Genomic DNA, 72,089 nt, shown 5'->3' with positions numbered 1-72,089 from the left:
ACTGTTCCTAAGTCTCCTAAAGCAGTCTTCATAGTTGATGTGGGCTTAAGGTTTCTGCTGGACGTTTGAGATAAAATTTAAGATAGAGTACTGGACATAACATTAATGCTTTCAAGCTAAATGTATTCATCTAAGTTTTCATTTAAGAAAGAGTCCTGGACATACAATTAGCAAAAAATATAGCAGTTGCCAACAGTGTCTTTGGGTTTTGAAAGAAGCAAACAAATCTTTAGATCTGATAGTTTTCATGTATTTGTGGGATTGACTCTGACTGTACCAGCCAGCCAACAGTCTGAGCATAGGCATCAATACACAGGACCAGGTTTTGCTGGCCCAGCTTCAACTCATCCTTGTAGTCTAGTGGTTAGAGCACTGATTCTCCCATATGGGAGACCCAGGTTCAAATCCCACAAGGTTTAAGTGGAAATCTCCGTTGACCAGTAGTCACTTCTTTAGCTCTGATAGAGTTTGTGGGCATCTTATATCCTGCAAATTCTATTTTCCCTTCCCAAAGCCAATAGGCTGTTCATTTTATTACTGTTCCTAAGTCTCCTAAAGCAGTCTTCATAGTTGATGTGGGCTTAAGGTTTCTGCTGGACATTTGAGATCAAATTAAAGATAGAGTACTGGACATAACATTTAGTGCTTTCAAGCTAAATGTATTCATTTAAGTTTCCATTTAAGAAAGAGTCCTGGACATAAAAATAGCAAAAAATACAGCAGTTGCCAACAGTGTCTTTGGGTTTTGAAAGAAGCAAACAAATCTTTAGATCTGATAGTTTTCATGTATTTGTGGGATTGACTCTGACTGTACCAGCCAGCCAACAGTCTGAGCATAGGCAGCAATACACAGGACCAGGTTTTGCTGGCCCAGCTTCAACTCATCCTTGTAGTCTAGTGGTTAGAGCACTGATTCTCCCATATGGGAGACCCAGGTTCAAATCCCACAAGGTTTAAGTGGAAATCTCCATTGACCAGTAGTCACTTCTTTAGCTCTGATAGAGATTTTGGGCATCTTATAGCCTGCAAATTCTATTTTCCCTTCCCAAAGCCAATAGGCTGTTCATTTTATTACTGTTCCTAAGTCTCCTAAAGCAGCCAGCCAACAGTCTGAGCATAGGCAGCAATACACAGGACCAGGTTTTGCTGGCCCAGCTTAAACTCATCCTTGTAGTCTAGTGGTTAGAGCACTGATTCTCCCATATGGGAGACCCAGGTTCAAATCCCACAAGGTTTAAGTGGAAATCTCCACTGACCAGTAGTCACTTCTTTAGCTCTGATAGAGTTTGTGGGCATCTTATAGCCTGCAAATTCTATTTTCGCTTCCCAAAGCCAGTAGGTTGTTCATTTTACTACTGTTCCTAAGTCTCCTAAAGCAGTCTTCATAGTTGATGTGGGCTTAAGGTTTCTGCTGGACGTTTGAGATAAAATTTAACATAGAGTACTGGACATAACATTTAGTGCTTTCAAGTTAAATGTTCATGTACGTTTCAATTGAAGAAAATGTCCTGGACATACAATTAACAAAAAATACATCAGATGCCAACAGTGTTTTTGGGTTTTGAAAGAAACAAACAAATCTTCTTTAGATCTGATAGTTTCATGTATTTGTGGGATTGACTCTGACTGTACCAGCCAGCCAACAGTCTGAGCATAGGCAGCAATACACAGGACCAGGTTTTGCTGGCCCAGATTCAACTCATCCTTGTAGTCTAGTGGTAAGAGCACTGAATCTCCCATATGGGAGACCCAGGTTCAAATCCCACAAGGTTTAAGTGGAAATCTCCATTGACAAGCAGTCTCTTCTTTAGCTCTGATAGACTTTGTGGGCATCTTAGAGCCTGCAAATTCTATTTTCCCTTCCCAAAGCCAGTAGGTTGTTCATTTTACTACTGTTCCTAAGTCTCCTAAAGCAGTCTTCATAGTTGATGTGGGCTTAAGGTTTCTGCTGGACGTTTGAGATAAAATTTAAGATAGAGTACTGGACATAACATTTAGTGTTTTCAAGCAAAATGTATTCATGTAAGTTTCAATTTAAGAAAGAGTCCAGGACATACAATTAGCAAAAAATACAGCAGATGCCAACAGTGTCTTTGGGTTTTGAAAGAAGCAAACAAGTCTTCTTTAGATCTGATAGTTTTCATGTATTTGTGGGATTGACTCTGACTGTACCAGCCAGCCAACAGTCTGAGCATAGGCAGCAATACACAGGACCAGGTTTTGCTGGCCCAGCTTCAACTCATCCTTGTAGTCTAGTGGTTAGAGCACTGATGCTCCCATATGGGAGACCCAGGTTCAAATCCCACAAGGTTTAAGTGGAAATCTCCATTGACCAGTAGTCACTTCTTTAGCTCTGATAGACTTTGTGGGCATCTTAGAGCCTGCAAATTCTATTTTCCCTTCCCAAAGCCAGTAGGTTGTTCATTTTACTACTGTTCCTAAGTCTCCTAAAGCAGTCTTCATAGTTGATGTGGGCTTAAGGTTTCTGCTGGACATTTGAGATCAAATTTAAGATAGAGTACTGGACATAACATTAATGCTTTCAAGCTAAATGTATTCATGTAAGTTTCCATTTAAGAAAGAGTCCTGGACATACAATTAGCAAAAAATATAGCAGTTGCCAACAGTGTCTTTGGGTTTTGAAAGAAGCAAACAAATCTTTAGATCTGATAGTTTTCATGTATTTGTGGGATTGACTCTTACTGTACCAGCCAGCCAACAGTCTGAGCATAGGCATCAATACACAGGACCAGGTTTTGCTTGCCCAGCTTCAACTCATCCTTGTAGTCTAGTGGTTAGAGCACTGATTCTCCCATATGGGAGACCCAGGTTCAAATCCCACAAGGTTTAAGTGGAAATCTCCGTTGACCAGTAGTCACTTCTTTAGCTCTGATAGAGTTTGTGGGCATCTTATAGCCTGCAAATTCTATTTTCCCTTCCCAAAGCCAAATAGGCTGTTCATTTTATTACTGTTCCTAAGTATCCTAAAGCAGTCTTCATAGTTGATGTGGGCTTAAGGTTTCTGCTGGACATTTGAGATCAAATTAAAGATAGAGTACTGGACATAACATTAATGCTTTCAAGCTAAATGTATTCATGTAAGTTTCCATTTAAGAAAGAGTCCTGGACATAAATCTAGCAAAAAATACAGCAGATGCCAACAGTGTCTTTGGGATTTGAAAGAAGCAAACAAATCTTTAGATCTGATAGTTTTCATGTATTTGTGGGATTGACTCTGACTGTACCAGCCAGCCAACAGTCTGAGCATAGGCAGCAATACACAGGACCAGGTTTTGCTGGCCCAGCTTCAACTCATCCTTGTAGTCTAGTGGTTAGAGCACTGATGCTCCCATATGGGAGACCCAGGTTCAAATCCCACAAGGTTTAAGTGGAAATCTCCATTGACCAGTAGTCACTTCTTTAGCTCTGATAGAGTTTGTGGGCATCTTATAGCCTGCAAATTCAGTTTTCCCTTCCCAAATCCAATAGGCTGTTCATTTTATTACTGTTCCTAAGTCTCCTAAAGCAGTCTTCATAGTTGATTTGGGCTTAAGGTTTCTGCTGGACATTTGAGATCAAATTTAAGATAGAGTACTGGACATAACATTTAGTGTTTTCAAGCAAAATGTATTCATGTAAGTTTCAATTTAAGAAAGAGTCCAGGACATACAATTAGCAAAAAATACAGCAGATGCCAACAGTGTCTTTGGGTTTTGAAAGAAGCAAACAAGTCTTCTTTAGATCTGATAGTTTTCATGTATTTGTGGGATTGACTCTGACTGTACCAGCCAGCCAACAGTTCAACTCATCCTTGTAGTCTAGTGGTTAGAGCACTGATTCTCCCATATGGGAGACCCAGGTTCAAATCCCACAAGGTTTAAGTGGAAATCTCCATTGACCAGTAGTCACTTCTTTAGCTCTGATAGACTTTGTGGGCATCTTAGAGCCTGCAAATTCTATTTTCCCTTCCCAAAGCCAGTAGGTTGTTCATTTTACTACTGGTCCTAAGTCTCCTAAAGCAGTCTTCATAGTTGATGTGGGCTTAAGGTTTCTGCTGGACATTTGAGATCAAATTTAAGAAAGAGTACTGGACATAACATTAATGCTTTCAAGCTAAATGTATTCATGTAAGTTTCCATTTAAGAAAGAGTCCTGAACATAAAATTAGCAAAAAATACAGCAGATGCCAACAGTGTCTTTGGGTTTTGAAAGAAGCAAACAAGTCTTCTTTAGATCTGATAGTTTTCATGTATTTGTGGGATTGACTCTGACTGTACCAGCCAGCCAACAGTCTGAGCATAGGCATCAATACACAGGACCAGGTTTTGCTGGCCCAGCTTCAACTCATCCTTGTAGTCTAGTGGTTAGAGCACTGATTCTCCCATATGGGAGACCCAGGTTCAAATCCCACAAGGTTTAAGTGGAAATCTCCGTTGACCAGTAGTCACTTCTTTAGCTCTGATAGAGTTTGTGGGCATCTTATAGCCTGCAAATTCTATTTTCCCTTCCCAAAGCCAAATAGGCTGTTCATTTTATTACTGTTCCTAAGTATCCTAAAGCAGTCTTCATAGTTGATGTGGGCTTAAGGTTTCTGCTGGACATTTGAGATCAAATTAAAGATAGAGTACTGGACATAACATTAATGCTTTCAAGCTAAATGTATTCATGTAAGTTTCCATTTAAGAAAGAGTCCTGGACATAAAATTAGCAAAAAATACAGCAGATGCCAACAGTGTCTTTGGGATTTGAAAGAAGCAAACAAATCTTTAGATCTGATAGTTTTCATGTATTTGTGGGATTGACTCTGACTGTACCAGCCAGCCAACAGTCTGAGCATAGGCAGCAATACACAGGACCAGGTTTTGCTGGCCCAGCTTCAACTGATCCTTGTAGTCTAGTGGTTAGAGCACTGATTCTCCCATATGGGAGACCCAGGTTCAAATCCCACAAGGTTTAAGTGGAAATCTCCATTGACCAGTAGTCACTTCTTTAGCTCTGATAGAGTTTGTGGGCATCTTATAGCCTGCAAATTCAGTTTTCCCTTCCCAAAGCCAATAGGCTGTTCATTTTATTACTGTTCCTAAGTCTCCTAAAGCAGTCTACATAGTTGATGTGGGCTTAAGGTTTCTGCTGGACATTTGAGATCAAATTTAAGATAGAGTACTGGACATAACATTTAGTGCTTTCAAGCTAAATGTATTCATTTAAGTTTCCATTTAAGAAAGAGTCCTGGACATACAATTAGCAAAAAATACAGCAGTTGCCAACAGTGTCTTTGGGTTTTGAAAGAAGCAAACAAATCTTTAGATCTGATAGTTTTCATGTATTTGTGGGATTGACTCTGACTGTAACAGCCAGCCAACAGTCTGAGCATAGGCAGCAATACACAGGACCAGGTTTTGCTGGCCCAGCTTCATCTCATCCTTGTAGTCTAGTGGTTAGAGCACTGATTCTCCCATATGGGAGACCCAGGTTCAAATCCCACAAGGTTAAAGTGGAAATCTCCATTGACCAGTAGTCACTTCTTTAGCTCTGATAGAGTTTGTGTAAGTTTCCATTTAAGAAAGAGTCCTGGACATAAAATTAGCAAAAAATACAGCAGATGCCAACAGTGTCTTTGGGATTTGAAAGAAGCAAACAAATCTTTAGATCTGATAGTTTTCATGTATTTGTGGGATTGACTCTGACTGTACCAGCCAGCCAACAGTCTGAGCATAGGCAGCAATACACAGGACCAGGTTTTGCTGGCCCAGCTTCAACTCATCCTTGTAGTCTAGTGGTTAGAGCACTGAATCTCCCATATGGGAGACCCAGGTTCAAATCCCACAAGGTTTAAGTGGAAATCTCCACTGACCAGTAGTCACTTCTTTAGCTCTGATAGAGTTTGTGGGCATCTTATAGCCTGCAAATTCTATTTTCGCTTCCCAAAGCCAGTAGGTTGTTCATTTTACTACTGTTCCTAAGTCTCCTAAAGCAGTCTTCATAGTTGATGTGGGCTTAAGGTTTCTGCTGGACGTTTGAGATAAAATTTAAGATAGAGTACTGGACATAACATTTAGTGCTTTCAAGTTAAATGTTCATGTACGTTTCAATTGAAGAAAATGTCCTGGACATACAATTAACAAAAAATACATCAGATGCCAACAGTGTTTTTGGGTTTTGAAAGAAACAAACAAATCTTCTTTAGATCTGATAGTTTCATGTATTTGTGGGATTGACTCTGACTGTACCAGCCAGCCAACAGTCTGAGCATAGGCAGCAATACACAGGACCAGGTTTTGCTGGCCCAGATTCAACTCATCCTTGTAGTCTAGTGGTTAGAGCACTGATTCTCCCATATGGGAGACCCAGGTTCAAATCCCACAAGGTTTAAGTGGAAATCTCCATTGACAAGTAGTCTCTTCTTTAGCTCTGATAGACTTTGTGGGCATCTTAGAGCCTGCAAATTCTATTTTCCCTTCCCAAAGCCAGTAGGTTGTTCATTTTACTACTGTTCCTAAGTCTCCTAAAGCAGTCTTCATAGTTGATGTGGGCTTAAGGTTTCTGCTGGACGTTTGAGATAAAATTTAAGATAGAGTACTGGACATAACATTAATGCTTTCAAGCTAAATGTATTCATCTAAGTTTTCATTTAAGAAAGAGTCCTGGACATACAATTAGCAAAAAATATAGCAGTTGCCAACAGTGTCTTTGGGTTTTGAAAGAAGCAAACAAATCTTTAGATCTGATAGTTTTCATGTATTTGTGGGATTGACTCTGACTGTACCAGCCAGCCAACAGTCTGAGCATAGGCATCAATACACAGGACCAGGTTTTGCTGGCCCAGCTTCAACTCATCCTTGTAGTCTAGTGGTTAGAGCACTGATTCTCCCATATGGGAGACCCAGGTTCAAATCCCACAATGTTTAAGTGGAAATCTCCGTTGACCAGTAGTCACTTCTTTAGCTCTGATAGAGTTTGTGGGCATCTTATATCCTGCAAATTCTATTTTCCCTTCCCAAAGCCAATAGGCTGTTCATTTTATTACTGTTCCTAAGTCTCCTAAAGCAGTCTTCATAGTTGATGTGGGCTTAAGGTTTCTGCTGGACATTTGAGATCAAATTAAAGATAGAGTACTGGACATAACATTTAGTGCTTTCAAGCTAAATGTATTCATTTAAGTTTCCATTTAAGAAAGAGTCCTGGACATAAAATTAGCAAAAAATACAGCAGTTGCCAACAGTGTCTTTGGGTTTTGAAAGAAGCAAACAAATCTTTAGATCTGATAGTTTTCATGTATTTGTGGGATTGACTCTGACTGTACCAGCCAGCCAACAGTCTGAGCATAGGCAGCAATACACAGGACCAGGTTTTGCTGGCCCAGCTTCAACTCATCCTTGTAGTCTAGTGGTTAGAGCACTGATTCTCCCATATGGGAGACCCAGGTTCAAATCCCACAAGGTTTAAGTGGAAATCTCCATTGACCAGTAGTCACTTCTTTAGCTCTGATAGAGATTTTGGGCATCTTATAGCCTGCAAATTCTATTTTCCCTTCCCAAAGCCAATAGGCTGTTCATTTTATTACTGTTCCTAAGTCTCCTAAAGCAGCCAGCCAACAGTCTGAGCATAGGCAGCAATACACAGGACCAGGTTTTGCTGGCCCAGCTTAAACTCATCCTTGTAGTCTAGTGGTTAGAGCACTGATTCTCCCATATGGGAGACCCAGGTTCAAATCCCACAAGGTTTAAGTGGAAATCTCCATTGACCAGTAGTCACTTCTTTAGCTCTGATAGAGTTTGTGGGCATCTTATAGCCTGCAAATTCTATTTTCGCTTCCCAAAGCCAGTAGGTTGTTCATTTTACTACTGTTCCTAAGTCTCCTAAAGCAGTCTTCATAGTTGATGTGGGCTTAAGGTTTCTGCTGGACGTTTGAGATAAAATTTAACATAGAGTACTGGACATAACATTTAGTGCTTTCAAGTTAAATGTTCATGTACGTTTCAATTGAAGAAAATGTCCTGGACATACAATTAACAAAAAATACATCAGATGCCAACAGTGTTTTTGGGTTTTGAAAGAAACAAACAAATCTTCTTTAGATCTGATAGTTTCATGTATTTGTGGGATTGACTCTGACTGTACCAGCCAGCCAACAGTCTGAGCATAGGCAGCAATACACAGGACCAGGTTTTGCTGGCCCAGATTCAACTCATCCTTGTAGTCTAGTGGTAAGAGCACTGAATCTCCCATATGGGAGACCCAGGTTCAAATCCCACAAGGTTTAAGTGGAAATCTCCATTGACAAGCAGTCTCTTCTTTAGCTCTGATAGACTTTGTGGGCATCTTAGAGCCTGCAAATTCTATTTTCCCTTCCCAAAGCCAGTAGGTTGTTCATTTTACTACTGTTCCTAAGTCTCCTAAAGCAGTCTTCATAGTTGATGTGGGCTTAAGGTTTCTGCTGGACGTTTGAGATAAAATTTAAGATAGAGTACTGGACATAACATTTAGTGTTTTCAAGCAAAATGTATTCATGTAAGTTTCAATTTAAGAAAGAGTCCAGGACATACAATTAGCAAAAAATACAGCAGATGCCAACAGTGTCTTTGGGTTTTGAAAGAAGCAAACAAGTCTTCTTTAGATCTGATAGTTTTCATGTATTTGTGGGATTGACTCTGACTGTACCAGCCAGCCAACAGTCTGAGCATAGGCAGCAATACACAGGACCAGGTTTTGCTGGCCCAGCTTCAACTCATCCTTGTAGTCTAGTGGTTAGAGCACTGATGCTCCCATATGGGAGACCCAGGTTCAAATCCCACAAGGTTTAAGTGGAAATCTCCATTGACCAGTAGTCACTTCTTTAGCTCTGATAGACTTTGTGGGCATCTTAGAGCCTGCAAATTCTATTTTCCCTTCCCAAAGCCAGTAGGTTGTTCATTTTACTACTGTTCCTAAGTCTCCTAAAGCAGTCTTCATAGTTGATGTGGGCTTAAGGTTTCTGCTGGACATTTGAGATCAAATTTAAGATAGAGTACTGGACATAACATTAATGCTTTCAAGCTAAATGTATTCATGTAAGTTTCCATTTAAGAAAGAGTCCTGGACATACAATTAGCAAAAAATATAGCAGTTGCCAACAGTGTCTTTGGGTTTTGAAAGAAGCAAACAAATCTTTAGATCTGATAGTTTTCATGTATTTGTGGGATTGACTCTGACTGTACCAGCCAGCCAACAGTCTGAGCATAGGCATCAATACACAGGACCAGGTTTTGCTTGCCCAGCTTCAACTCATCCTTGTAGTCTAGTGGTTAGAGCACTGATTCTCCCATATGGGAGACCCAGGTTCAAATCCCACAAGGTTTAAGTGGAAATCTCCGTTGACCAGTAGTCACTTCTTTAGCTCTGATAGAGTTTGTGGGCATCTTATAGCCTGCAAATTCTATTTTCCCTTCCCAAAGCCAAATAGGCTGTTCATTTTATTACTGTTCCTAAGTATCCTAAAGCAGTCTTCATAGTTGATGTGGGCTTAAGGTTTCTGCTGGACATTTGAGATCAAATTAAAGATAGAGTACTGGACATAACATTAATGCTTTCAAGCTAAATGTATTCATGTAAGTTTCCATTTAAGAAAGAGTCCTGGACATAAATCTAGCAAAAAATACAGCAGATGCCAACAGTGTCTTTGGGATTTGAAAGAAGCAAACAAATCTTTAGATCTGATAGTTTTCATGTATTTGTGGGATTAACTCTGACTGTACCAGCCAGCCAACAGTCTGAGCATAGGCAGCAATACACAGGACCAGGTTTTGCTGGCCCAGCTTCAACTCATCCTTGTAGTCTAGTGGTTAGAGCACTGATTCTCCCATATGGGAGACCCAGGTTCAAATCCCACAAGGTTTAAGTGGAAATCTCCATTGACCAGTAGTCACTTCTTTAGCTCTGATAGAGTTTGTGGGCATCTTATAGCCTGCAAATTCAGTTTTCCCTTCCCAAATCCAATAGGCTGTTCATTTTATTACTGTTCCTAAGTCTCCTAAAGCAGTCTTCATAGTTGATTTGGGCTTAAGGTTTCTGCTGGACATTTGAGATCAAATTTAAGATAGAGTACTGGACATAACATTTAGTGTTTTCAAGCAAAATGTATTCATGTAAGTTTCAATTTAAGAAAGAGTCCAGGACATACAATTAGCAAAAAATACAGCAGATGCCAACAGTGTCTTTGGGTTTTGAAAGAAGCAAACAAGTCTTCTTTAGATCTGATAGTTTTCATGTATTTGTGGGATTGACTCTGACTGTACCAGCCAGCCAACAGTTCAACTCATCCTTGTAGTCTAGTGGTTAGAGCACTGATTCTCCCATATGGGAGACCCAGGTTCAAATCCCACAAGGTTTAAGTGGAAATCTCCATTGACCAGTAGTCACTTCTTTAGCTCTGATAGACTTTGTGGGCATCTTAGAGCCTGCAAATTCTATTTTCCCTTCCCAAAGCCAGTAGGTTGTTCATTTTACTACTGTTCCTAAGTCTCCTAAAGCAGTCTTCATAGTTGATGTGGGCTTAGGGTTTCTGCTGGACATTTGAGATCAAATTTAAGAAAGAGTACTGGACATAACATTAATGCTTTCAAGCTAAATGTATTCATGTAAGTTTCCATTTAAGAAAGAGTCCTGAACATAAAATTAGCAAAAAATACAGCAGATGCCAACAGTGTCTTTGGGTTTTGAAAGAAGCAAACAAGTCTTCTTTAGATCTGATAGTTTTCATGTATTTGTGGGATTGACTCTGACTGTACCAGCCAGCCAACAGTCTGAGCATAGGCATCAATACACAGGACCAGGTTTTGCTGGCCCAGCTTCAACTCATCCTTGTAGTCTAGTGGTTAGAGCACTGATTCTCCCATATGGGAGACCCAGGTTCAAATCCCACAAGGTTTAAGTGGAAATCTCCGTTGACCAGTAGTCACTTCTTTAGCTCTGATAGAGTTTGTGGGCATCTTATAGCCTGCAAATTCTATTTTCCCTTCCCAAAGCCAATAGGCTGTTCATTTTATTACTGTTCCTAAGTATCCTAAAGCAGTCTTCATAGTTGATGTGGGCTTAAGGTTTCTGCTGGACATTTGAGATCAAATTAAAGATAGAGTACTGGACATAACATTAATGCTTTCAAGCTAAATGTATTCATGTAAGTTTCCATTTAAGAAAGAGTCCTGGACATAAAATTAGCAAAAAATACAGCAGATGCCAACAGTGTCTTTGGGATTTGAAAGAAGCAAACAAATCTTTAGATCTGATAGTTTTCATGTATTTGTGGGATTGACTCTGACTGTACCAGCCAGCCAACAGTCTGAGCATAGGCAGCAATACACAGGACCAGGTTTTGCTGGCCCAGCTTCAACTGATCCTTGTAGTCTAGTGGTTAGAGCACTGATTCTCCCATATGGGAGACCCAGGTTCAAATCCCACAAGGTTTAAGTGGAAATCTCCATTGACCAGTAGTCACTTCTTTAGCTCTGATAGAGTTTGTGGGCATCTTATAGCCTGCAAATTCAGTTTTCCCTTCCCAAAGCCAATAGGCTGTTCATTTTATTACTGTTCCTAAGTCTCCTAAAGCAGTCTTCATAGTTGATGTGGGCTTAAGGTTTCTGCTGGACATTTGAGATCAAATTTAAGATAGAGTACTGGACATAACATTTAGTGCTTTCAAGCTAAATGTATTCATTTAAGTTTCCATTTAAGAAAGAGTCCTGGACATACAATTAGCAAAAAATACAGCAGTTGCCAACAGTGTCTTTGGGTTTTGAAAGAAGCAAACAAATCTTTAGATCTGATAGTTTTCATGTATTTGTGGGATTGACTCTGACTGTACCAGCCAGCCAACAGTCTGAGCATAGGCAGCAATACACAGGACCAGGTTTTGCTGGCCCAGCTTCAACTCATCCTTGTAGTCTAGTGGTTCGAGCACTGATTCTCCCATATGGGAGACCCAGGTTCAAATCCCACAAGGTTTAAGTGGAAATCTCCATTGACCAGTAGTCACTTCTTTAGCTCTGATAGAGTTTGTGGGCATCTTATAGCCTGCAAATTCTATTTTCCCTTCCCAAAGCCAATAGGCTGTTCATTTTATTACTGTTCCTAAGTATCCTAAAGCAGTCTTCATAGTTGATGTGGGCTTAAGGTTTCTGCTGGTCATTTGAGATCAAATTAAAGATAGAGTACTGGACATAACATTAATGCTTTCAAGCTAAATGTATTCATGTAAGTTTCCATTTAAGAAAGAGTCCTGGACATAAAATTAGCAAAAAATACAGCAGATGCCAACAGTGTCTTTGGGATTTGAAAGAAGCAAACAAATCTTTAGATCTGATAGTTTTCATGTATTTGTGGGATTGACTCTGACTGTACCAGCCAGCCAACAGTCTGAGCATAGGCAGCAATACACAGGACCAGGTTTTGCTGGCCCAGCTTCAACTCATCCTTGTAGTCTAGTGGTTAGAGCACTGATTCTCCCATATGGGAGACCCAGGTTCAATTCCCACAAGGTTTAAGTGGAAATCTCCATTGACCAGTAGTCACTTCTTTAGCTCTGATAGAGTTTGTGGGCATCTTATAGCCTGCAAATTCTATTTTCGCTTCCCAAAGCCAATAGGCTGTTCATTTTATTACTGTTCCTAAGTCTCCTAAAGCAGTCTTCATAGTTGATGTGGGCTTAAGGTTTCTGCTGGACATTTGAGATCAAATTTAAGATAGAGTACTGGACATAACATTTAGTGTTTTCAAGCAAAATGTATTCATGTAAGTTTCAATTTAAGAAAGAGTCCAGGACATACAATTAGCAAAAAATACAGCAGATGCCAACAGTGTCTTTGGGTTTTGAAAGAAGCAAACAAGTCTTCTTTAGATCTGATAGTTTTCATGTATTTGTGGGATTGACTCTGACTGTACCAGCCAGCCAACAGTTCAACTCATCCTTGTAGTCTAGTGGTTAGAGCACTGATTCTCCCATATGGGAGACCCAGGTTCAAATCCCACAAGGTTTAAGTGGAAATCTCCATTGACCAGTAGTCACTTCTTTAGCTCTGATAGACTTTGTGGGCATCTTAGAGCCTGCAAATTCTATTTTCCCTTCACAAAGCCAGTAGGTTGTTCATTTTACTACTGTTCCTAAGTCTCCTAAAGCAGTCTTCATAGTTGATGTGGGCTTAAGGTTTCTGCTGGACATTTGAGATCAAATTTAAGAAAGAGTACTGGACATAACATTAATGCTTTCAAGCTAAATGTATTCATGTAAGTTTCCATTTAAGAAAGAGTCCTGGACATAAAATTAGCAAAAAATACAGCAGATGCCAACAGTGTCTTTGGGTTTTGAAAGAAGCAAACAAGTCTTCTTTAGATCTGATAGTTTTCATGTATTTGTGGGATTGACTCTGACTGTACCAGCCAGCCAACAGTCTGAGCATAGGCATCAATACACAGGACCAGGTTTTGCTGGCCCAGCTTCAACTCATCCTTGTAGTCTAGTGGTTAGAGCACTGATTCTCCCATATGGGAGACCCAGGTTCAAATCCCACAAGGTTTAAGTGGAAATCTCCGTTGACCAGTAGTCACTTCTTTAGCTCTGATAGAGTTTGTGGGCATATTATAGCCTGCAAATTCTATTTTCCCTTCCCAAAGCCAATAGGCTGTTCATTTTATTACTGTTCCTAAGTATCCTAAAGCAGTCTTCATAGTTGATGTGGGCTTAAGGTTTCTGCTGGACATTTGAGATCAAATTAAAGATAGAGTACTGGACATAACATTAATGCTTTCAAGCTAAATGTATTCATTTAAGTTTCCATTTAAGAAAGAGTCCTGGACATAAAATTAGCAAAAAATACAGCAGTTGCCAACAGTGTCTTTGGGTTTTGAAAGAAGCAAACAAATCTTTAGATCTGATAGTTTTCATGTATTTGTGGGATTGACTCTGACTGTACCAGCCAGCCAACAGTCTGAGCATAGGCAGCAATACACAGGACCAGGTTTTGCTGGCCCAGCTTCAACTCATCCTTGTAGTCTAGTGGTTAGAGCACTGATTCTCCCATATGGGAGACCCAGGTTCAAATCCCACAAGGTTTAAGTGGAAATCTCCATTGACCAGTAGTCACTTCTTTAGCTCTGATAGAGTTTTTGGGCATCTTATAGCCTGCAAATTCTATTTTCCCTTCCCAAAGCCAATAGGCTGTTCATTTTATTACTGTTCCTAAGTCTCCTAAAGCAGCCAGCCAACAGTCTGAGCATAGGCAGCAATACACAGGACCAGGTTTTGCTGGCCCAGCTTAAACTCATCCTTGTAGTCTAGTGGTTAGAGCACTGATTCTCCCATATGGGAGACCCAGGTTCAAATCCCACAAGGTTTAAGTGGAAATCTCCATTGACCAGTAGTCACTTCTTTAGCTCTGATAGAGTTTGTGGGCATCTTATAGCCTGCAAATTCTATTTTCGCTTCCCAAAGCCAGTAGGTTGTTCATTTTACTACTGTTCCTAAGTCTCCTAAAGCAGTCTTCATAGTTGATGTGGGCTTAAGGTTTCTGCTGGACGTTTGAGATAAAATTTAACATAGATTACTGGACATAACATTTAGTGCTTTCAAGTTAAATGTTCATGTACGTTTCAATTGAAGAAAATGTCCTGGACATACAATTAACAAAAAATACATCAGATGCCAACAGTGTTTTTGGGTTTTGTAAGAAACAAACAAATCTTCTTTAGATCTGATAGTTTCATGTATTTGTGGGATTGACTCTGACTGTACCAGCCAGCCAACAGTCTGAGCATAGGCAGCAATACACAGGACCAGGTTTTGCTGGCCCAGCTTCAACTCATCCTTGTAGTCTAGTGGTTAGAGCACTGATTCTCCCATATGGGAGACCCAGGTTCAAATCCCACAAGGTTTAAGTGGAAATCTCCATTGACAAGTAGTCTCTTCTTTAGCTCTGATAGACTTTGTGGGCATCTTAGAGCCTGCAAATTCTATTTTCCCTTCCCAAAGCCAGTAGGTTGTTCATTTTACTACTGTTCCTAAGTCTCCTAAAGCAGTCTTCATAGTTGATGTGGGCTTAAGGTTTCTGCTGGACGTTTGAGATAAAATTTAAGATAGAGTACTGGACATAACATTTAGTGTTTTCAAGCAAAATGTATTCATGTAAGTTTCAATTTAAGAAAGAGTCCAGGACATACAATTAGCAAAAAATACAGCAGATGCCAACAGTGTCTTTGGGTTTTGAAAGAAGCAAACAAGTCTTCTTTAGATCTGATAGTTTTCATGTATTTGTGGGATTGACTCTGACTGTACCAGCCAGCCAACAGTCTGAGCATAGGCAGCAATACACAGGACCAGGTTTTGCTGGCCCAGCTTCAACTCATCCTTGTAGTCTAGTGGTTAGAGCACTGATGCTCCCATATGGGAGACCCAGGTTCAAATCCCACAAGGTTTAAGTGGAAATCTCCATTGACCAGTAGTCACTTCTTTAGCTCTGATAGAATTTGTGGGCATCTTAGAGCCTGCAAATTCTATTTTCCCTTCCCAAAGCCAGTAGGTTGTTCATTTTACTACTGTTCCTAAGTCTCCTAAAGCAGTCTTCATAGTTGATGTGGGCTTAAGGTTTCTGCTGGACATTTGAGATCAAATTTAAGATAGAGTACTGGACATAACATTAATGCTTTCAAGCTAAATGTATTCATGTAAGTTTCCATTTAAGAAAGAGTCCTGGACATACAATTAGCAAAAAATATAGCAGTTGCCAACAGTGTCTTTGGGTTTTGAAAGAAGCAAACAAATCTTTAGATCTGATAGTTTTCATGTATTTGTGGGATTGACTCTGACTGTACCAGCCAGCCAACAGTCTGAGCATAGGCATCTATACACAGGACCAGGTTTTGCTTGCCCAGCTTCAACTCATCCTTGTAGTCTAGTGGTTAGAGCACTGATTCTCCCATATGGGAGACCCAGGTTCAAATCCCACAAGGTTTAAGTGGAAATCTCCGTTGACCAGTAGTCACTTCTTTAGCTCTGATAGAGTTTGTGGGCATCTTATAGCCTGCAAATTCTATTTTCCCTTCCCAAAGCCAATAGGCTGTTCATTTTATTACTGTTCCTAAGTATCCTAAAGCAGTCTTCATAGTTGATGTGGGCTTAAGGTTTCTGCTGGACATTTGAGATCAAATTAAAGATAGAGTACTGGACATAACATTAATGCTTTCAAGCTAAATGTATTCATGTAAGTTTCCATTTAAGAAAGAGTCCTGGACATAAATCTAGCAAAAAATACAGCAGATGCCAACAGTGTCTTTGGGATTTGAAAGAAGCAAACAAATCTTTAGATCTGATAGTTTTCATGTATTTGTGGGATTGACTCTGACTGTACCAGCCAGCCAACAGTCTGAGCATAGGCAGCAATACACAGGACCAGGTTTTGCTGGCCCAGCTTCAACTCATCCTTGTAGTCTAGTGGTTAGAGCACTGATTCTCCCATATGGGAGACCCAGGTTCAAATCCCACAAGGTTTAAGTGGAAATCTCCATTGACCAGTAGTCACTTCTTTAGCTCTGATAGAGTTTGTGGGCATCTTATAGCCTGCAAATTCAGTTTTCCCGTCCCAAAGCCAATAGGCTGTTCATTTTATTACTGTTCCTAAGTCTCCTAAAGCAGTCTTCATAGTTGATGTGGGCTTAAGGTTTCTGCTGGTCATTTGAGATCAAATTAAAGATAGAGTACTGGACATAACATTAATGCTTTCAAGCTAAATGTATTCATGTAAGTTTCCATTTAAGAAAGAGTCCTGGACATAAAATTAGCAAAAAATACAGCAGATGCCAACAGTGTCTTTGGGATTTGAAAGAAGCAAACAAATCTTTAGATCTGATAGTTTTCATGTATTTGTGGGATTGACTCTGACTGTACCAGCCAGCCAACAGTCTGAGCATAGGCAGAAATACACAGGACCAGGTTTTGCTGGCCCAGCTTCAACTGATCCTTGTAGTCTAGTGGTTAGAGCACTGATTCTCCCATATGGGAGACCCAGGTTCAAATCCCACAAGGTTTAAGTGGAAATCTCCATTGACCAGTAGTCACTTCTTTAGCTCTGATAGAGTTTGTGGGCATCTTATAGCCTGCAAATTCAGTTTTCCCGTCCCAAAGCCAATAGGCTGTTCATTTTATTACTGTTCCTAAGTCTCCTAAAGCAGTCTTCATAGTTGATGTGGGCTTAAGGTTTCTGCTGGTCATTTGAGATCAAATTAAAGATAGAGTACTGGACATAACATTAATGCTTTCAAGCTAAATGTATTCATGTAAGTTTCCATTTAAGAAAGAGTCCTGGACATAAAATTAGCAAAAAATACAGCAGATGCCAACAGTGTCTTTGGGATTTGAAAGAAGCAAACAAATCTTTAGATCTGATAGTTTTCATGTATTTGTGGGATTGACTCTGACTGTGCCAGCCAACAGTCTGAGCATAGGCAGAAATACACAGGACCAGGTTTTGCTGGCCCAGCTTCAACTGATCCTTGTAGTCTAGTGGTTAGAGCACTGATTCTCCCATATGGGAGACCCAGGTTCAAATCCCACAAGGTTTAAGTGGAAATCTCCATTGACCAGTAGTCACTTCTTTAGCTCTGATAGAGTTTGTGGGCATCTTATAGCCTGCAAATTCAGTTTTCCCATCCCAAAGCCAATAGGCTGTTCATTTTATTACTGTTCCTAAGTCTCCTAAAGCAATCTTCATAGTTGATGTGGGCTTAAGGTTTCTGCTGGACATTTGAGATCAAATTTAAGATAGAGTACTGGACATAACATTTAGTGCTTTCAAGCTAAATGTATTCATTTAAGTTTCCATTTAAGAAAGAGTCCTGGACATACAATTAGCAAAAAATACAGCAGTTGCCAACAGTGTCTTTGAGTTTTGAAAGAAGCAAACAAATCTTTAGATCTGATAGTTTTCATGTATTTGTGGGATTGACTCTGACTGTACCAGCCAGCCAACAGTCTGAGCATAGGCAGCAATACACAGGACCAGGTTTTGCTGGCCCAGCTTCATCTCATCCTTGTAGTCTAGTGGTTAGAGCACTGATTCTCCCATATGGGAGACCCAGGTTCAAATCCCACAAGGTTTAAGTGGAAATCTCCATTGACCAGTAGTCACTTCTTTAGCTCTGATAGAGTTTGTGGGCATCTTATAGCCTGCAAATTCTATTTTCCCTTCCCAAAGCCAATAGGCTGTTCCTTTTATTACTGTTCCTAAGTATCCTAAAGCAGTCTTCATAGTTGATGTGGGCTTAAGGTTTCTGCTGGTCATTTGAGATCAAATTAAAGATAGAGTACTGGACATAACATTAATGCTTTCAAGCTAAATGTATTCATGTAAGTTTCCATTTAAGAAAGAGTCCTGGACATAAAATTAGCAAAAAATACAGCAGATGCCAACAGTGTCTTTGGGATTTGAAAGAAGCAAACAAATCTTTAGATCTGATAGTTTTCATGTATTTGTGGGATTGACTCTGACTGTACCAGCCAGCCAACAGTCTGAGCATAGGCAGAAATACACAGGACCAGGTTTTGCTGGCCCAGCTTCAACTGATCCTTGTAGTCTAGTGGTTAGAGCACTGATTCTCCCATATGGGAGACCCAGGTTCAAATCCCACAAGGTTTAAGTGGAAATCTCCATTGACCAGTAGTCACTTCTTTAGCTCTGATAGAGTTTGTGGGCATCTTATAGCCTGCAAATTCAGTTTTCCCGTCCCAAAGCCAATAGGCTGTTCATTTTATTACTGTTCCTAAGTCTCCTAAAGCAATCTTCATAGTTGATGTGGGCTTAAGGTTTCTGCTGGACATTTGAGATCAAATTTAAGATAGAGTACTGGACATAACATTTAGTGCTTTCAAGCTAAATGTATTCATTTAAGTTTCCATTTAAGAAAGAGTCCTGGACATACAATTAGCAAAAAATACAGCAGTTGCCAACAGTGTCTTTGAGTTTTGAAAGAAGCAAACAAATCTTTAGATCTGATAGTTTTCATGTATTTGTGGGATTGACTCTGACTGTACCAGCCAGCCAACAGTCTGAGCATAGGCAGCAATACACAGGACCAGGTTTTGCTGGCCCAGCTTCATCTCATCCTTGTAGTCTAGTGGTTAGAGCACTGATTCTCCCATATGGGAGACCCAGGTTCAAATCCCACAAGGTTTAAGTGGAAATCTCCATTGACCAGTAGTCACTTCTTTAGCTCTGATAGAGTTTGTGGGCATCTTATAGCCTGCAAATTCTATTTTCCCTTCCCAAAGCCAATAGGCTGTTCATTTTATTACTGTTCCTAAGTATCCTAAAGCAGTCTTCATAGTTGATGTGGGCTTAAGGTTTCTGCTGGTCATTTGAGATCAAATTAAAGATAGAGTACTGGACATAACATTAATGCTTTCAAGCTAAATGTATTCATGTAAGTTTCCATTTAAGAAAGAGTCCTGGACATAAAATTAGCAAAAAATACAGCAGATGCCAACAGTGTCTTTGGGATTTGAAAGAAGCAAACAAATCTTTAGATCTGATAGTTTTCATGTATTTGTGGGATTGACTCTGACTGTACCAGCCAGCCAACAGTCTGAGCATAGGCAGAAATACACAGGACCAGGTTTTGCTGGCCCAGCTTCAACTGATCCTTGTAGTCTAGTGGTTAGAGCACTGATTCTCCCATATGGGAGACCCAGGTTCAAATCCCACAAGGTTTAAGTGGAAATCTCCATTGACCAGTAGTCACTTCTTTAGCTCTGATAGAGTTTGTGGGCATCTTATAGCCTGCAAATTCAGTTTTCCCGTCCCAAAGCCAATAGGCTGTTCATTTTATTACTGTTCCTAAGTCTCCTAAAGCAATCTTCATAGTTGATGTGGGCTTAAGGTTTCTGCTGGACATTTGAGATCAAATTTAAGATAGAGTACTGGACATAACATTTAGTGCTTTCAAGCTAAATGTATTCATTTAAGTTTCCATTTAAGAAAGAGTCCTGGACATACAATTAGCAAAAAATACAGCAGTTGCCAACAGTGTCTTTGAGTTTTGAAAGAAGCAAACAAATCTTTAGATCTGATAGTTTTCATGTATTTGTGGGATTGACTCTGACTGTACCAGCCAGCCAACAGTCTGAGCATAGGCAGCAATACACAGGACCAGGTTTTGCTGGCCCAGCTTCATCTCATCCTTGTAGTCTAGTGGTTAGAGCACTGATTCTCCCATATGGGAGACCCAGGTTCAAATCCCACAAGGTTTAAGTGGAAATCTCCATTGACCAGTAGTCACTTCTTTAGCTCTGATAGAGTTTGTGGGCATCTTATAGCCTGCAAATTCTATTTTCCCTTCCCAAAGCCAATAGGCTGTTCATTTTATTACTGTTCCTAAGTATCCTAAAGCAGTCTTCATAGTTGATGTGGGCTTAAGGTTTCTGCTGGTCATTTGAGATCAAATTAAAGATAGAGTACTGGACATAACATTAATGCTTTCAAGCTAAATGTATTCATGTAAGTTTCCATTTAAGAAAGAGTCCTGGACATAAAATTAGCAAAAAATACAGCAGATGCCAACAGTGTCTTTGGGATTTGAAAGAAGCAAACAAATCTTTAGATCTGATAGTTTTCATGTATTTGTGGGATTGACTCTGACTGTACCAGCCAGCCAAAAGTCTGAGCATAGGCAGCAATACACAGGACCAGGTTTTGCTGGCCCAGCTTCAACTCATCCTTGTAGTCTAGTGGTTAGAGCACTGATTCTCCCATATGGGAAACCCAGGTTCAAATCCCACAAGGTTTAAGCGGAAATCTCCATTGACCAGTAGACACTTATTTTGCTCTGATAGAGTTTGTGGGCATCTTATAGCCTGCAAATTCTATTTTCCCTTCCCAAAGCAAATAGGCTGTTCATTTTATTACTGTTCCTAAGTCTCCTAAAGCAGCCAGCCAACAGTCTGAGCATAGGCAGCAATACACAGGACCAGGTTTTGCTGGCCCAGCTTCAACTCATCCTTGTAGTCTAGTGGTTAGAGCACTGATTCTCCCATATGGGAGACCCAGGTTCAAATCCCACAAGGTTTAAGTGGAAATCTCCATTGACCAGTAGTCACTTCTTTAGCTCTGATAGAGTTTGTGGGCATCTTATAGCCTGCAAATTCTATTTTCGCTTCCCAAAGCCAGTAGGTTGTTCATTTTACTACTGTTCCTAAGTCTCCTAAAGCAGTCTTCATAGTTGATGTGGGCTTAAGGTTTCTGCTGGACGTTTGAGATAAAATTTAACATAGAGTACTGGACATAACATTTAGTGCTTTCAAGTTAAATGTTCATGTACGTTTCAATTGAAGAAAATGTCCTGGACATACAATTACAAAAAATACATCAGATGCCAACCGTGTTTTTGGGTTTTGAAAGAAACAAACAAATCTTCTTTAGATCTGATAGTTTCATGTATTTGTGGAATTGACTCTGACCGTACCAGCCAGCCAACAGTCTGAGCATAGGCAGCAATACACAGGACCAGGTTTTGCTGGCCCAGATTCAACTCATCCTTGTAGTCTAGTGGTTAGAGCACTGATTCTCCCATATGGGAGACCCAGGTTCAAATTCCACAAGGTTTAAGTGGAAATCTCCATTGACAAGTAGTCTCTTCTTTAGCTCTGATAGACTTTGTGGGCATCTTAGAGCCTGCAAATTGTATTTTCCCTTCCCAAAGCCAGTAGGTTGTTCATTTTACTACTGTTCCTAAGTCTCCTAAAGCAGTCTTCATAGTTGATGTGGGCTTAAGGTTTCTGCTGGACATTTGAGATCAAATTTAAGATAGAGTACTGGACATAACATTTAGTGCTTTCAAGCTAAATGTATTCATTTAAGTTTCCATTTAAGAAAGAGTCCTGGACATACAATTAGCAAAAAATACAGCAGTTGCCAACAGTGTCTTTGGGTTTTGAAAGAAGCAAACAAATCTTTAGATCTGATAGTTTTCATGTATTTGTGGGATTGACTCTGACTGTACCAGCCAGCCAACAGTCTGAGCATAGGCAGCAATACACAGGACCAGGTTTTGCTGGCCCAGCTTCAACTCATCCTTGTAGTCTAGTGGTTAGAGCACTGATTCTCCCATATGGGAGACCCAGGTTCAAATCCCACAAGGTTTAAGTGGAAATCTCCAATGACCAGTAGTCACTTCTTTAGCTCTGATAGAGTTTGTGGGCATCTTAGAGCCTGCAAATTGTATTTTCCCTTCCCAAAGCCAATAGGCTGTTCATTTTATTACTGTTCCTAAGTCTCCTAAAGCAGTCTTCATAGTTGATGTGGGCTTAAGGTTTCTGCTGGACATTTGAGATCAAATTTAAGATAGAGTACTGGACATAACATTTAGTGCTTTCAAGCTAAATGTATTCATTTAAGTTTCCATTTAAGAAAGAGTCCTGGACATACAATTAGCAAAAAATACAGCAGTTGCCAACAGTGTCTTTGGGTTTTGAAAGAAGCAAACAAATCTTTAGATCTGATAGTTTTCATGTATTTGTGGGATTGACTCTGACTGTACCAGCCAGCCAACAGTCTGAGCATAGGCAGCAATACACAGGACCAGGTTTTGCTGGCCCAGCTTCAACTCATCCTTGTAGTCTAGTGGTTAGAGCACTGATTCTCCCATATGGGAAACCCAGGTTCAAATCCCACAAGGTTTAAGTGGAAATCTCCATTGACCAGTAGTCACTTATTTAGCTCTGATAGAGTTTGTGGGCATCTTATAGCCTGCAAATTCTATTTTCCCTTCCCAAAGCCAATAGGCTGTTCATTTTATTACTGTTCCTACGTCTCCTAAAGCAGCCAGCCAACAGTCTGAGCATAGGCAGCAATACACAGGACCAGGTTTTGCTGGCCCAGCTTCAACTCATCCTTGTAGTCTAGTGGTTAGAGCACTGATTCTCCCATATGGGAGACCCAGGTTCAAATCCCACAAGGTTTAAGTGGAAATCTCCATTGACCAGTAGTCACTTCTTTAGCTCTGATAGAGTTTGTGGGCATCTTATAGCCTGCAAATACTATTTTCGCTTCCCAAAGCCAGTAGGTTGTTCATTTTACTACTGTTCCTAAGTCTCCTAAAGCAGTCTTCATAGTTGATGTGGGCTTAAGGTTTCTGCTGGACGTTTGAGATAAAATTTAAGATAGAGTACTGGACATAACATTTAGTGCTTTCAAGTTAAATGTTCATGTACGTTTCAATTGAAGAAAATGTCCTGGACATACAATTAACAAAAAATACATCAGATGCCAACAGTGTTTTTGGGTTTTGAAAGAAACAAACAAATCTTCTTTAGATCTGATAGTTTCATGTATTTGTGGGATTGACTCTGACTGTACCAGCCAGTCAACAGTCTGAGCATAGGCAGCAATACACAGGACCAGGTTTTGCTGGCCCAGATTCAACTCATCCTTGTAGTCTAGTGGTTAGAGCACTGATTCTCCCATATGGGAGACCCAGGTTCAAATCCCACAAGGTTTAAGTGGAAATCTCCATTGACCAGTAGTCACTTCTTTAGCCCTGATAGAGTTTGTGGGCATCTTATAGCCTGCAAATTCAGTTTTCCCTTCCCAAAGCCAGTAGGCTGTTCATTTTATTACTGTTCCTAAGTCTCCTAAAGCAGTCTTCATAGTTGATGTGGGCTTAAGGTTTCTGCTGGACATTTGAGATCAAATTAAAGATAGAGTACTGGACATAACATTTAGTGTTTTCAAGCCAAATGTATTCATGTAAGTTTCAATTTAAGAAAGAGTCCTGGACATACAATTAGCAAAAAATACAGCAGATGCCAACAGTGTTTTTGGGTTTTGAAAGAAGCAAACAAGTCTTCTTTAGATCTGATAGTTTTCATGTATTTGTGGGATTGACTCTGACTGTACCAGCCAGCCAACAGTCTGAGCATAGGCAGCAATACACAGGACCAGGTTTTGCTGGCCCAGCTTCAACTCATCCTTGTAGTCTAGTGGTTAGAGCACTGATTCTCCCATATGGGAGACCCAGGTTCAAATCCCACAAGGTTTAAGTGGAAATCTCCAATGACCAGTAGTCACTTCTTTAGCGCTGATAGAGTTTGTGGGCATCTTATAGCCTGCAAATTCTATTTTCCCTTCTCAAAGCCAATAGGCTGTTCATTTTATTATTGTTCCTAAGTCTCCTAAAGCAGTCTTCATAGTTGATGTGGGCTTAAGGTTTCTGCTGGACATTTGAGATCAAATTTAAGATAGAGTACTGGACATAACATTTAGTGCTTTCAAGCTAAATGTATTCATTTAAGTTTCCATTTAAGAAAGAGTCCTGGACATACAATTAGCAAAAAATACAGCAGTTGCCAACAATGTCTTTGGGTTTTGAAAGAAGCAAACAAATCTTTAGATCTGATAGTTTTCATGTATTTGTGGGATTGACTCTGACTGTACCAGCCAGCCAACAGTCTGAGCATAGGCAGCAATACACAGGACCAGGTTTTGCTGGCCCAGATTCAACTCATCCTTGTAGTCTAGTGGTGAGAGCACTGATTCTCCCATATGGGAGACCCAGGTTCAAATCCCACAAGGTTTAAGTGGAAATCTTCATTGACAAGTAGTCTCTTCTTTAGCTTTGATAGACTTTGTGGGCATCTTAGAGCCTGCAAATTCTATTTTCCCTTCCCAAAGCCAGTAGGTTGTTCATTTTACTACTGTTCCTAAGTCTCCTAAAGCAGTCTTCATAGTTGATGTGGGCTTAAGGTTTCTGCTGGACGTTTGAGATAAAATTTAAGATAGAGTACTGGACATAACATTTAGTGTTTTCAAGCAAAATGTATTCATGTAAGTTTCAATTTAAGAAAGAGTCCAGGACATACAATTAGCAAAAAATACAGCAGATGCCAACAGTGTCTTTGGGTTTTGAAAGAAGCAAACAAGTCTTCTTTAGATCTGATAGTTCCCTTTCGAGGAACTCGAGCTGCGTCGCCATAGCAACGCTTTGGGGAACGCCTCGGCGTGACTGATCTGAAGCACGTGTAACACATAATCAATAATTTGATGATTGGATATAGGCTGGATGCCGTGCGGACCAAGGGCACAAGAAGGCACCCCACACAAACACACCCGCCCCCAGTGCCTCAGCAAGCGACTGCGTGTACGTTTGCATAAATCTGAAGTATGTTTTATGAAGTTCATGTATGTGTATCTCCCTGTCGGCGCGATATCACAGACAAGGATACACATGTATATGTGTCTAGAGCGCAGCACGCACAGTTGGCTTTTGAGAAACCTGGCTGTGTGCACTGTGAGCATTCCCGTGCACGTGTTGCGCTCCAGCTTCGCGCTTAGAGAAGGATATATCGGGCTCGCGCCCTTACGGATCCGGTCCCGCTTCTGTCGAGGCAAAGCGGTGACTGCACTCGTGCGTGCAGGCGGCGGTATCCCCGCCTACACCCATGACATCTGTCTTTCGCTTTCTAGGAAGCTTGGGCTCGCGGCTGCGATCCCGCTTCTCAGCAGCGGTTGCACTCGTGGGAGTCGCCATATGATTTCGTGCAGGCGGCGGTATCTCTGCTTGCACGTAACGTCCGCTCTCTCTCTCTCTCTTTCGCCGAATCGGGAAGGCGCCTTGCGTGAGAGCCATATATTTCAGCTATCTATCTCTGGAGAGATGAACCATCTTCATAATCCGCCTACTGTTTAAGGCTAAACGTGCAGTCTCCACGTGAAGCCTCCTCTCTTTTTACAGTATGGAGGTATTATATGTATGTACATACACATAATAATGAAAATAATAATATTTTTACGTTTTCTACACCTGTATGTGTAGGCTATGTATGTATATCTGCTTGTCACAGCCTGTGTGAGCTGTGTCAAACAGTGATTTTGTGTTTATGCTGAGTGTTGCTTGTACAGCTGTACACAGCATTTATTCTACTGATCGTCTGCTGGTGCGCCGTCAAGATATGATCTTTTGTGTTACGATTCGAGTCCTTCATCCGCTGAGGTGGGTAACGTCTTCGTTCGTGGCACTCACTATTTCTTATTGAAGCGAAGCAGCTCACACCCCATTTATGGTGCCTGCTTCCCTTCAGTGCCCTCGCTGGGCACACTCACTGCTGTGCGTAGTACCACAGGCAGCTGCAATTAACCTGCACTGGTGGAACTGCATACAGCCGGCTCCAGTGGGGAGCATGTATACATTCTTGTGCAGGAGGCTGTAGAACCTCCACATGAGAGAAATGATGACCTACAGCCATTGCTTTATTGTTTCAAAAGGAGGGATTTGTAATTGTTCATGATGTAGCTCAGTCCTATCCTGTGACTGAGACAGACTGTGATTTAATCAGATCCGAGGACTGATTCCTTACATAGAGCTTATGTCTTCATTCAACACGGGAGGGTTTTCCCCGAGGGGAAACCCGTCTCGCATGATCAAAGTCACGCACCGTTTTTTGCGTGCTGTGGTAACAGGAAGAAAGCATGGCTTCTGTCCCAAGGTCCTGTGTTGGGTGCGTGTTGTCGATGTGTGACGCTGACAACAGAAGCGTCCCTCACAGGTTGGTGCGATTATGGAAAGCCAAAAGGGTCAAAATCGCTGAAACTCATCATCGGCTATGGCACTGAAATTGCCTTGGAAATTATGGTGGTATGGGTTGGACTCCCATTTCCTTCTAGACCTGAGGAGCCATCATGTGTTTGTCTAGACAGGCATCACATCGGTGGTTTCTTAAATGAATCTCTAAGGGGTCTGCAATCAAAGTCACGCATTATTGTCTGCGTGCTCTGGTGGCGTGAAGAAAACCTTGGTTTCTATCCTAAGGACTGTTTTGGCTGTGCGCTGCTGGCGTGTGTTGCTGACAACAGGCACATCCCTTACAGGTTGGAGTACAGTTATGGAAAGCCGATAGGGCCAAAATCACAACATTGTTGATTTTGGGATAATGGCATTTGTGGTCTCTGGACAAACTGTACTCGTTGACGACAGTTTAGACCCAGGCCACTTGCATATGGCAGATGCCCTGTAAGGCAAAGCCCATTCACGGGGAGTTGAGATTCCAGCCAGATGTAGTGAACCACATCTGGAGAGTATTTGGACGCGCAGAGGTGGATCTGTTTGCGTCTCAGGACACCACACACTGCCTGATGTGGCTTTCTCTTCTTTCCCCCAATCACTCTGCTACAGAAGTTCTGGAGAAAGTTTGCCAGAGATATGTAGCTGTCAGCTTGGCCTCTGAGGGGGCCAGGCTCGCAGGCTCAGGTCTCCCAACTGAGGTTGTGTAGACCATTATTTACTCCATACAGTCCCAGTCAACTGCCGTTGTTGTGGTGCTGAAGTTTCTGTAGGAGCAAATCTCTGCTGACTTATCTCCTTCCACTCTAAGGTTTAGGTGGCAGCAGTCTCTGCCTACCATACTCCTTTGGAAGGATGTCAGGCTCCCAACTGAGGTTGTGGAGACAATATGATTACTCCAGAGCTTCCTCAAGGAGAAAGCTTAGGCCTTAAGTGGAGAAACTTTACTTCTTGGTGTTCAGCTAACCTGTCAGACCCAGTCAACTGTCCCTTGACGTGGTGCTGAGGTTTCTGCTGGAGCAAATCTCTGCTGGCTTAACTCCTTCCACTCTGAGGTTTAGGTGGCAGCAGTCTCTGCCTACCATACTCCTTTGGAAGGATGTCAGGCTCCCAACTGAGGTTGTGGAGCCCATATGATTACTCCAGAGCTCCCTCAGGGAGCTTAGGCCCTAAGTGGAGAAACTTCACCTCATGGTGTTCAGCTCACGTGACAGACCCAATCACCTGCCCTGTTTATGTGGTGCTGAGGTTTCTGCAGGAGCAATTCTCCGCTGGCTTAATTCCTTCCACTCTTAAGGCTTAGGTGGCAGCGGTTTCTGCCTTCCGTATTCCTTCTGGAAGGACCTCATATTTCGTCTGGACAACCCTCAAGAGAGCTTTATGCTCTTAAGTGGAGAATCTTTCACCTATTGGTGTTAAATTCCCCTTACAAACCCAGTCAACTGCCGTGTTTATGTGGTACTGAGGTTTCTGCAGCAGCAATTCTCTGCTGGCTTAACTACTTCCACCCCTTAAGGTCTAGGTGGCAGCAGTCTCTGCCTACCATGCTCCTTTGGAGGGACCTCATGCTCCTGAATGAGGTTGTGTGAACCAGATGATTACTTCAGAGCTCCCTCAACGAGGAAGCTTATGCCCTAAAGTAGAGAAACTTCACCTTTCGGTGTTCAGCTCACCTGACAGACCCAGTCAACTGCCCCTTGACGTGGTACTGATGTTTCTGCAGGAGCATATCTCTGCTGGCTTAACTACTTCCACCCCTTAAGGTCTAGGTGGCAGCAGTCTCTGCCTACCATACTCCTTTGGAAGAATGTCATGCTACCAACTGAGGTTGTGGAGACCATCATTTCTCCACCTTTAAGGTATAGGTGGCAGCAGTTTCTGCCTACCATACACTTCTGGACTCTCTGAGGGCAGTCTACATACCAGGCCACCTGAATGTGGCAGATGCCCCTTCGACACATCTCCAGTGAGAGTGGAAACTTCATCTAGATGTGGTGAACCACATCTGGAAAAGGTTAGGACGCGCAGAGGTAGATCTGTTTGCATCCCAGGACACCACACTTCTCCCACTGTGGTTTTCCATGGTACAGGCATGGCCGAGGCTACGTCTGTATGCTTTCCCCCGTGGTTGTGTTTATCCCTCCACGGGGCAACTTTATTCCCTTAAGTGGGAAATGTTCACCTCTTGGTGTTCAGCTCATCTGACAGACCCAGTTATAACTGCCTGTCAACGTAGTGCTGAGGTTTCTGCAGGAGCGTTTCTCTGAGTTTACTCCTTTCACTATTAAGGTTTAAACGGCAGCAGTTTCTGCCTACCATACTTCGGTGGAAGGCTCATCAGTGGGTAGACACCCGTTACTGGCTCGCTTTCTTTGTGGCACTCGCAGGTTGCGACGTGTTAGCCGCACAAGGGTGCCAACTTGGGACCTACCAGTCATGCTGGAAGGGCTCTCGTCGGCTCCGCTCGAGCCATTTGAGACTTTGCCAGATAGGTTTCTGGCCTTTAAGGCTGTGTTCCTTCTGCTATCACCTCTTTAAAGCGAGTGGGGGACCTTCAGGCCCTGTCAGTATCCCCGACATGTCTGGAGTTTGCACCTGGGATGGCTAAGGCTTTTTTACACCCGAAGCCAGGTTATATTCCCAAGGTGCTGAACAATGTGCCGAGGCCCATTGTTCTACAGGCCCTTTGTCCCCCCCCCCTTCAGGAGCGCGGACCAAGAAAAGCTGAATTTGTTGTGTCCTGTGCGAGCACTGCACTGGACACATACGTTCACAGGACTGCTCAGTGGAGGAAGTCCGAGCAGCTATTTGTGTGCTTTGGTTCACCCAGAAAAGGTTTTACCGGCGACCAAGCAGACTTTGAGCAGATGGATAGTAGATGCTATCTCACTGGCTTATGAACATCAGGGCTTACTCTCACCTGTCGCTGTGAGGGCCCACTCTACCCGGGGTATGGCTGCCTCTAAGGCCTTAGGGTCAGGCGCCTCTCTTGACGTGTGTAATGCGGCCGGTTGGTCTTCGCCGCTCACCTACGTCAGATTTTATGGTCTAGACCTAGACCCCTGTAGGGTCCCAGGTTCTTTGCCTTGACTGTGTTCAGTTATACACGCTACAGGCATTTGGTAGTATGGAAGCGTGGGCATCTCGTTCCCCAAAGCGTTGCTATGGCGACGCAGCTCGAGTTCCTCGAAAGGGAACGTCTCGGGTTACGTAGGTAACCCTGGTTCCCTGAGAAGGGAACGAGACGCTGCGTCTCCATGCCATACTCCCTGCATCCCTGTAGGCACTTGCTTCGGCACTGGTAGCGAGTGTGTTTGTGTGGGATGCCTTCTTATACCCTTGGTCCGCACGGCATCCAGCCTATATCCAATCATCAAATTATTGATTATGTGTTACACGTGCTTCAGATCAGTCACGCCGAGGCGTTCCCCAAAGCGTTGCTATGGCGACGCAGCGTCTCGTTCCCTTCTCAGGGAACCAGGGTTACCTACGTAACCCGAGACGTTTTCATGTATTTGTGGGATTGACTCTGACTGTACCAGCCAGCCAACAGTCTGAGCATAGGCAGCAATACACAGGACCAGGTTTTGCTGGCCCAGCTTCAACTCATCCTTGTAGTCTAGTGGTTAGAGCACTGATTCTCCCATATGGGAGACCCAGGTTCAAATCCCACAAGGTTTGAGTGGAAATCTCCATTGACCAGTAGTCACTTCTTTAGCTCTGATAGACTTTGTGGGCATCTTAGAGCCTGCAAATTCTATTTTCCCTTCCCAAAGCCAGTAGGTTGTTCATTTTACTACTGTTCCTAAGTCTCCTAAAGCAGTCTTCATAGTTGATGTGGGCTTAAGGTTTCTGCTGGACATTTGAGATCAAATTTAAGATAGAGTACTGGACATAACATTAATGCTTTCAAGCTAAATGTATTCATGTAAGTTTCCATTTAAGAAAGAGTCCTGGACATAAAATTAGCAAAAAATACAGCAGATGCCAACAGTGTCTTTGGGTTTCGAAAGAAGCAAACAAGTCTTCTTTAGATCTGATAGTTTTCATGTATTTGTGGGATTGACTCTGACTGTACAAGCCAGCCAACAGTCTGAGCATAGGCAGCAAAACACAAGACAAGGTTTTGCTGGCCCAGCTTCAACTTATCCTTGTAGTCTAGGGGTTAGAGCACTGATTCTCCCATATGGGAGACCCAGGTTCAAATCCCACAAGGTTTAAGTGGAAATCTCCATTGACCAGTAGTCACTTCTTTAGCCCTGATAGAGTTTGTGGGCATCTTATAGCCTGCAAATTCAGTTTTCCCTTCCCAAAGCCAGTAGGCTGTTCATTTTATTACTGTTCCTAAGTCTCCTAAAGCAGTCTTCATAGTTGATGTGGGCTTAAGGTTTCTGCTGGACATTTGAGATCAAATTAAAGATAGAGTACTGGACATAACATTTAGTGTTTTCAAGCAAAATGTATTCATGTAAGTTTCAATTTAAGAAAGAGTCCTGGACATACAATTAGCAAAAAATACAGCAGATGCCAACAGTGTCTTTGGGTTTTGAAAGAAGCAAACAAGTCTTCTTTAGATCTGATAGTTTTCATGTATTTGTGGGATTGACTCTGACTGTACCAGCCAGCCAACAGTCTGAGCATAGGCAGCAATAGACAGGACCAGGTTTTGCTGGCCCAGCTTCAACTCATCCTTGTAGTCTAGTGGTTAGAGCACTATTTCTCCCATATGGGAGACCCAGGTTCAAATCCCACAAGGTTTAAGTGGAAATCTCCAATGACCAGTAGTCACTTCTTTAGCTCTGATAGAGTTTGTGGGCATCTTATAGCCTGCAAATTCTATTTTCCCTTCCCAAAGCCAATAGGCTGTTCATTTTATTACTGTTCCTAAGTCTCCTAAAGCAGTCTTCATAGTTGATGTGGGCCTAAGGTTTCTGCTGGACATTTGAGATCAAATTTAAGATAGAGTACTGGACATAACATTTAGTGCTTTCAAGCTAAATGTATTCATTTAAGTTTCCATTTAAGAAAGAGTCCTGGACATACAATTAGCAAAAAATACAGCAGTTGCCAACAGTGTCTTTGGGTTTTGAAAGAAGCAAACAAATCTTTAGATCTGATAGTTTTCATGTATTTGTGGGATTGACTCTGACTGTACCAGCCAGCCAACAGTCTGAGCATAGGCATCAATACACAGGACCAGGTTTTGCTGGCACAGCTTCAACTCATCCTTGTAGTCTAGTGGTTAGAGCACTGATTCTCCCATATGGGAGACCCAGGTTCAAATCCCACAAGGTTTAAGTGGAAATCTCCAATGACCAGTAGTCACTTCTTTAGCTCTGATAGAGTTTGTGGGCATCTTATAGCCTGCAAATTCTATTTCCCCTTCCCAAAGCCAATAGGCTGTTCATTTTATTACTGTTCCTAAGTATCCTAAAGCAGTCTTCATACTTGATGTGGGCTTAAGGTTTCTGCTGGACATTTGAGATCAAATTAAAGATAGAGTACTGGACATAACATTAATGCTTTCAAGCTAAATGTATTCATGTAAGTTTCCATTTAAGAAAGAGTCCTGGACATAAAATTAGCAAAAAATACAGCAGATGCCAACAGTGTCTTTGGGATTTGAAAGAAGCAAACAAATCTTTAGATCTGATAGTTTTCATGTATTTGTGGGATTGACTCTGACTGTACCAGCCAGCCAACAGTCTGAGCATAGGCAGCAATACACAGGACCAGGTTTTGCTGGCCCAGCTTCAACTCATCCTTGTAGTCTAGTGGTTAGAGCACTGATTCTCCCATATGGGAGACCCAGGTTCAAATTCCACAAGGTTTAAGTGGAAATCTCCATTGACCAGTAGTCACTTCTTTAGCTCTGATAGAGTTTGTGGGCATCTTATAGCCTGCAAATTCAGTTTTCCCTTCCCAAAGCCAATAGGCTGTTCATTTTATTACTGTTCCTAAGTCTCCTAAAGCAGTCTTCATAGTTGATGTGGGCTTAAGGTTTCTGCTGGACATTTGAGATCAAATTTAAGATAGAGTACTGGACATAACATTTAGTGCTTTCAAGCTAAATGTATTCATTTAAGTTTCCATTTAAGAAAGAGTCCTGGACATACAATTAGCAAAAAATACAGCAGTTGCCAACAGTGTCTTTGGGTTTTGAAAGAAGCAAACAAGTCTTCTTTAGATCTGATAGTTTTCATGTATTTGTGGGATTGACTCTGACTGTACAAGCCAGCCAACAGTCTGAGCATAGGCAGCAAAACACAAGACAAGGTTTTGCTGGCCCAGCTTCAACTCATCCTTGTAGTCTAGTGGTTAGAGCACTGATTCTCCCATATGGGAGACCCAGGTTCAAATCCCACAAGGTTTAAGTGGAAATCTCCATTGACAAGTAGTCTCTTCTTTAGCTCTGATAGACTTTGTGGGCATCTTAGAGCCTGCAAATTCTATTTTCCCTTCCCAAAGCCAGTAGGTTGTTCATTTTACTACTGTTCCTAAGTCTCCTAAAGCAGTCTTCATAGTTGATGTGGGCTTAAGGTTTCTGCTGGACGTTTGAGATAAAATTTAAGATAGAGTACTGGACATAACATTTAGTGTTTTCAAGCAAAATGTATTCATGTAAGTTTCAATTTAAGAAAGAGTCCAGGACATACAATTAGCAAAAAATACAGCAGATGCCAACAGTGTCTTTGGGTTTTGAAAGAAGCAAACAAGTCTTCTTTAGATCTGATAGTTTTCATGTATTTGTGGGATTGACTCTGACTGTACCAGCCAGCCAACAGTCTGAGCATAGGCAGCAATACACAGGACCAGGTTTTGCTGGCCCAGCTTCAACTCATCCTTGTAGTCTAGTGGTTAGAGCACTGATTCTCCCATATGGGAGACCCAGGTTCAAATCCCACAAGGTTTAAGTGGAAATCTCCATTGACCAGTAGTCACTTCTTTAGCTCTGATAGACTTTGTGGGCATCTTAGAGCCTGCAAATTCTATTTTCCCTTCCCAAAGCCAGGTTGGTCATTTTACTACTGTTCCTAAGTCTCCTAAAGCAGTCTTCATAGTTGATGTGGGCTTAAGGTTTCTGCTGGACATTTGAGATCAAATTAAAGATAGAGTACTGGACATAACATTTAGTGCTTTCAAGCTAAATGTATTCATTTAAGTTTCCATTTAAGAAAGAGTCCTGGACATACAATTAGCAAAAAATACAGCAGTTGCCAACAGTGTCTTTGGGTTTTGAAAGAAGCAAACAAATCTTTAGATCTGATAGTTTTCATGTATTTGTGGGATTGACTCTGACTGTACCAGCCAGCCAACAGTCTGAGCATAGGCATCAATACACAGGACCAGGTTTTGCTGGCCCAGCTGCAACCCATCCTTGTAGTCTAGTGGTTAGAGAACTGATTCTCCCATATGGGAGACCCAGGTTCAAATCCCACAAGGTTTAAGTGGAAATCTCCATTGACCAGTAGTCACTTCTTTAGCTCTGATAGACTTTGTGGGCATCTTAGAGCCTGCAATTTCTATTTTCCCTTCCCAAAGCCAGTAGGTTGTTCATTTTACTACTGTTCCTAAGTCTCCTAAAGCAGTCTTCATAGTTGATGTGGGCTTAAGGTTTCTGCTGGACATTTGAGATCAAATTTAAGAAAGAGTACTGGACATAACATTAATGCTTTCAAGCTAAATGTATTCATGTAAGTTTCCATTTAAGAAAGAGTCCTGGACATAAAATTAGCAAAAAATACAGCAGATGCCAACAGTGTCTTTGGGTTTTGAAAGAAGCAAACAAGTCTTCTTTAGATCTGATAGTTTTCATGTATTTGTGGGATTGACTCTGACTGTACCAGCCAGCCAACAGTCTGAGCATAGGCATCAATACACAGGACCAGGTTTTGCTGGCCCAGCTTCAACTCATCCTTGTAGTCTAGTGGTTAGAGCACTGATTCTCCCATATGGGAGACCCAGGTTCAAATCCCACAAGGTTTAAGTGGAAATCTCCGTTGACCAGTAGTCACTTCTTTAGCTCTGATAGAGTTTGTGGGCATCTTATAGCCTGCAAATTCTATTTTCCCTTCCCAAAGCCAATAGGCTGTTCATTTTATTACTGTTCCTAAGTATCCTAAAGCAGTCTTCATAGTTGATGTGGGCTTAAGGTTTCTGCTGGACATTTGAGATCAAATTAAAGATAGAGTACTGGACATAACATTAATGCTTTCAAGCTAAATGTATTCATTTAAGTTTCCATTTAAGAAAGAGTCCTGGACATAAAAATTAGCAAAAAATACAGCAGTTGCCAACAGTGTCTTTGGGTTTTGAAAGAAGCAAACAAATCTTTAGATCTGATAGTTTTCATGTATTTGTGGGATTGACTCTGACTGTACCAGCCAGCCAACAGTCTGAGCATAGGCAGCAATACACAGGACCAGGTTTTGCTGGCCCAGCTTCAACTCATCCTTGTAGTCTAGTGGTTAGAGCACTGATTCTCCCATATGGGAGACCCAGGTTCAAATCCCACAAGGTTTAAGTGGAAATCTCCATTGACCAGTAGTCACTTCTTTAGCTCTGATAGAGTTTTTGGGCATCTTATAGCCTGCAAATTCTATTTTCCCTTCCCAAAGCCAATAGGCTGTTCATTTTATTACTGTTCCTAAGTCTCCTAAAGCAGCCAGCCAACAGTCTGAGCATAGGCAGCAATACACAGGACCAGGTTTTGCTGGCCCAGCTTAAACTCATCCTTGTAGTCTAGTGGTTAGAGCACTGATTCTCCCATATGGGAGACCCAGGTTCAAATCCCACAAGGTTTAAGTGGAAATCTCCATTGACCAGTAGTCACTTCTTTAGCTCTGATAGAGTTTGTGGGCATCTTATAGCCTGCAAATTCTATTTTCGCTTCCCAAAGCCAGTAGGTTGTTCATTTTACTACTGTTCCTAAGTCTCCTAAAGCAGTCTTCATAGTTGATGTGGGCTTAAGGTTTCTGCTGGACGTTTGAGATAAAATTTAACATAGATTACTGGACATAACATTTAGTGCTTTCAAGTTAAATGTTCATGTACGTTTCAATTGAAGAAAATGTCCTGGACATACAATTAACAAAAAATACATCAGATGCCAACAGTGTTTTTGGGTTTTGTAAGAAACAAACAAATCTTCTTTAGATCTGATAGTTTCATGTATTTGTGGGATTGACTCTGACTGTACCAGCCAGCCAACAGTCTGAGCATAGGCATCAATACACAGGACCAGGTTTTGCTGGCCCAGCTTCAACTCATCCTTGTAGTCTAGTGGTTAGAGCACTGATTCTCCCATATGGGAGACCCAGGTTCAAATCCCACAAGGTTTAAGTGGAAATCTCCGTTGACCAGTAGTCACTTCTTTAGCTCTGATAGAGTTTGTGGGCATCTTATAGCCTGCAAATTCTTTTTTCCCTTCCCAAAGCCAATAGGCTGTTCATTTTATTACTGTTCCTAAGTATCCTAAAGCAGTCTTCATAGTTGATGTGGGCTTAAGGTTTCTGCTGGACATTTGAGATCAAATTAAAGATAGAGTACTGGACATAACATTAATGCTTTCAAGCTAAATGTATTCATGTAAGTTTCCATTTAAGAAAGAGTCCTGGACATAAAATTAGCAAAAAATACAGCAGATGCCAACAGTGTCTTTGGGATTTGAAAGAAGCAAACAAATCTTTAGATCTGATAGTTTTCATGTATTTGTGGGATTGACTCTGACTGTACCAGCCAGCCAACAGTCTGAGCATAGGCAGCAATACACAGGACCAGGTTTTGCTGGCCCAGCTTCAACTGATCCTTGTAGTCTAGTGGTTAGAGCACTGATTCTCCCATATGGGAGACCCAGGTTCAAATCCCACAAGGTTTAAGTGGAAATCTCCATTGACCAGTAGTCACTTCTTTAGCTCTGATAGAGTTTGTGGGCATCTTATAGTCTGCAAATTCAGTTTTCCCTTCCCAAAGCCAATAGGCTGTTCATTTTATTACTGTTCCTAAGTCTCCTAAAGCAGTCTACATAGTTGATGTGGGCTTAAGGTTTCTGCTGGACATTTGAGATCAAATTTAAGATAGAGTACTGGACATAACATTTAGTGCTTTCAAGCTAAATGTATTCATTTAAGTTTCCATTTAAGAAAGAGTCCTGGACATACAATTAGCAAAAAATACAGCAGTTGCCAACAGTGTCTTTGGGTTTTGAAAGAAGCAAACAAATCTTTAGATCTGATAGTTTTCATGTATTTGTGGGATTGACTCTGACTGTAACAGCCAGCCAACAGTCTGAGCATAGGCAGCAATACACAGGACCAGGTTTTGCTGGCCCAGCTTCATCTCATCCTTGTAGTCTAGTGGTTAGAGCACTGATTCTCCCATATGGGAGACCCAGGTTCAAATCCCACAAGGTTAAAGTGGAAATCTCCATTGACCAGTAGTCACTTCTTTAGCTCTGATAGAGTTTGTGTAAGTTTCCATTTAAGAAAGAGTCCTGGACATAAAATTAGCAAAAAATACAGCAGATGCCAACAGTGTCTTTGGGATTTGAAAGAAGCAAACAAATCTTTAGATCTGATAGTTTTCATGTATTTGTGGGATTGACTCTGACTGTACCAGCCAGCCAACAGTCTGAGCATAGGCAGCAATACACAGGACCAGGTTTTGCTGGCCCAGCTTCAACTCATCCTTGTAGTCTAGTGGTTAGAGCACTGATTCTCCCATATGGGAGACCCAGGTTCAAATCTCACAAGGTTTAAGTGGAAATCTCCACTGACCAGTAGTCACTTCTTTAGCTCTGATAGAGTTTGTGGGCATCTTATAGCCTGCAAATTCTATTTTCGCTTCCCAAAGCCAGTAGGTTGTTCATTTTACTACTGTTCCTAAGTCTCCTAAAGCAGTCTTCATAGTTGATGTGGGCTTAAGGTTTCTGCTGGACGTTTGAGATAAAATTTAAGATAGAGTACTGGACATAACATTTAGTGCTTTCAAGTTAAATGTTCATGTACGTTTCAATTGAAGAAAATGTCCTGGACATACAATTAACAAAAAATACATCAGATGCCAACAGTGTTTTTGGGTTTTGAAAGAAACAAACAAATCTTCTTTAGATCTGATAGTTTCATGTATTTGTGGGATTGACTCTGACTGTACCAGCCAGCCAACAGTCTGAGCATAGGCAGCAATACACAGGACCAGGTTTTGCTGGCCCAGACTCAACTCATCCTTGTAGTCTAGTGGTTAGAGCACTGATTCTCCCATATGGGAGACCCAGGTTCAAATCCCACAAGGTTTAAGTGGAAATCTCCATTGACAAGTAGTCTCTTCTTTAGCTCTGATAGACTTTGTGGGCATCTTAGAGCCTGCAAATTCTATTTTCCCTTCCCAAAGCCAGTAGGTTGTTCATTTTACTACTGTTCCTAAGTCTCCTAAAGCAGTCTTCATAGTTGATGTGGGCTTAAGGTTTCTGCTGGACATTTGAGATCAAATTAAAGATAGAGTACTGGACATAACATTTAGTGCTTTCAAGCTAAATGTATTCATTTAAGTTTCCATTTAAGAAAGAGTCCTGGACATAAAATTAGCAAAAAATACAGCAGTTGCCAACAGTGTCTTTGGGTTTTGAAAGAAGCAAACAAATCTTTAGATCTGATAGTTTTCATGTATTTGTGGGATTGACTCTGACTGTACCAGCCAGCCAACAGTCTGAGCATAGGCAGCAATACACAGGACCAGGTTTTGCTGGCCCAGCTTCAACTCATCCTTGTAGTCTAGTGGTTAGAGCACTGATTCTCCCATATGGGAGACCCAGGTTCAAATCCCACAAGGTTTAAGTGGAAATCTCCATTGACCAGTAGTCACTTCTTTAGCTCTGATAGAGTTTTTGGGCATCTTATAGCCTGCAAATTCTATTTTCCCTTCCCAAAGCCAATAGGCTGTTCATTTTATTACTGTTCCTAAGTCTCCTAAAGCAGCCAGCCAACAGTCTGAGCATAGGCAGCAATACAGAGGACCAGGTTTTGCTGGCCCAGCTTAAACTCATCCTTGTAGTCTACTGGTTAGAGCACTGATTCTCCCATATGGGAGACCCAGGTTCAAATCCCACAAGGTTTAAGTGGAAATCTCCATTGACCAGTAGTCACTTCTTTAGCTCTGATAGAGTTTGTGGGCATCTTATAGCCTGCAAATTCTATTTTCGCTTCCCAAAGCCAGTAGGTTGTTCATTTTACTACTGTTCCTAAGTCTCCTAAAGCAGTCTTCATAGTTGATGTGGGCTTAAGGTTTCTGCTGGACGTTTGAGATAAAATTTAACATAGAGTACTGGACATAACATTTAGTGCTTTCAAGTTAAATGTTCATGTACGTTTCAATTGAAGAAAATGTCCTGGACATACAATTAACAAAAAATACATCAGATGCCAACAGTGTTTTTGGGTTTTGAAAGAAACAAACAAATCTTCTTTAGATCTGATAGTTTCATGTATTTGTGGGATTGACTCTGACTGTACCAGCCAGCCAACAGTCTGAGCATAGGCAGCAATACACAGGACCAGGTTTTGCTGGCCCAGATTCAACTCATCCTTGTAGTCTAGTGGTAAGAGCACTGAATCTCCCATATGGGAGACCCAGGTTCAAATCCCACAAGGTTTAAGTGGAAATCTCCATTGACAAGCAGTCTCTTCTTTAGCTCTGATAGACTTTGTGGGCATCTTAGAGCCTGCAAATTCTATTTTCCCTTCCCAAAGCCAGTAGGTTGTTCATTTTACTACTGTTCCTAAGTCTCCTAAAGCAGTCTTCATAGTTGATGTGGGCTTAAGGTTTCTGCTGGACGTTTGAGATAAAATTTAAGATAGAGTACTGGACATAACATTTAGTGTTTTCAAGCAAAATGTATTCATGTAAGTTTCAATTTAAGAAAGAGTCCAGGACATACAATTAGCAAAAAATACAGCAGATGCCAACAGTGTCTTTGGGTTTTGAAAGAAGCAAACAAGTCTTCTTTAGATCTGATAGTTTTCATGTATTTGTGGGATTGACTCTGACTGTACCAGCCAGCCAACAGTCTGAGCATAGGCAGCAATACACAGGACCAGGTTTTGCTGGCCCAGCTTCAACTCATCCTTGTAGTCTAGTGGTTAGAGCACTGATGCTCCCATATGGGAGACCCAGGTTCAAATCCCACAAGGTTTAAGTGGAAATCTCCATTGACCAGTAGTCACTTCTTTAGCTCTGATAGAGTTTGTGGGCATCTTATAGCCTGCAAATTCAGTTTTCCCTTCCCAAATCCAATAGGCTGTTCATTTTATTACTGTTCCTAAGTCTCCTAAAGCAGTCTTCATAGTTGATTTGGGCTTAAGGTTTCTGCTGGACATTTGAGATCAAATTTAAGATAGAGTACTGGACATAACATTTAGTGTTTTCAAGCAAAATGTATTCATGTAAGTTTCAATTTAAGAAAGAGTCCAGGACATACAATTAGCAAAAAATACAGCAGATGCCAACAGTGTCTTTGGGTTTTGAAAGAAGCAAACAAGTCTTCTTTAGATCTGATAGTTTTCATGTATTTGTGGGATTGACTCTGACTGTACCAGCCAGCCAACAGTTCAACTCATCCTTGTAGTCTAGTGGTTAGAGCACTGATTCTCCCATATGGGAGACCCAGGTTCAAATCCCACAAGGTTTAAGTGGAAATCTCCATTGACCAGTAGTCACTTCTTTAGCTCTGACAGACTTTGTGGGCATCTTAGAGCCTGCAAATTCTATTTTCCCTTCCCAAAGCCAGTAGGTTGTTCATTTTACTACTGGTCCTAAGTCTCCTAAAGCAGTCTTCATAGTTGATGTGGGCTTAAGGTTTCTGCTGGACATTTGAGATCAAATTTAAGAAAGAGTACTGGACATAACATTAATGCTTTCAAGCTAAATGTATTCATGTAAGTTTCCATTTAAGAAAGAGTCCTGAACATAAAATTAGCAAAAAATACAGCAGATGCCAACAGTGTCTTTGGGTTTTGAAAGAAGCAAACAAGTCTTCTTTAGATCTGATAGTTTTCATGTATTTGTGGGATTGACTCTGACTGTACCAGCCAGCCAACAGTCTGAGCATAGGCATCAATACACAGGACCAGGTTTTGCTGGCCCAGCTTCAACTCATCCTTGTAGTCTAGTGGTTAGAGCACTGATTCTCCCATATGGGAGACCCAGGTTCAAATCCCACAAGGTTTAAGTGGAAATCTCCGTTGACCAGTAGTCACTTCTTTAGCTCTGATAGAGTTTGTGGGCATCGTATAGCCTGCAAATTCTATTTTCCCTTCCCAAAGCCAATAGGCTGTTCATTTTATTACTGTTCCTAAGTATCCTAAAGCAGTCTTCATAGTTGATGTGGGCTTAAGGTTTCTGCTGGACATTTGAGATCAAATAAAAGATAGAGTACTGGACATAACATTAATGCTTTCAAGCTAAATGTATTCATGTAAGTTTCCATTTAAGAAAGAGTCCTGGACATAAAATTAGCAAAAAATACAGCAGATGCCAACAGTGTCTTTGGGATTTGAAAGAAGCAAACAAATCTTTAGATCTGATAGTTTTCATGTATTTGTGGGATTGACTCTGACTGTACCAGCCAGCCAACAGTCTGAGCATAGGCAGCAATACACAGGACCAGGTTTTGCTGGCCCAGCTTCAACTCATCCTTGTAGTCTAGTGGTTAGAGCACTGATTCTCCCATATGGGAGACCCAGGTTCAAATCCCACAAGGTTTAAGTGGAAATCTCCACTGACCAGTAGTCACTTCTTTAGCTCTGATAGAGTTTGTGGGCATCTTATAGCCTGCAAATTCTATTTTCGCTTCCCAAAGCCAGTAGGTTGTTCATTTTACTACTGTTCCTAAGTCTCCTAAAGCAGTCTTCATAGTTGATGTGGGCTTAAGGTTTCTGCTGGACGTTTGAGATAAAATTTAAGATAGAGTACTGGACATAACATTTAGTGCTTTCAAGTTAAATGTTCATGTACGTTTCAATTGAAGAAAATGTCCTGGACATACAATTAACAAAAAATACATCAGATGCCAACAGTGTTTTTGGGTTTTGAAAGAAACAAACAAATCTTCTTTAGATCTGATAGTTTCATGTATTTGTGGGATTGACTCTGACTGTACCAGCCAGCCAACAGTCTGAGCATAGGCAGCAATACACAGGACCAGGTTTTGCTGGCCCAGATTCAACTCATCCTTGTAGTCTAGTGGTTAGAGCACTGATTCTCCCATATGGGAGACCCAGGTTCAAATCCCACAAGGTTTAAGTGGAAATCTCCATTGACAAGTAGTCTCTTCTTTAGCTCTGATAGACTTTGTGGGCATCTTAGAGCCTGCAAATTCTATTTTCCCTTCCCAAAGCCAGTAGGTTGTTCATTTTACTACTGTTCCTAAGTCTCCTAAAGCAGTCTTCATAGTTGATGTGGGCTTAAGGTTTCTGCTGGACGTTTGAGATAAAATTTAAGATAGAGTACTGGACATAACATTAATGCTTTCAAGCTAAATGTATTCATCTAAGTTTTCATTTAAGAAAGAGTCCTGGACATACAATTAGCAAAAAATATAGCAGTTGCCAACAGTGTCTTTGGGTTTTGAAAGAAGCAAACAAATCTTTAGATCTGATAGTTTTCATGTATTTGTGGGATTGACTCTGACTGTACCAGCCAGCCAACAGTCTGAGCATAGGCATCAATACACAGGACCAGGTTTTGCTGGCCCAGCTTCAACTCATCCTTGTAGTCTAGTGGTTAGAGCACTGATTCTCCCATATGGGAGACCCAGGTTCAAATCCCACAAGGTTTAAGTGGAAATCTCCGTTGACCAGTAGTCACTTCTTTAGCTCTGATAGAGTTTGTGGGCATCTTATATCCTGCAAATTCTATTTTCCCTTCCCAAAGCCAATAGGCTGTTCATTTTATTACTGTTCCTAAGTCTCCTAAAGCAGTCTTCATAGTTGATGTGGGCTTAAGGTTTCTGCTGGACATTTGAGATCAAATTAAAGATAGAGTACTGGACATAACATTTAGTGCTTTCAAGCTAAATGTATTCATTTAAGTTTCCATTTAAGAAAGAGTCCTGGACATAAAATTAGCAAAAAATACAGCAGTTGCCAACAGTGTCTTTGGGTTTTGAAAGAAGCAAACAAATCTTTAGATCTGATAGTTTTCATGTATTTGTGGGATTGACTCTGACTGTACCAGCCAGCCAACAGTCTGAGCATAGGCAGCAATACACAGGACCAGGTTTTGCTGGCCCAGCTTCAACTCATCCTTGTAGTCTAGTGGTTAGAGCACTGATTCTCCCATATGGGAGACCCAGGTTCAAATCCCACAAGGTTTAAGTGGAAATCTCCATTGACCAGTAGTCACTTCTTTAGCTCTGATAGAGTTTTTGGGCATCTTATAGCCTGCAAATTCTATTTTCCCTTCCCAAAGCCAATAGGCTGTTCATTTTATTACTGTTCCTAAGTCTCCTAAAGCAGCCAGCCAACAGTCTGAGCATAGGCAGCAATACACAGGACCAGGTTTTGCTGGCCCAGCTTAAACTCATCCTTGTAGTCTAGTGGTTAGAGCACTGATTCTCCCATATGGGAGACCCAGGTTCAAATCCCACAAGGTTTAAGTGGAAATCTCCATTGACCAGTAGTCACTTCTTTAGCTCTGATAGACTTTGTGGGCATCTTAGAGCCTGCAAATTCTATTTTCCCTTCCCAAAGCCAGTAGGTTGTTCATTTTACTACTGTTCCTAAGTCTCCTAAAGCAGTCTTCATAGTTGATGTGGGCTTAAGGTTTCTGCTGGACATTTGAGATCAAATTTAAGATAGAGTACTGGACATAACATTAATGCTTTCAAGCTAAATGTATTCATGTAAGTTTCCATTTAAGAAAGAGTCCTGGACATACAATTAGCAAAAAATATAGCAGTTGCCAACAGTGTCTTTGGGTTTTGAAAGAAGCAAACAAATCTTTAGATCTGATAGTTTTCATGTATTTGTGGGATTGACTCTGACTGTACCAGCCAGCCAACAGTCTGAGCATAGGCATCAATACACAGGACCAGGTTTTGCTTGCCCAGCTTCAACTCATCCTTGTAGTCTAGTGGTTAGAGCACTGATTCTCCCATATGGGAGACCCAGGTTCAAATCCCACAAGGTTTAAGTGGAAATCTCCGTTGACCAGTAGTCACTTCTTTAGCTCTGATAGAGTTTGTGGGCATCTTATAGCCTGCAAATTCTATTTTCCCTTCCCAAAGCCAAATAGGCTGTTCATTTTATTACTGTTCCTAAGTATCCTAAAGCAGTCTTCATAGTTGATGTGGGCTTAAGGTTTCTGCTGGACATTTGAGATCAAATTAAAGATAGAGTACTGGACATAACATTAATGCTTTCAAGCTAAATGTATTCATGTAAGTTTCCATTTAAGAAAGAGTCCTGGACATAAATCTAGCAAAAAATACAGCAGATGCCAACAGTGTCTTTGGGATTTGAAAGAAGCAAACAAATCTTTAGATCTGATAGTTTTCATGTATTTGTGGGATTGACTCTGACTGTACCAGCCAGCCAACAGTCTGAGCATAGGCAGCAATACACAGGACCAGGTTTTGCTGGCCCAGCTTCAACTCATCCTTGTAGTCTAGTGGTTAGAGCACTGATTCTCCCATATGGGAGACCCAGGTTCAAATCCCACAAGGTTTAAGTGGAAATCTCCATTGACCAGTAGTCACTTCTTTAGCTCTGATAGAGTTTGTGGGCATCTTATAGCCTGCAAATTCAGTTTTCCCTTCCCAAATCCAATAGGCTGTTCATTTTATTACTGTTCCTAAGTCTCCTAAAGCAGTCTTCATAGTTGATTTGGGCTTAAGGTATCTGCTGGACATTTGAGATCAAATTTAAGATAGAGTACTGGACATAACATTTAGTGTTTTCAAGCAAAATGTATTCATGTAAGTTTCAATTTAAGAAAGAGTCCAGGACATACAATTAGCAAAAAATACAGCAGATGCCAACAGTGTCTTTGGGTTTTGAAAGAAGCAAACAAGTCTTCTTTAGATCTGATAGTTTTCATGTATTTGTGGGATGGACTCTGACTGTACCAGCCAGCCAACAGTTCAACTCATCCTTGTAGTCTAGTGGTTAGAGCACTGATTCTCCCATATGGGAGACCCAGGTTCAAATCCCACAAGGTTTAAGTGGAAATCTCCATTGACCAGTAGTCACTTCTTTAGCTCTGATAGACTTTGTGGGCATCTTAGAGCCTGCAAATTCTATTTTCCCTTCCCAAAGCCAGTAGGTTGTTCATTTTACTACTGTTCCTAAGTCTCCTAAAGCAGTCTTCATAGTTGATGTGGGCTTAGGGTTTCTGCTGGACATTTGAGATCAAATTTAAGAAAGAGTACTGGACATAACATTAATGCTTTCAAGCTAAATGTATTCATGTAAGTTTCCATTTAAGAAAGAGTCCTGAACATAAAATTAGCAAAAAATACAGCAGATGCCAACAGTGTCTTTGGGTTTTGAAAGAAGCAAACAAGTCTTCTTTAGATCTGATAGTTTTCATGTATTTGTGGGATTGACTCTGACTGTACCAGCCAGCCAACAGTCTGAGCATAGGCATCAATACACAGGACCAGGTTTTGCTGGCCCAGCTTCAACTCATCCTTGTAGTCTAGTGGTTAGAGCACTGATTCTCCCATATGGGAGACCCAGGTTCAAATCCCACAAGGTTTAAGTGGAAATCTCCGTTGACCAGTAGTCACTTCTTTAGCTCTGATAGAGTTTGTGGGCATCTTATAGCCTGCAAATTCTATTTTCCCTTCCCAAAGCCAATAGGCTGTTCATTTTATTACTGTTCCTAAGTATCCTAAAGCAGTCTTCATAGTTGATGTGGGCTTAAGGTTTCTGCTGGACATTTGAGATCAAATTAAAGATAGAGTACTGGACATAACATTAATGCTTTCAAGCTAAATGTATTCATGTAAGTTTCCATTTAAGAAAGAGTCCTGGACATAAAATTAGCAAAAAATACAGCAGATGCCAACAGTGTCTTTGGGATTTGAAAGAAGCAAACAAATCTTTAGATCTGATAGTTTTCATGTATTTGTGGGATTGACTCTGACTGTACCAGCCAGCCAACAGTCTGAGCATAGGCAGCAATACACAGGACCAGGTTTTGCTGGCCCAGCTTCAACTGATCCTTGTAGTCTAGTGGTTAGAGCACTGATTCTCCCATATGGGAGACCCAGGTTCAAATCCCACAAGGTTTAAGTGGAAATCTCCATTGACCAGTAGTCACTTCTTTAGCTCTGATAGAGTTTGTGGGCATCTTATAGCCTGCAAATTCAGTTTTCCCTTCCCAAAGCCAATAGGCTGTTCATTTTATTACTGTTCCTAAGTCTCCTAAAGCAGTCTTCATAGTTGATGTGGGCTTAAGGTTTCTGCTGGACATTTGAGATCAAATTTAAGATAGAGTACTGGACATAACATTTAGTGCTTTCAAGCTAAATGTATTCATTTAAGTTTCCATTTAAGAAAGAGTCCTGGACATACAATTAGCAAAAAATACAGCAGTTGCCAACAGTGTCTTTGGGTTTTGAAAGAAGCAAACAAATCTTTAGATCTGATAGTTTTCATGTATTTGTGGGATTGACTCTGACTGTACCAGCCAGCCAACAGTCTGAGCATAGGCAGCAATACACAGGACCAGGTTTTGCTGGCCCAGCTTCAACTCATCCTTGTAGTCTAGTGGTTCGAGCACTGATTCTCCCATATGGGAGACCCAGGTTCAAATCCCACAAGGTTTAAGTGGAAATCTCCATTGACCAGTAGTCACTTCTTTAGCTCTGATAGAGTTTGTGGGCATCTTATAGCCTGCAAATTCTATTTTCCCTTCCCAAAGCCAATAGGCTGTTCATTTTATTACTGTTCCTAAGTATCCTAAAGCAGTCTTTATAGTTGATGTGGGCTTAAGGTTTCTGCTGGTCATTTGAGATCAAATTAAAGATAGAGTACTGGACATAACATTAATGCTTTCAAGCTAAATGTATTCATGTAAGTTTCCATTTAAGAAAGAGTCCTGGACATAAAATTAGCAAAAAATACAGCAGATGCCAACAGTGTCTTTGGGATTTGAAAGAAGCAAACAAATCTTTAGATCTGATAGTTTTCATGTATTTGTGGGATTGACTCTGACTGTACCAGCCAGCCAACAGTCTGAGCATAGGCAGCAATACACAGGACCAGGTTTTGCTGGCCCAGCTTCAACTCATCCTTGTAGTCTAGTGGTTAGAGCACTGATTCTCCCATATGGGAGACCCAGGTTCAAATCCCACAAGGTTTAAGTGGAAATCTCCATTGACCAGTAGTCACTTCTTTAGCTCTGATAGAGTTTGTGGGCATCTTATAGCCTGCAAATTCTATTTTCGCTTCCCAAAGCCAATAGGCTGTTCATTTTATTACTGTTCCTAAGTCTCCTAAAGCAGTCTTCATAGTTGATGTGGGCTTAAGGTTTCTGCTGGACATTTGAGATCAAATTTAAGATAGAGTACTGGACATAACATTTAGTGTTTTCAAGCAAAATGTATTCATGTAAGTTTCAATTTAAGAAAGAGTCCAGGACATACAATTAGCAAAAAATACAGCAGATGCCAACAGTGTCTTTGGGTTTTGAAAGAAGCAAACAAGTCTTCTTTAGATCTGATAGTTTTCATGTATTTGTGGGATTGACTCTGACTGTACCAGCCAGCCAACAGTTCAACTCATCCTTGTAGTCTAGTGGTTAGAGCACTGATTCTCCCATATGGGAGACCCAGGTTCAAATCCCACAAGGTTTAAGTGGAAATCTCCATTGACAAGTAGTCTCTTCTTTAGCTCTGATAGACTTTGTGGGCATCTTAGAGCCTGCAAATTCTATTTTCCCTTCCCAAAGCCAGTAGGTTGTTCATTTTACTACTGTTCCTAAGTCTCCTAAAGCAGTCTTCATAGTTGATGTGGGCTTAAGGTTTCTGCTGGACGTTTGAGATAAAATTTAAGATAGAGTACTGGACATAACATTAATGCTTTCAAGCTAAATGTATTCATCTAAGTTTTCATTTAAGAAAGAGTCCTGGACATACAATTAGCAAAAAATATAGCAGTTGCCAACAGTGTCTTTGGGTTTTGAAAGAAGCAAACAAATCTTTAGATCTGATAGTTTTCATGTATTTGTGGGATTGACTCTGACTGTACCAGCCAGCCAACAGTCTGAGCATAGGCATCAATACACAGGACCAGGTTTTGCTGGCCCAGCTTCAACTCATCTTTGTAGTCTAGTGGTTAGAGCACTGATTCTCCCATATGGGAGACCCAGGTTCAAATCCCACAAGGTTTAAGTGGAAATCTCCGTTGACCAGTAGTCACTTCTTTAGCTCTGATAGAGTTTGTGGGCATCTTATATCCTGCAAATTCTATTTTCCCTTCCCAAAGCCAATAGGCTGTTCATTTTATTACTGTTCCTAAGTCTCCTAAAGCAGTCTTCATAGTTGATGTGGGCTTAAGGTTTCTGCTGGACATTTGAGATCAAATTAAAGATAGAGTACTGGACATAACATTTAGTGCTTTCAAGCTAAATGTATTCATTTAAGTTTCCATTTAAGAAAGAGTCCTGGACATAAAATTAGCAAAAAATACAGCAGTTGCCAACAGTGTCTTTGGGTTTTGAAAGAAGCAAACAAATCTTTAGATCTGATAGTTTTCATGTATTTGTGGGATTGACTCTGACTGTACCAGCCAGCCAACAGTCTGAGCATAGGCAGCAATACACAGGACCAGGTTTTGCTGGCCCAGCTTCAACTCATCCTTGTAGTCTAGTGGTTAGAGCACTGATTCTCCCATATGGGAGACCCAGGTTCAAATCCCACAAGGTTTAAGTGGAAATCTCCATTGACCAGTAGTCACTTCTTTAGCTCTGATAGAGTTTTTGGGCATCTTATAGTCTGCAAATTCTATTTTCCCTTCCCAAAGCCAATAGGCTGTTCATTTTATTACTGTTCCTAAGTCTCCTAAAGCAGCCAGCCAACAGTCTGAGCATAGGCAGCAATACACAGGACCAGGTTTTGCTGGCCCAGCTTAAACTCATCCTTGTAGTCTAGTGGTTAGAGCACTGATTCTCCCATATGGGAGACCCAGGTTCAAATCCCACAAGGTTTAAGTGGAAATCTCCATTGACCAGTAGTCACTTCTTTAGCTCTGATAGAGTTTGTGGGCATCTTATAGCCTGCAAATTCTATTTTCGCTTCCCAAAGCCAGTAGGTTGTTCATTTTACTACTGTTCCTAAGTCTCCTAAAGCAGTCTTCATAGTTGATGTGGGCTTAAGGTTTCTGCTGGACGTTTGAGATAAAATTTAACATAGAGTACTGGACATAACATTTAGTGCTTTCAAGTTAAATGTTCATGTACGTTTCAATTGAAGAAAATGTCCTGGACATACAATTAACAAAAAATACATCAGATGCCAACAGTGTTTTTGGGTTTTGAAAGAAACAAACAAATCTTCTTTAGATCTGATAGTTTCATGTATTTGTGGGATTGACTCTGACTGTACCAGCCAGCCAACAGTCTGAGCATAGGCAGCAATACACAGGACCAGGTTTTGCTGGCCCAGATTCAACTCATCCTTGTAGTCTAGTGGTAAGAGCACTGAATCTCCCATATGGGAGACCCAGGTTCAAATCCCACAAGGTTTAAGTGGAAATCTCCATTGACAAGCAGTCTCTTCTTTAGCTCTGATAGACTTTGTGGGCATCTTAGAGCCTGCAAATTCTATTTTCCCTTCCCAAAGCCAGTAGGTTGTTCATTTTACTACTGTTCCTAAGTCTCCTAAAGCAGTCTTCATAGTTGATGTGGGCTTAAGGTTTCTGCTGGACATTTGAGATCAAATTTAAGATAGAGTACTGGACATAACATTAATGCTTTCAAGCTAAATGTATTCATGTAAGTTTCCATTTAAGAAAGAGTCCTGGACATACAATTAGCAAAAAATATAGCAGTTGCCAACAGTGTCTTTGGGTTTTGAAAGAAGCAAACAAATCTTTAGATCTGATAGTTTTCATGTATTTGTGGGATTGACTCTGACTGTACCAGCCAGCCAACAGTTCAACTCATCCTTGTAGTCTAGTGGTTAGAGCACTGATTCTCCCATATGGGAGACCCAGGTTCAAATCCCACAAGGTTTAAGTGGAAATCTCCATTGACCAGTAGTCACTTCTTTAGCTCTGATAGACTTTGTGGGCATCTTAGAGCCTGCAAATTCTATTTTCCCTTCCCAAAGCCAGTAGGTTGTTCATTTTACTACTGTTCCTAAGTCTCCTAAAGCAGTCTTCATAGTTGATGTGGGCTTAGGGTTTCTGCTGGACATTTGAGATCAAATTTAAGAAAGAGTACTGGACATAACATTAATGCTTTCAAGCTAAATGTATTCATGTAAGTTTCCATTTAAGAAAGAGTCCTGAACATAAAATTAGCAAAAAATACAGCAGATGCCAACAGTGTCTTTGGGTTTTGAAAGAAGCAAACAAGTCTTCTTTAGATCTGATAGTTTTCATGTATTTGTGGGATTGACTCTGACTGTACCAGCCAGCCAACAGTCTGAGCATAGGCAGCAATACACAGGACCAGGTTTTGCTGGCCCAGATTCAACTCATCCTTGTAGTCTAGTGGTAAGAGCACTGAATCTCCCATATGGGAGACCCAGGTTCAAATCCCACAAGGTTTAAGTGGAAATCTCCATTGACAAGCAGTCTCTTCTTTAGCTCTGATAGACTTTGTGGGCATCTTAGAGCCTGCAAATTCTATTTTCCCTTCCCAAAGCCAGTAGGTTGTTCATTTTACTACTGTTCCTAAGTCTCCTAAAGCAGTCTTCATAGTTGATGTGGGCTTAAGGTTTCTGCTGGACATTTGAGATCAAATTTAAGATAGAGTACTGGACATAACATTAATGCTTTCAAGCTAAATGTATTCATGTAAGTTTCCATTTAAGAAAGAGTCCTGGACATACAATTAGCAAAAAATATAGCAGTTGCCAACAGTGTCTTTGGGTTTTGAAAGAAGCAAACAAATCTTTAGATCTGATAGTTTTCATGTATTTGTGGGATTGACTCTGACTGTACCAGCCAGCCAACAGTTCAACTCATCCTTGTAGTCTAGTGGTTAGAGCACTGATTCTCCCATATGGGAGACCCAGGTTCAAATCCCACAAGGTTTAAGTGGAAATCTCCATTGACCAGTAGTCACTTATTTAGCTCTGATAGACTTTGTGGGCATCTTAGAGCCTGCAAATTCTATTTTCCCTTCCCAAAGCCAGTAGGTTGTTCATTTTACTACTGTTCCTAAGTCTCCTAAAGCAGTCTTCATAGTTGATGTGGGCTTAGGGTTTCTGCTGGACATTTGAGATCAAATTTAAGAAAGAGTACTGGACATAACATTAATGCTTTCAAGCTAAATGTATTCATGTAAGTTTCCATTTAAGAAAGAGTCCTGAACATAAAATTAGCAAAAAATACAGCAGATGCCAACAGTGTCTTTGGGTTTTGAAAGAAGCAAACAAGTCTTCTTTAGATCTGATAGTTTTCATGTATTTGTGGGATTGACTCTGACTGTACCAGCCAGCCAACAGTCTGAGCATAGGCATCAATACACAGGACCAGGTTTTGCTGGCCCAGCTTCAACTCATCCTTGTAGTCTAGTGGTTAGAGCACTGATTCTCCCATATGGGAGACCCAGGTTCAAATCCCACAAGGTTTAAGTGGAAATCTCCGTTGACCAGTAGTCACTTCTTTAGCTCTGATAGAGTTTGTGGGCATCTTATAGCCTGCAAATTCTATTTTCCCTTCCCAAAGCCAATAGGCTGTTCATTTTATTACTGTTCCTAAGTATCCTAAAGCAGTCTTCATAGTTGATGTGGGCTTAAGGTTTCTGCTGGACATTTGAGATCAAATTAAAGATAGAGTACTGGACATAACATTAATGCTTTCAAGCTAAATGTATTCATGTAAGTTTCCATTTAAGAAAGAGTCCTGGACATAAAATTAGCAAAAAATACAGCAGATGCCAACAGTGTCTTTGGGATTTGAAAGAAGCAAACAAATCTTTAGATCTGATAGTTTTCATGTATTTGTGGGATTGACTCTGACTGTACCAGCCAGCCAACAGTCTGAGCATAGGCAGCAATACACAGGACCAGGTTTTGCTGGCCCAGCTTCAACTGATCCTTGTAGTCTAGTGGTTAGAGCACTGATTCTCCCATATGGGAGACCCAGGTTCAAATCCCACAAGGTTTAAGTGGAAATCTCCATTGACCAGTAGTCACTTCTTTAGCTCTGATAGAGTTTGTGGGCATCTTATAGCCTGCAAATTCAGTTTTCCCTTCCCAAAGCCAATAGGCTGTTCATTTTATTACTGTTCCTAAGTCTCCTAAAGCAGTCTTCATAGTTGATGTGGGCTTAAGGTTTCTGCTGGACATTTGAGATCAAATTTAAGATAGAGTACTGGACATAACATTTAGTGCTTTCAAGCTAAATGTATTCATTTAAGTTTCCATTTAAGAAAGAGTCCTGGACATACAATTAGCAAAAAATACAGCAGTTGCCAACAGTGTCTTTGGGTTTTGAAAGAAGCAAACAAATCTTTAGATCTGATAGTTTTCATGTATTTGTGGGATTGACTCTGACTGTACCAGCCAGCCAACAGTCTGAGCATAGGCAGCAATACACAGGACCAGGTTTTGCTGGCCCAGCTTCAACTCATCCTTGTAGTCTAGTGGTTCGAGCACTGATTCTCCCATATGGGAGACCCAGGTTCAAATCCCACAAGGTTTAAGTGGAAATCTCCATTGACCAGTAGTCACTTCTTTAGCTCTGATAGAGTTTGTGGGCATCTTATAGCCTGCAAATTCTATTTTCCCTTCCCAAAGCCAATAGGCTGTTCATTTTATTACTGTTCCTAAGTATCCTAAAGCAGTCTTCATAGTTGATGTGGGCTTAAGGTTTCTGCTGGTCATTTGAGATCAAATTAAAGATAGAGTACTGGACATAACATTAATGCTTTCAAGCTAAATGTATTCATGTAAGTTTCCATTTAAGAAAGAGTCCTGGACATAAAATTAGCAAAAAATACAGCAGATGCCAACAGTGTCTTTGGGATTTGAAAGAAGCAAACAAATCTTTAGATCTGATAGTTTTCATGTATTTGTGGGATTGACTCTGACTGTACCAGCCAGCCAACAGTCTGAGCATAGGCAGCAATACACAGGACCAGGTTTTGCTGGCCCAGCTTCAACTCATCCTTGTAGTCTAGTGGTTAGAGCACTGATTCTCCCATATGGGAGACCCAGGTTCAAATCCCACAAGGTTTAAGTGGAAATCTCCATTGACCAGTAGTCACTTCTTTAGCTCTGATAGAGTTTGTGGGCATCTTATAGCCTGCAAATTCTATTTTCGCTTCCCAAAGCCAATAGGCTGTTCATTTTATTACTGTTCCTAAGTCTCCTAAAGCAGTCTTCATAGTTGATGTGGGCTTAAGGTTTCTGCTGGACATTTGAGATCAAATTTAAGATAGAGTACTGGACATAACATTTAGTGTTTTCAAGCAAAATGTATTCATGTAAGTTTCAATTTAAGAAAGAGTCCAGGACATACAATTAGCAAAAAATACAGCAGATGCCAACAGTGTCTTTGGGTTTTGAAAGAAGCAAACAAGTCTTCTTTAGATCTGATAGTTTTCATGTATTTGTGGGATTGACTCTGACTGTACCAGCCAGCCAACAGTTCAACTCATCCTTGTAGTCTAGTGGTTAGAGCACTGATTCTCCCATATGGGAGACCCAGGTTCAAATCCCACAAGGTTTAAGTGGAAATCTCCATTGACAAGTAGTCTCTTCTTTAGCTCTGATAGACTTTGTGGGCATCTTAGAGCCTGCAAATTCTATTTTCCCTTCCCAAAGCCAGTAGGTTGTTCATTTTACTACTGTTCCTAAGTCTCCTAAAGCAGTCTTCATAGTTGATGTGGGCTTAAGGTTTCTGCTGGACGTTTGAGATAAAATTAAAGATAGAGTACTGGACATAACATTAATGCTTTCAAGCTAAATGTATTCATCTAAGTTTTCATTTAAGAAAGAGTCCTGGACATACAATTAGCAAAAAATATAGCAGTTGCCAACAGTGTCTTTGGGTTTTGAAAGAAGCAAACAAATCTTTAGATCTGATAGTTTTCATGTATTTGTGGGATTGACTCTGACTGTACCAGCCAGCCAACAGTCTGAGCATAGGCATCAATACACAGGACCAGGTTTTGCTGGCCCAGCTTCAACTCATCCTTGTAGTCTAGTGGTTAGAGCACTGATTCTCCCATATGGGAGACCCAGGTTCAAATCCCACAAGGTTTAAGTGGAAATTCTGTTGACCAGTAGTCACTTCTTTAGCTCTGATAGAGTTTGTGGGCATCTTATATCCTGCAAATTCTATTTTCCCTTCCCAAAGCCAATAGGCTGTTCATTTTATTACTGTTCCTAAGTCTCCTAAAGCAGTCTTCATAGTTGATGTGGGCTTAAGGTTTCTGCTGGACATTTGAGATCAAATTAAAGATAGAGTACTGGACATAACATTTAGTGCTTTCAAGCTAAATGTATTCATTTAAGTTTCCATTTAAGAAAGAGTCCTGGACATAAAATTAGCAAAAAATACAGCAGTTGCCAACAGTGTCTTTGGGTTTTGAAAGAAGCAAACAAATCTTTAGATCTGATAGTTTTCATGTATTTGTGGGATTGACTCTGACTGTACCAGCCAGCCAACAGTCTGAGCATAGGCAGCAATACACAGGACCAGGTTTTGCTGGCCCAGCTTCAACTCATCCTTGTAGTCTAGTGGTTAGAGCACTGATTCTCCCATATGGGAGACCCAGGTTCAAATCCCACAAGGTTTAAGTGGAAATCTCCATTGACCAGTAGTCACTTCTTTAGCTCTGATAGAGTTTTTGGGCATCTTATAGCCTGCAAATTCTATTTTCCCTTCCCAAAGCCAATAGGCTGTTCATTTTATTACTGTTCCTAAGTCTCCTAAAGCAGCCAGCCAACAGTCTGAGCATAGGCAGCAATACACAGGACCAGGTTTTGCTGGCCCAGCTTAAACTCATCCTTGTAGTCTAGTGGTTAGAGCACTGATTCTCCCATATGGGAGACCCAGGTTCAAATCCCACAAGGTTTAAGTGGAAATCTCCATTGACCAGTAGTCACTTCTTTAGCTCTGATAGAGTTTGTGGGCATCTTATAGCCTGCAAATTCTATTTTCGCTTCCCAAAGCCAGTAGGTTGTTCATTTTACTACTGTTCCTAAGTCTCCTAAAGCAGTCTTCATAGTTGATGTGGGCTTAAGGTTTCTGCTGGACGTTTGAGATAAAATTTAACATAGAGTACTGGACATAACATTTAGTGCTTTCAAGTTAAATGTTCATGTACGTTTCAATTGAAGAAAATGTCCTGGACATACAATTAACAAAAAATACATCAGATGCCAACAGTGTTTTTGGGTTTTGAAAGAAACAAACAAATCTTCTTTAGATCTGATAGTTTCATGTATTTGTGGGATTGACTCTGACTGTACCAGCCAGCCAACAGTCTGAGCATAGGCAGCAATACACAGGACCAGGTTTTGCTGGCCCAGATTCAACTCATCCTTGTAGTCTAGTGGTAAGAGCACTGAATCTCCCATATGGGAGACCCAGGTTCAAATCCCACAAGGTTTAAGTGGAAATCTCCATTGACAAGCAGTCTCTTCTTTAGCTCTGATAGACTTTGTGGGCATCTTAGAGCCTGCAAATTCTATTTTCCCTTCCCAAAGCCAGTAGGTTGTTCATTTTACTACTGTTCCTAAGTCTCCTAAAGCAGTCTTCATAGTTGATGTGGGCTTAAGGTTTCTGCTGGACGTTTGAGATAAAATTTAAGATAGAGTACTGGACATAACATTTAGTGTTTTCAAGCAAAATGTATTCATGTAAGTTTCAATTTAAGAAAGAGTCCAGGACATACAATTAGCAAAAAATACAGCAGATGCCAACAGTGTCTTTGGGTTTTGAAAGAAGCAAACAAGTCTTCTTTAGATCTGATAGTTTTCATGTATTTGTGGGATTGACTCTGACTGTACCAGCCAGCCAACAGTCTGAGCATAGGCAGCAATACACAGGACCAGGTTTTGCTGGCCCAGCTTCAACTCATCCTTGTAGTCTAGTGGTTAGAGCACTGATGCTCCCATATGGGAGACCCAGGTTCAAATCCCACAAGGTTTAAGTGGAAATCTCCATTGACCAGTAGTCACTTCTTTAGCTCTGATAGACTTTGTGGGCATCTTAGAGCCTGCAAATTCTATTTTCCCTTCCCAAAGCCAGTAGGTTGTTCATTTTACTACTGTTCCTAAGTCTCCTAAAGCAGTCTTCATAGTTGATGTGGGCTTAAGGTTTCTGCTGGACATTTGAGATCAAATTTAAGATAGAGTACTGGACATAACATTAATGCTTTCAAGCTAAATGTATTCATGTAAGTTTCCATTTAAGAAAGAGTCCTGGACATACAATTAGCAAAAAATATAGCAGTTGCCAACAGTGTCTTTGGGTTTTGAAAGAAGCAAACAAATCTTTAGATCTGATAGTTTTCATGTATTTGTGGGATTGACTCTGACTGTACCAGCCAGCCAACAGTCTGAGCATAGGCATCAATACACAGGACCAGGTTTTGCTTGCCCAGCTTCAACTCATCCTTGTAGTCTAGTGGTTAGAGCACTGATTCTCCCATATGGGAGACCCAGGTTCAAATCCCACAAGGTTTAAGTGGAAATCTCCGTTGACCAGTAGTCACTTCTTTAGCTCTGATAGAGTTTGTGGGCATCTTATAGCCTGCAAATTCTATTTTCCCTTCCCAAAGCCAAATAGGCTGTTCATTTTATTACTGTTCCTAAGTATCCTAAAGCAGTCTTCATAGTTGATGTGGGCTTAAGGTTTCTGCTGGACATTTGAGATCAAATTAAAGATAGAGTACTGGACATAACATTAATGCTTTCAAGCTAAATGTATTCATGTAAGTTTCCATTTAAGAAAGAGTCCTGGACATAAATCTAGCAAAAAATACAGCAGATGCCAACAGTGTCTTTGGGATTTGAAAGAAGCAAACAAATCTTTAGATCTGATAGTTTTCATGTATTTGTGGGATTGACTCTGACTGTACCAGCCAGCCAACAGTCTGAGCATAGGCAGCAATACACAGGACCAGGTTTTGCTGGCCCAGCTTCAACTCATCCTTGTAGTCTAGTGGTTAGAGCACTGATTCTCCCATATGGGAGACCCAGGTTCAAATCCCACAAGGTTTAAGTGGAAATCTCCATTGACCAGTAGTCACTTCTTTAGCTCTGATAGAGTTTGTGGGCATCTTATAGCCTGCAAATTCAGTTTTCCCTTCCCAAATCCAATAGGCTGTTCATTTTATTACTGTTCCTAAGTCTCCTAAAGCAGTCTTCATAGTTGATTTGGGCTTAAGGTATCTGCTGGACATTTGAGATCAAATTTAAGATAGAGTACTGGACATAACATTTAGTGTTTTCAAGCAAAATGTATTCATGTAAGTTTCAATTTAAGAAAGAGTCCAGGACATACAATTAGCAAAAAATACAGCAGATGCCAACAGTGTCTTTGGGTTTTGAAAGAAGCAAACAAGTCTTCTTTAGATCTGATAGTTTTCATGTATTTGTGGGATTGACTCTGACTGTACCAGCCAGCCAACAGTTCAACTCATCCTTGTAGTCTAGTGGTTAGAGCACTGATTCTCCCATATGGGAGACCCAGGTTCAAATCCCACAAGGTTTAAGTGGAAATCTCCATTGACCAGTAGTCACTTCTTTAGCTCTGATAGACTTTGTGGGCATCTTAGAGCCTGCAAATTCTATTTTCCCTTCCCAAAGCCAGTAGGTTGTTCATTTTACTACTGTTCCTAAGTCTCCTAAAGCAGTCTTCATAGTTGATGTGGGCTTAGGGTTTCTGCTGGACATTTGAGATCAAATTTAAGATAGAGTACTGGACATAACATTAATGCTTTCAAGCTAAATGTATTCATTTAAGTTTCCATTTAAGAAAGAGTCCTGGACATAAAATTAGCAAAAAATACAGCAGTTGCCAACAGTGTCTTTGGGTTTTGAAAGAAGCAAACAAATCTTTAGATCTGATAGTTTTCATGTATTTGTGGGATTGACTCTGACTGTACCAGCCAGCCAACAGTCTGAGCATAGGCAGCAATACACAGGACCAGGTTTTGCTGGCCCAGCTTCAACTCATCCTTGTAGTCTAGTGGTTAGAGCACTGATTCTCCCATATGGGAGACCCAGGTTCAAATCCCACAAGGTTTAAGTGGAAATTTCCATTGACCAGTAGTCACTTCTTTAGCTCTGATAGAGTTTTTGGGCATCTTATAGCCTGCAAATTCTAATTTCCCTTCCCAAAGCCAATAGGCTGTTCATTTTATTACTGTTCCTAAGTCTCCTAAAGCAGCCAGCCAACAGTCTGAGCATAGGCAGCAATACACAGGACCAGGTTTTGCTGGCCCAGCTTAAACTCATCCTTGTAGTCTAGTGGTTAGAGCACTGATTCTCCCATATGGGAGACCCAGGTTCAAATCCCACAAGGTTTAAGTGGAAATCTCCATTGACCAGTAGTCACTTCTTTAGCTCTGATAGAGTTTGTGGGCATCTTATAGCCTGCAAATTCTATTTTCGCTTCCCAAAGCCAGTAGGTTGTTCATTTTACTACTGTTCCTAAGTCTCCTAAAGCAGTCTTCATAGTTGATGTGGGCTTAAGGTTTCTGCTGGACGTTTGAGATAAAATTTAACATAGATTACTGGACATAACATTTAGTGCTTTCAAGTTAAATGTTCATGTACGTTTCAATTGAAGAAAATGTCCTGGACATACAATTAACAAAAAATACATCAGATGCCAACAGTGTTTTTGGGTTTTGTAAGAAACAAACAAATCTTCTTAAGATCTGATAGTTTCATGTATTTGTGGGATTGACTCTGACTGTACCAGCCAGCCAACAGTCTGAGCATAGGCAGCAATACACAGGACCAGGTTTTGCTGGCTCAGATTCAACTCATCCTTGTAGTCTAGTGGTTAGAGCACTGATTCTCCCATATGGGAGACCCAGGTTCAAATCCCACAAGGTTTAAGTGGAAATCTCCATTGACAAGTAGTCTTTTCTTTAGCTCTGATAGACTTTGTGGGCATCTTAGAGCCTGCAAATTCTATTTTCCCTTCCCAAAGCCAGTAGGTTGTTCATTTTACTACTGTTCCTAAGTCTCCTAAAGCAGTCTTCATAGTTGATGTGGGCTTAAGGTTTCTGCTGGACGTTTGAGATAAAATTTAAGATAGAGTACTGGACATAACATTTAGTGTTTTCAAGCAAAATGTATTCATGTAAGTTTCAATTTAAGAAAGAGTCCAGGACATACAATTAGCAAAAAATACAGCAGATGCCAACAGTGTCTTTGGGTTTTGAAAGAAGCAAACAAGTCTTCTTTAGATCTACTAGTTTTCATGTATTTGTGGGATTGACTCTGACTGTACCAGCCAGCCAACAGTCTGAGCATAGGCAGCCATACACAGGACCAGGTTTTGCTGGCCCAGCTTCAACTCATCCTTCTAGTCTAGTGGTTAGAGCACTGATTCTCCCATATGGGAGACCCAGGTTCAAATCCCAGAAGGTTTAAGTGGAAATCTCCATTGACCAGTAGTCACTTCTTTAGCTCTGATAGACTTTGTGGGCATCTTAGAGCCTGCAAATTCTATTTTCCCTTCCCAAAGCCAGTAGGTTGTTCATTTTACTACTGTTCCTAAGTCTCCTAAAGCAGTCTTCATAGTTGATGTGGGCTTAAGGTTTCTGCTGGACATTTGAGATCAAATTTAAGATAGAGTACTGGACATAACATTAATGCTTTCAAGCTAAATGTATTCATGTAAGTTTCCATTTAAGAAAGAGTCCTGGACATAAAATTAGCAAAAAATACAGCAGATGCCAACAGTGTCTTTGGGTTTTGAAAGAAGCAAACAAGTCTTCTTTAGATCTGATAGTTTTCATGTATTTGTGGGATTGACTCTGACTGTACAAGCCAGCCAACAGTCTGAGCATAGGCAGCAAAACACAGGACAAGGTTTTGCTGGCCCAGCTTTAACTCATCCTTGTAGTCTAGTGGTTAGAGTACTGATTCTCCCATATGGGAGACCCAGGTTCAAATCCCACAAGGTTTAAGTGGAAATCTCCATTGACCAGTAGTCACTTCTTTAGCCCTGATAGAGTTTGTGGGCATCTTATAGCCTGCAAATTCAGTTTTCCCTTCCCAAAGCCAGTAGGCTGTTCATTTTATTACTGTTCCTAAGTCTCCTAAAGCAGTCTTCATAGTTGATGTGGGCTTAAGGTTTCTGCTGGACATTTGAGATCAAATTAAAGATAGAGTACTGGACATAACATTTAGTGTTTTCAAGCAAAATGTATTCATGTAAGTTTCAATTTAAGAAAGAGTCCTGGACATACAATTAGCAAAAAATACAGCAGATGCCAACAGTGTTTTTGGGTTTTGAAAGAAGCAAACAAGTCTTCTTTAGATCTGATAGTTTTCATGTATTTGTGGGATTGACTCTGACTGTACCAGCCAGCCAACAGTCTGAGCATAGGCAGCAATACACAGGACCAGGTTTTGCTGGCCCAGCTTCAACTCATCCTTGTAGTCTAGTGGTTAGAGCACTTATTCTCCCATATGGGAGACCCAGGTTCAAATCCCACAAGGTTTAAGTGGAAATCTCCAATGACCAGTAGTCACTTCTTTAGCGCTGATAGAGTTTGTGGGCATCTTATAGCCTGCAAATTCTATTTTCCCTTCCCAAAGCCAATAGGCTGTTCATTTTATTACTGTTCCTAAGTCTCCTAAAGCAGTCTTCATAGTTGATGTGGGCTTAAGGTTTCTGCTGGACATTTGAGATCAAATTTAAGATAGAGTACTGGACATAACATTTAGTGCTTTCAAGCTAAATGTATTCATTTAAGTTTCCATTTAAGAAAGAGTCCTGGACATACAATTAGCAAAAAATACAGCAGTTGCCAACAATGTCTTTGGGTTTTGAAAGAAGCAAACAAATCTTTAGATCTGATAGTTTTCATGTATTTGTGGGATTGACTCTGACTGTACCAGCCAGCCAACAGTCTGAGCATAGGCAGCAATACACAGGACCAGGTGTTGCTGGCCCAGATTCAACTCATCCTTGTAGTCTAGTGGTGAGAGCACTGATTCTCCCATATGGGAGACACAGGTTCAAATCCCACAAGGTTTAAGTGGAAATCTTCATTGACAAGTAGTCTCTTCTTTAGCTCTGATAGACTTTGTGGGCATCTTAGAGCCTGCAAATTCTATTTTCCCTTCCCAAAGCCAGTAGGTTGTTCATTTTACTACTGTTCCTAAGTCTCCTAAAGCAGTCTTCATAGTTGATGTGGGCTTAAGGTTTCTGCTGGACGTTTGAGATAAAATTTAAGATAGAGTACTGGACATAACATTTAGTGTTTTCTAGCAAAATGTATTCATGTAAGTTTCAATTTAAGAAAGAGTCCAGGACATACAATTAGCAAAAAATATAGCAGTTGCCAACAGTGTCTTTGGGTTTTGAAAGAAGCAAACAAATCTTTAGATCTGATAGTTTTCATGTATTTGTGGGATTGACTCTGACTGTACCAGCCAGCCAACAGTCTGAGCATAGGCATCAATACACAGGACCAGGTTTTGCTTGCCCAGCTTCAACTCATCCTTGTAGTCTAGTGGTTAGAGCACTGATTCTCCCATATGGGAGACCCAGGTTCAAATCCCACAAGGTTTAAGTGGAAATCTCCGTTGACCAGTAGTCACTTCTTTAGCTCTGATAGAGTTTGTGGGCATCTTATAGCCTGCAAATTCTATTTTCCCTTCCCAAAGCCAAATAGGCTGTTCATTTTATTACTGTTCCTAAGTATCCTAAAGCAGTCTTCATAGTTGATGTGGGCTTAAGGTTTCTGCTGGACATTTGAGATCAAATTAAAGATAGAGTACTGGACATAACATTAATGCTTTCAAGCTAAATGTATTCATGTAAGTTTCCATTTAAGAAAGAGTCCTGGACATAAATCTAGCAAAAAATACAGCAGATGCCAACAGTGTCTTTGGGATTTGAAAGAAGCAAACAAATCTTTAGATCTGATAGTTTTCATGTATTTGTGGGATTGACTCTGACTGTACCAGCCAGCCAACAGTCTGAGCATAGGCAGCAATACACAGGACCAGGTTTTGCTGGCCCAGCTTCAACTCATCCTTGTAGTCTAGTGGTTAGAGCACTGATTCTCCCATATGGGAGACCCAGGTTCAAATCCCACAAGGTTTAAGTGGAAATCTCCATTGACCAGTAGTCACTTCTTTAGCTCTGATAGAGTTTGTGGGCATCTTATAGCCTGCAAATTCAGTTTTCCCTTCCCAAATCCAATAGGCTGTTCATTTTATTACTGTTCCTAAGTCTCCTAAAGCAGTCTTCATAGTTGATTTGGGCTTAAGGTATCTGCTGGACATTTGAGATCAAATTTAAGATAGAGTACTGGACATAACATTTAGTGTTTTCAAGCAAAATGTATTCATGTAAGTTTCAATTTAAGAAAGAGTCCAGGACATACAATTAGCAAAAAATACAGCAGATGCCAACAGTGTCTTTGGGTTTTGAAAGAAGCAAACAAGTCTTCTTTAGATCTGATAGTTTTCATGTATTTGTGGGATTGACTCTGACTGTACCAGCCAGCCAACAGTTCAACTCATCCTTGTAGTCTAGTGGTTAGAGCACTGATTCTCCCATATGGGAGACCCAGGTTCAAATCCCACAAGGTTTAAGTGGAAATCTCCATTGACCAGTAGTCACTTCTTTAGCTCTGATAGACTTTGTGGGCATCTTAGAGCCTGCAAATTCTATTTTCCCTTCCCAAAGCCAGTAGGTTGTTCATTTTACTACTGTTCCTAAGTCTCCTAAAGCAGTCTTCATAGTTGATGTGGGCTTAAGGTTTCTGCTGGACATTTGAGATCAAATTTAAGATAGAGTACTGGACATAACATTAATGCTTTCAAGCTAAATGTATTCATGTAAGTTTCCATTTAAGAAAGAGTCCTGGACATAAAATTAGCAAAAAATACAGCAGATGCCAACAGTGTCTTTGGGTTTTGAAAGAAGCAAACAAGTCTTCTTTAGATCTGATAGTTTTCATGTATTTGTGGGATTGACTCTGACTGTACCAGCCAGCCAACAGTCTGAGCATAGGCAGCAATACACAGGACCAGGTTTTGCTGGCCCAGCTTCAACTCATCCTTGTAGTCTAGTGGTTAGAGCACTGATTCTCCCATATGGGAGACCCAGGTTCAAATCCCACAAGGTTTAAGTGGAAATCTCCATTGACCAGTAGTCACTTCTTTAGCTCTGATAGACTTTGTGGGCATCTTAGAGCCTGCAAATTCTATTTTCCCTTCCCAAAGCCAGTAGGTTGTTCATTTTACTACTGTTCCTAAGTCTCCTAAAGCAGTCTTCATAGTTGATGTGGGCTTAAGGTTTCTGCTGGACATTTGAGATCAAATTTAAGATAGAGTACTGGACATAACATTAATGCTTTCAAGCTAAATGTATTCATGTAAGTTTCCATTTAAGAAAGAGTCCTGGACATAAAATTAGCAAAAAATACAGCAGAAGCCAACAGTGTCTTTGGGTTTCGAAAGAAGCAAACAAGTCTTCTTTAGATCTGATAGTTTTCATGTATTTGTGGGATTGACTCTGACTGTACAAGCCAGCCAACAGTCTGAGCATAGGCAGCAAAACACAAGACAAGGTTTTGCTGGCCCAGCTTCAACTCATCCTTGTAGTCTAGGGGTTAGAGCACTGATTCTCCCATATGGGAGACCCAGGTTCAAATCCCACAAGGTTTAAGTGGAAATCTCCATTGACCAGTAGTCACTTCTTTAGCCCTGATAGAGTTTGTGGGCATCTTATAGCCTGCAAATTCAGTTTTCCCTTCCCAAAGCCAGTAGGCTGTTCATTTTATTACTGTTCCTAAGTCTCCTAAAGCAGTCTTCATAGTTGATGTGGGCTTAAGGTTTCTGCTGGACATTTGAGATCAAATTAAAGATAGAGTACTGGACATAACATTTAGTGTTTTCAAGCAAAATGTATTCATGTAAGTTTCAATTTAAGAAAGAGTCCTGGACATACAATTAGCAAAAAATACAGCAGATGCCAACAGTGTCTTTGGGATTTGAAAGAAGCAAACAAATCTTTAGATCTGATAGTTTTCATGTATTTGTGGGATTGACTCTGACTGTACCAGCCAGCCAACAGTCTGAGCATAGGCAGCAATACACAGGACCAGGTTTTGCTGGCCCAGCTTCAACTCATCCTTGTAGTCTAGTGGTTAGAGCACTGATTCTCCCATATGGGAGACCCAGGTTCAAATCCCACAAGGTTTAAGTGGAAATCTCCATTGACCAGTAGTCACTTCTTTAGCTCTGATAGACTTTGTGGGCATCTTAGAGCCTGCAAATTCTATTTTCCCTTCCCAAAGCCAGTAGGTTGTTCATTTTACTACTGTTCCTAAGTCTCCTAAAGCAGTCTTCATAGTTGATGTGGGCTTAAGGTTTCTGCTGGACATTTGAGATCAAATTTAAGATAGAGTACTGGACATAACATTAATGCTTTCAAGCTAAATGTATTCATGTAAGTTTCCATTTAAGAAAGAGTCCTGGACATAAAATTAGCAAAAAATACAGCAGATGCCAACAGTGTCTTTGGGTTTTGAAAGAAGCAAACAAGTCTTCTTTAGATCTGATAGTTTTCATGTATTTGTGGGATTGACTCTGACTGTACCAGCCAGCCAACAGTCTGAGCATAGGCAGCAATACACAGGACCAGGTTTTGCTGGCCCAGCTTCAACTCATCCTTGTAGTCTAGTGGTTAGAGCACTGATTCTCCCATATGGGAGACCCAGGTTCAAATCCCACAAGGTTTAAGTGGAAATCTCCATTGACCAGTAGTCACTTCTTTAGCTCTGATAGACTTTGTGGGCATCTTAGAGCCTGCAAATTCTATTTTCCCTTCCCAAAGCCAGTAGGTTGTTCATTTTACTACTGTTCCTAAGTCTCCTAAAGCAGTCTTCATAGTTGATGTGGGCTTAAGTTTTCTGCTGGACATTTGAGATCAAATTTAAGATAGAGTACTGGACATAACATTAATGCTTTCAAGCTAAATGTATTCATGTAAGTTTCCATTTAAGAAAGAGTCCTGGACATAAAATTAGCAAAAAATACAGCAGATGCCAACAGTGTCTTTGGGTTTCGAAAGAAGCAAACAAGTCTTCTTTAGATCTGATAGTTTTCATGTATTTGTGGGATTGACTCTGACTGTACAAGCCAGCCAACAGTCTGAGCATAGGCAGCAAAACACAAGACAAGGTTTTGCTGGCCCAGCTTCAACTCATCCTTGTAGTCTAGGGGTTAGAGCACTGATTCTCCCATATGGGAGACCCAGGTTCAAATCCCACAAGGTTTAAGTGGAAATCTCCATTGACCAGTAGTCACTTCTTTAGCCCTGATAGAGTTTGTGGGCATCTTATAGCCTGCAAATTCAGTTTTCCCTTCCCAAAGCCAGTAGGCTGTTCATTTTATTACTGTTCCTAAGTCTCCTAAAGCAGTCTTCATAGTTGATGTGGGCTTAAGGTTTCTGCTGGACATTTGAGATCAAATTAAAGATAGAGTACTGGACATAACATTTAGTGTTTTCAAGCAAAATGTATTCATGTAAGTTTCAATTTAAGAAAGAGTCCTGGACATACAATTAGCAAAAAATACAGCAGATGCCAACAGTGTCTTTGGGTTTTGAAAGAAGCAAACAAGTCTTCTTTAGATCTGATAGTTTTCATGTATTTGTGGGATTGACTCTGACTGTACCAGCCAGCCAACAGTCTGAGCATAGGCAGCAATAGACAGGACCAGGTTTTGCTGGCCCAGCTTCAACTCATCCTTGTAGTCTAGTGGTTAGAGCACTATTTCTCCCATATGGGAGACCCAGGTTCAAATCCCACAAGGTTTAAGTGGAAATCTCCAATGACCAGTAGTCACTTCTTTAGCTCTGATAGAGTTTGTGGGCATCTTATAGCCTGCAAATTCTATTTTCCCTTCCCAAAGCCAATAGGCTGTTCATTTTATTACTGTTCCTAAGTCTCCTAAAGCAGTCTTCATAGTTGATGTGGGCCTAAGGTTTCTGCTGGACATTTGAGATCAAATTTAAGATAGAGTACTGGACATAACATTTAGTGCTTTCAAGCTAAATGTATTCATTTAAGTTTCCATTTAAGAAAGAGTCCTGGACATACAATTAGCAAAAAATACAGCAGTTGCCAACAGTGTCTTTGGGTTTTGAAAGAAGCAAACAAATCTTTAGATCTGATAGTTTTCATGTATTTGTGGGATTGACTCTGACTGTACCAGCCAGCCAACAGTCTGAGCATAGGCATCAATACACAGGACCAGGTTTTGCTGGCACAGCTTCAACTCATCCTTGTAGTCTAGTGGTTAGAGCACTGATTCTCCCATATGGGAGACCCAGGTTCAAATCCCACAAGGTTTAAGTGGAAATCTCCAATGACCAGTAGTCACTTCTTTAGCTCTGATAGAGTTTGTGGGCATCTTATAGCCTGCAAATTCTATTTCCCCTTCCCAAAGCCAATAGGCTGTTCATTTTATTACTGTTCCTAAGTATCCTAAAGCAGTCTTCATACTTGATGTGGGCTTAAGGTTTCTGCTGGACATTTGAGATCAAATTAAAGATAGAGTACTGGACATAACATTAATGCTTTCAAGCTAAATGTATTCATGTAAGTTTCCATTTAAGAAAGAGTCCTGGACATAAAATTAGCAAAAAATACAGCAGATGCCAACAGTGTCTTTGGGTTTTGAAAGAAGCAAACAAGTCTTCTTTAGATCTGATAGTTTTCATGTATTTGTGGGATTGACTCTGACTGTACAAGCCAGCCAACAGTCTGAGCATAGGCAGCAATACACAGGACCAGGTTTTGCTGGCCCAGCTTCAACTCATCCTTGTAGTCTAGTGGTTAGAGCACTGATTCTCCCATATGGGAGACCCAGGTTCAAATCCCACAAGGTTTAAGTGGAAATCTCCATTGACCAGTAGTCACTTCTTTAGCTCTGATAGAGTTTGTGGGCATCTTATAGCCTGCAAATTCAGTTTTCCCTTCCCAAAGCCAATAGGCTGTTCATTTTATTACTGTTCCTAAGTCTCCTAAAGCATGCTTCATAGTTGATGTGGGCTTAAGGTTTCTGCTGGACATTTGAGATCAAATTTAAGATAGAGTACTGGACATAACATTTAGTGCTTTCAAGCTAAATGTATTCATTTAAGTTTCCATTTAAGAAAGAGTCCTGGACATACAATTAGCAAAAAATACAGCAGTTGCCAACAGTGTCTTTGGGTTTTGAAAGAAGCAAACAAATCTTTAGATCTGATAGTTTTCATGTATTTGTGGGATTGACTCTGACTGTACCAGCCAGCCAACAGTCTGAGCATAGGCAGCAATACACAGGACCAGGTTTTGCTGGCCCAGCTTCAACTCAGCCTTGTAGTCTAGTGGTTAGAGCACTGATTCTCCCATATGGGAGACCCAGGTTCAAATCCCACAAGGTTTAAGTGGAAATCTCCATTGACCAGTAGTCACTTCTTTAGCTCTGATAGAGTTTGTGGGCATCTTATAGCCTGCAAATTCTATTTTCCCCTTTCCAAAGCCAATAGGCTGTTCATTTTATTACTGTTCCTAAGTATCCTAAAGCAGTCTTCATAGTTGATGTGGGCTTAAGGTTTCTGCTGGTCATTTGAGATCAAATTAAAGATAGAGTACTGGACATAACATTAATGCTTTCAAGCTAAATGTATTCATTTAAGTTTCCATTTAAGAAAGAGTCCTGGACATAAAATTAGCAAAAAATACAGCAGATGCCAACAGTGTCTTTGGGATTTGAAAGAAGCAAACAAATCTTTAGATCTGATAGTTTTCATGTATTTGTGGGATTGACTCTGACTGTACCAGCCAGCCAACAGTCTGAGCATAGGCAGCAATACACAGGACCAGGTTTTGCTGGCCCAGCTTCAACTCATCCTTGTAGTCTAGTGGTTAGAGCACTGATTCTCCCATATGGGCGACCCAGGTTCAAATCCCACAAGGTTTAAGTGGAAATCTCCAATGACCAGTAGTCACTTCTTTAGCTCTGATAGAGTTTGTGGGCATCTTATAGCCTGCAAATTCTATTTTCCCTTCCCAAAGCCAATAGGCTGTTCATTTTATTACTGTTCCTAAATCTCCTAAAGCAGTCTTCATAGATGATGTGGGCTTAAGGTTTCTGCTGGACATTTGAGATCAAATTTAAGATAGAGTACTGGACATAACATTAATGCTTTCAAGCTAAATGTATTCATTTAAGTTTCCATTTAAGAAAGAGTCCTGGACATAAAATTAGCAAAAAATACAGCAGATGCCAACAGTGTCTTTGGGATTTGAAAGAAGCAAACAAATCTTTAGATCTGATAGTTTTCATGTATTTGTGGGATTGACTCTGACTGTACCAGCCAGCCAACAGTCTGAGCATAGGCAGCAATACACAGGACCAGGTTTTGCTGGCCCAGCTTCAACTCATCCTTGTAGTCTAGTGGTTAGAGCACTGATTCTCCCATATGGGCGACCCAGGTTCAAATCCCACAAGGTTTAAGTGGAAATCTCCAATGACCAGTAGTCACTTCTTTAGCTCTGATAGAGTTTGTGGGCATCTTATAGCCTGCAAATTCTATTTTCCCTTCCCAAAGCCAATAGGCTGTTCATTTTATTACTGTTCCTAAATCTCCTAAAGCAGTCTTCATAGATGATGTGGGCTTAAGGTTTCTGCTGGACATTTGAGATCAAATTTAAGATAGAGTACTGGACATAACATTTAGTGCTTTCAAGCTAAATGTATTCATTTAAGTTTCCATTTAAGAAAGAGTCCTGGACATACAATTAGCAAAAAATACAGCAGTTGCCAACAGTGTCTTTGGGTTTTGAAAGAAGCAAACAAATCTTTAGATCTGATAGTTTTCATGTATTTGTGGGATTGACTCTGACTGTACCAGCCAGCCAACAGTCTGAGCATAGGCAGCAATACACAGGACCAGGTTTTGCTGGCCCAGCTTCAACTCATCCTTGTAGTCTAGTGGTTAGAGCACTGATTCTCCCATATGGGAGACCCAGGTTCAAATCCCACAAGGTTTAAGTGGAAATCTCCATTGACCAGTAGTCACTTCTTTAGCTCTGATAGAGTTTGTGGGCATCTTATAGCCTGCAAATTCTATTTTCCCTTCCCAAAGCCAATAGGCTGTTCATTTTATTACTGTTCCTAAGTATCCTAAAGCAGTCTTCATAGTTGATGTGGGCTTAAGGTTTCTGCTGGTCATTTGAGATCAAATTAAAGATAGAGTACTGGACATAACATTAATGCTTTCAAGCTAAATGTATTCATGTAAGTTTCCATTTAAGAAAGAGTCCTGGACATAAAATTAGCAAAAAATACAGCAGATGCCAACAGTGTCTTTGGGATTTGAAAGAAGCAAACAAATCTTTAGATCTGATAGTTTTCATGTATTTGTGGGATTGACTCTGACTGTACCAGCCAGCCAACAGTCTGAGCATAGGCAGCAATACACAGGACCAGGTTTTGCTGGCCCAGCTTCAACTCATCCTTGTAGTCTAGTGGTTAGAGCACTGATTCTCCCATATGGGAGACCCAGGTTCAAATCCCACAAGGTTTAAGTGGAAATCTCCATTGACCAGTAGTCACTTATTTAGCTCTGATAGAGTTTGTGGGCATCTTATAGCCTGCAAATTCTATTTTCCCTTCCCAAAGCCAATAGGCTGTTCATTTTATTACTGTTCCTACGTCTCCTAAAGCAGCCAGCCAACAGTCTGAGCATAGGCAGCAATACACAGGACCAGGTTTTGCTGGCCCAGCTTCAACTCATCCTTGTAGTCTAGTGGTTAGAGCACTGATTCTCCCATATGGGAGACCCAGATTCAAATCCCACAAGGTTTAATTGGAAATCTCCATTGACCAGTAGTCACTTCTTTAGCTCTGATAGAGTTTGTGGGCATCTTATAGCCTGCAAATTCTATTTTCCCTTCCCAAAGCCAATAGGCTGTTCATTTTATTACTGTTCCTAAGTATCCTAAAGCAGTCTTCATAGTTGATGTGGGCTTAAGGTTTCTGCTGGTCATTTGAGATCAAATTAAAGATAGAGTACTGGACATAACATTAATGCTTTCAAGCTAAATGTATTCATGTAAGTTTCCATTTAAGAAAGAGTCCTGGACATAAAATTAGCAAAAAATACAGCAGATGCCAACAGTGTCTTTGGGATTTGAAAGAAGCAAACAAATCTTTAGATCTGATAGTTTTCATGTATTTGTGGGATTGACTCTGACTGTACCAGCCAGCCAACAGTCTGAGCATAGGCAGCAATACACAGGACCAGGTTTTGCTGGCCCAGCTTCAACTGATCCTTGTAGTCTAGTGGTTAGAGCACTGATTCTCCCATATGGGAGACCCAGGTTCAAATCCCACAAGGTTTAAGTGGAAATATCCATTGACCAGTAGTTACTTCTTTAGCTCTGATAGAGTTTGTGGGCATCTTATAGCCTGCAAATTCAGTTTTCCCTTCCCAAAGCCAATAGGCTGTTCATGTTATTACTGTTCCTAAGTCTCCTAAAGCAGTCTTCATAGTTGATGTGGGCTTAAGGTTTCTGCTGGACATTTGAGATCAAATTTAAGATAGAAAACTGGACATAACATTTAGTGTTTTCAAGCAAAATGTATTCATGTAAGTTTCAATTTAAGAAAGAGTCCAGGACATACAATTAGCAGAAAATACAGCAGATGCCAACAGTGTCTTTGGGTTTTGAAAGAAGCAAACAAGTCTTCTTTAGATCTGATAGTTTTCATGTATTTGTGGGATTGACTCTGACTGTACCAGCCAGCCAACAGTCTGAGCATAGGCAGCAATACACAGGACCAGGTTTTGCTGGCCCGGCTTCAACTCATCCTTCTAGTCTAGTGGTTAGAGCACTGATTCTCCCATATGGGAGACCCAGGTTCAAATCCCACAAGGTTTAAGTGGAAATCTCCATTGACAAGTAGTCTCTTTTTTAGCTCTGATAGACTTTGTGGGCATCTTAGAGCCTGCAAATTCTATTTTCCCTTCCCAAAGCCAATAGGTTGTTCATTTTACACCTGTTCCTAAGTATCCTAAAGCAGTCTTCATAGTTGATGTGGGCTTAAGGTTTTATGGTAGAGAAATTTTGAGTGTTTTATCTCAAGCTTAGTATAAATGTTTTATATAAAGTATACTTTTAATGTGTTTTATGATTGAGGCCTAAATGAATTGAGTTGTCTCTCTGTTGCTTGCCATGACAGTGTTTTTCCACAGCTAGGCCTGGATGGGGGACGTGTGACCTTGGTAAGAGTAGCAAGATAGCTTTATGACGCATTAGAAAACAAAGGCATTGTGTTTTACCAGCAATGGCTGTCTTTTTGTGTAGCAACTTAAAGGTCGCAAAGATACAGGCCCAGAACAAACAGATTGTTCGAATGGGAGGGCTACTAAAACTGGGGCACTATTTAAATCACTGAAAAACTCAGAACGGGGTCATTGTCATAGTCATTGTCATCATCATTTTACCAATGCAGGTGTATACGCCAGTATTGTGTTTCAAGCTGTCTGACACAATTCTTTAATAAAATACTTTGAAGAGAATTGTACATCTCAACCGTCTCTGATTCTCCTGAAAAAATCCACGACAGTTTCTGCTGGACATTTGAGATCAAATTAAAGATAGAGTACTGGACATAACATTAATGCTTTCAAGCTAAATGTATTCATGTAAGTTTCCATTTAAGAAAGAGTCCTGGACATAAAATTAGCAAAAAATACAGCAGATGCCAACAGTGTCTTTGGGTTTTGAAAGAAGCAAACAAATCTTTAGATCTGATAGTTTTCATGTATTTGTGGGATTGACTCTGACTGTACCAGCCAGCCAACAGTCTGAGCATAGGCAGCAATACACAGGACCAGGTTTTGCTGGCCCAGCTTCAACTCATCCTTGTAGTCTAGTGGTTAGAGCACTGATTCTCCCATATGGGAGACCCAGGTTCAAATCCCACAAGGTTTAAGTGGAAATCTCCATTGACCAGTAGTCACTTCTTTAGCTCTGATAGAGTTTGTGGGCATCTTATAGCCTGCAAATTCTATTTTCCCTTCCCAAAGCCAATAGGCTGTTCATTTTATTACTGTTCCTAAGTATCCTAAAGC

This window comes from Misgurnus anguillicaudatus, chromosome 24, assembly GCF_027580225.2.
Source record: "Misgurnus anguillicaudatus chromosome 24, ASM2758022v2, whole genome shotgun sequence".
Lineage (NCBI taxonomy): Eukaryota > Metazoa > Chordata > Actinopteri > Cypriniformes > Cobitidae > Misgurnus > Misgurnus anguillicaudatus.
This window is presented reverse-complemented; position numbering follows the sequence as displayed.